The following is a 72,089-nucleotide window of genomic DNA, read 5'->3' on the forward strand; positions in this document are numbered from 1 at the left end:
CAGGGGGCAGAACATAGCTATTCTCACCGATAGCCAAGCAGCGATCAAGGCACGTAGGTCCAACCAGGTGAACTCTAAACTGGTGTGGCCTTGAGAGACTAAATATACTCGGCTCGTCCAACAAGGTCTGGATACTTTAGGTTGTAGGCCATGCTGGGCTGGAAGGTAAAGAGGCAGCCGACGAACTAGTCAAGAAGAGAGCAGGGACGCCTTTACACGGGCCAGAACCCCTCTGTGGAATCGGAAACGGTTTCATGGCTATGAATCTAAGAAATGAGAAGGAACGGTTGAGGGAACTATCCTGGGCGGGATGGAGCAGTCCAGGGTGTTTATTGGGGGATACACACCCATATGCACAAAGGATTGCTTAAACCTCACCAAAAAGAACCTCCGAATCATAGTGGGAATTCTCACTGGTCATTGTCGGCTGAACTATCACCTAGGGAAGCTAGGAATATCTACGGACACTGCCTGCAGGTTTTGTCAGGAGGAGGACGAAAACTCTATACACGTCCTGGGACGATGTCCCGCACTTGTGCAAAGTAGGTCGAAACATCTGGGAGAACACTTAATACCAAATGCAAAGCTGAAAGATCTGGAAGTAGGGAACATATTTCCTGACGGTTATAGGCCTGCTTTTGATGCGACTTTCCCTTAACAGAATAATAATCGGTCGGATGAAGTAGAAAAAGGAAAAAAAATTAAATTAAATTTTAATAAAAATCTAAAATAAATGATTAAAACTATTATAGTTGTTTGTGTGTCGAAAATATCACAGTGCCGTTGACCAATAGAATTGTGAAAGTTAAAGCAACTGCAAGCAAAATATGCCTATATAGCTTTGTAAGAATAATAACAATCCGACTCCTGAAGAAAGGGAGCAGGAACAAGAGGATATCTCAACAACGGAATCGATTGCGTCTAAGGATATGAAGTCTATCGCAGGCTACGACTTCACTCGGACTATGAAAGAGAGTCTGTAAATGAGGAAATTGTTTCGTTTTGGATATAAAATAAGACTCTTCTTAGTAAGCTAATAGTAACTTAATCCGCAATTTGCAGGTGACGTACGGCGAATCCAGCTGCTAGCCGGTAAACTTCCACCAGTGCCACTGATGTCAGTGCCGTTGTTCCAAACAAACTAACTAGCTAAGCTACAATACAACCTTCGCAGACACTTCGAAGGAAACAGGTGTGCATCAAAAATTCCTCCAATTGTTGTCATTAAACTGGATGAGAATTTGAGGGCTACATAAGACTCCATTTGACATTCTATCACTAAGGGCTTCCTGGTTAAGAAATCAGCGAGTTTTAACCATTAGATATTCTTCAAGTAGCACCAGAAACTTTCTCGCTAACAGCCATTCGAAGTTCTTCGCTTATACTCTCCCTTCAGAGAAAACCCACACCCCTTATTATTCGCGTCGTAGATGACACTTTACTTCGTTCAAGGGATCGCAGAAGAATAAGGATAGGAGAATACAACTTTGAGACCGTTGACAATTTCTCCTACCTATGGTCGAAAATCACAACCGATAACAACTACGATGATGAAATCCGCGCACGGTTGTTGTCAGCCAACAGAGCCTATTTCCGCTTACAAAGACTATTCCGCTCGAAACGTCTCACCATAGGGTCAAAGCTCTTACTGTACAAGACTATGATCTTGCCAGTCCTCATATATTCTTCGGATACTTAGGTTGTTAGCAAGAAAAATTGCGAACTCTTGGCCGCGTTCGAGAGAAGAATCCTCCTAAGAATTTTTGGCCCCCTACATGAGGATGGACGATTCCGTAACCTACACAATGACGAAATCTATGAGCGATGCCATGACCGTCCGGTTGTGGATAAAATCCGGCTCAATAGGTTACGGTGGGCGGGTCACTTAATCCGTATGGATGAGGATGATCCCACCCGGAAAGTCTATGAGGGCAATATCTATGGTAGAAAAAGAAGACGAGGCAGACCGTGCCTAAGATGGAGCGATGGCGTAGGTCAGGACGCCAGACAGCTTTTAGGGATATCGAATTGGTGGACCTCGGCGCAAAACCGGGATGTCTGGAGTTCCTTATTAAGGCATGCCTAGACCGAATACCGGTTGTTGCGCCGTTGATGATGATGAAGGGATCGCAGAGAACCCGTATGCAGCGTGCTTTTGGGTAAAGTCTCCGTCACGACCGAAGCCGACCGAATTTATTTTTGGTGGTTGATTTCCTCCAAATAAGATGACGTCAGTCGCCGACACACACACCCTTCTGTGGTGGTCCGAATTAAAAACAGGTCCAGAAACGGTAAGCTGGATGCTTCAAATATGTAAGTTTTTGTGTTTCCTTATATGATAAAACTCGATAACATGGCAGGTCTTCTTATACATGGTTTAAAACTTAACTGTGTATTCCTTCGCAACAGTAATTTAGACAAATATAGTAGTTTGCACGGGAAAGTGTTGTATCTATTGAAGCCTGAAAACAATATACTTGTAGCTTCGTTATTTTTTTCAAATTTCTCGGTTTAGTAATTTTTGAAAGAAATTATCAGGACTAGCAGTCCTAGGGGAATAGAGAAAATTAGCTTCCTCATATATGTGACCTTAGAAGTTCTCTCGTATGTAAATTGTTCTTGTTAATTATAATGTCAGTATCTTATTTTCATGCAATTCATCGGCTTAAAAATCATAAGTCGTCAGGAGCCGATGAAATTACAGGCGAATTAGTTAAATATAGAGGCGACCAGTTACACCAAGTGGTTCATCAACTTGTGCTCAAGGTAAAAAGGGAGATATCACACAGTGCAGCAATTATAGAGGTATCACGTAGCTGAGTACCATCTGTAAGATACTCTCAATTATCTTTCTGTGCCGGATAGGCCCAAACGCCCAGAATATCATTGGCCCATACCAAAGAGGTTTCAGGCAAATCAGCAACAGATCAGATTTTCTCTGTGTGGCAAGCGATGGAAAAATTGTTGGATTATGGACAACAGTTGCACTATCTTTTCATCGACTTTAAAGCCGCCTATGATAGCATAGCCAGGGTAAAACGTTACACGGCCATTAGAGAATTCGGTTTGCCCGACGAAATTGTGCGAGGCCAGATAAAAGCAGCAGGATCACCCTCAAGACCAATCGACAATTAACAACGGTACTACGATAATTCTCTATCTAGGGTCGGAAAATCACAACCACTACGATGAAGAAATCCGCGCACGGTTGTTGGCAGTCCAACAGATCCTATTTCAGCTTACAAAAACTGTTCCGCTCGAAACGTCTCACCATAGGGTCAAAGCTCTTACTGTACAAGACCAGTCCTCATGTATTCCTTGGAGACTTGGGTTCTTATCAAGAAGAATTGCGAACTCTTGGCCGCGTTCGAGAGAAGAATCCTCCGAAGAATTTTTGGTCCGCTACATGAGGATGGACGATTCCGTAGAATACGACGAAATCTATGAGCGATACCATGATCGTTACGATGTGGATGAAAATCCCGGCTCAATAGGTTACGGTGGGCGGGTCACTTCATCCGTATGGATGAGGATTATCCAGCCGGAAAGTCTATAAGGGCAATATCTATGGTAGAAAAAGAAGACGAGGCAGACCCTGCTTGAGATGGGGTGATGGCGTAGGTCAGGACGCCAGACAGCTTTTAGGGATATCGAATTGGTGGACTTCGGCTCAAAACCGGGATGTCTGGAGTTCCTTATTAAGGCATGCCTAGACCGGATACCGGTTGTTGCGCCGTTGATGATGATGATGATCTTATTTTCATGGCTTATTAATAAGTCATATTAAGTTTATTTGCCTAAAGTTCATACAAGTGTATCATCCAAAAAAAAGGTGGTTTTCTGCTGACACGCTAGAGGGCGCTGCGATCATCTTAAAGAAAAAAGTAAACGGTGTTTTAACGTGGAGATTTAACTACAGTCCGCAAACTAAGATTATTAAAAAAAATAAAAAGCAAAATTGTTGGTGCCTTGTTAAACTTTTTTTTTGTGTTTTTCAAGGCTTCTTTAATGAATACAAAAAAAACTACAGAATGAATCGCAATTATCCTGGTTTGCGGACCCTAGAAATATGTTCTGAATAAGTCAAGTCAAGTTCAAAGAACTTCGGTGGATAGATTTTGAGCTATGGTGGCAGCAGATTTTCAATATGCAGTTTCGAGAAAAACACATTTAAAAAGTAGAATGTGATTTTTAGCCATAAAATCTTAACTGATCATTAATTTGCTATATCTAGTCCGTAGCTTTCTTCAAGAAACACAAGTACAGCGTTCGCTTCAATTCTTGTCCTTTTAGGGAAGTCGTTCGAACGTCATTCGGACCGATAAATACGCGCTTTATTACGACGAACGACACAAATCTGGCATGTGACTTATTACGTGTTTAACACTATAATTTCCGAACGACTCCGAATATCAAAAAATCACTTTGCCCATACATTCTACACTATATCCAAATACAATTGATGCCAAAAAAAATTCGATTCCGCAGTTCCGACACGCGGGATGACCCTCTTAAAAATTAAGTTCTCACAAGGCGGAAAAGAAAATGCGGTGATTCGACTGACACTTCAAATGACGTCACGGTACGAGCAATTTGAATCTTATCTACTTGAAAGCGTTCGGTATAGTTTTACGTGTTACTTTTCAAGTAAGAGGAAACCAGGAAAGTGGGAAATTGTTGCGTGAAAGGACAATCTTTCAATTTACCTCATGTTTCGTCAGTAATCGTAACAAGCTGTATAGCAAATTCTGCGTCTTCGAAAAGATAGGTGTCAAAACGGAAAGTTCGATGTTATTTTACTGCATATTAATTATACCAAGTTGAGTAATATTGTTGTAATGGTGATTAATATCCGTCTCCATTGATTGCTTCAAACATATTTTGCATTTTACAAGTGTAAGAAATTAAATTAATGTAAATCTTCGCCATATTGTTACATGTGCCAGCCTGGGGGAGTTAAGTTAATGCGCAGGGACAATGTTGACACGGCTTTGGCGGCAATAATGTCCGAACACAGGTGCGCAAGAAACTTCATGATGACGGACCGGACTACTTGGGAAGCAATTTACTTCCTCTCCTGTGGTCATTAAGTGGATGCGGACTCAGGATTCCCTACATCCTGAACAAAAAATTCAAACAAACAGTTTTTTTTAAGTAGCGGTCTTTGTGAATTTTGTTAGATACCACTACAGAAGTGATTTCATCAGTAGTGAAAGTAAGGTGAGAGTCTCTTGCTGTGTGGCTGGGGATTCAGATCGACGAGGAAAATTTTCTCAATAAGAATCACTTTCCGCATGGTAATTAGGCTATAATAACGGTAAAAGTCTATTCGACAGAGAAGGAAGAGTAGTCCTCGACATCGGTCGCCATTCCCATGCTTAATATATCTTTTCAGTCAAACAAATCGGCTCACGCTGTCGCTAATTCATTTTCCTTCCCATTCATAAATTCTATCCCACTCCTCTTACTCCTCTTCCTCAACCTCCCGTTCAAATGAATCAACTACAGTGATTAGAGGTTTTTTGTAATCTGTCCTGAATGTGCGAATGTGCTGAATGAGCATTAACAACAAGCAACACAATAAAATTTTATTATTATTTAAGTTAGAGGCTGAGGTATTTTAGAATAAGTATTTTTTAAATCTGTTATCAGTTTTAGTTCGGATTTGATTTCCGCTAGCTACCCGCGATATTCCTGTTGTTTTTGAGGTTATTAGAATCGAGTCGATGTCTGTCTTTTTAAGGTTTTGTTTGTAAAACAAAACCTAATTAAAATCGGTTTACTGTCTGTCTGTCCGTCTGTCCGTCTGTCTGTCTGTCTGTCCGTCACACGCATTTTTCTCAGAGACGGTTATAGCGATTGACACCAAATTTGGTAGAAAGGTGGGAACTGTGAACGCTCACGCATATAGTGAGTTACATCCTCTTACGACGAATTTAAGGGGGAGTCCCCATATATGCAAAAGGGGGGTGTAAACTTTTTTTTTATCAAATATAGTCATTTGGGGCATCAAATTAAAGGTCTCGGCTAGTACTTTTCGAAGCCGGTGTTAGTTTTGATTTTGCTGAAAAGGTGGGGAGTGCGGGGGTCATTTTTTTAATGAACCCATTCTCAGGAACTACCCAACCGAAAAATCTGGAAAAAATCAGGGGGCTGTCACTATATGGTGCCTAGGCTCCGAAATACCCTCCATATCGATACCTGTTCAAATAAAGTTAATAATAGTATATTACTATAATTTTTAGTAATTGACAGGAAAACCCCTCTTAAGTTCACCCTAGAATCACAAAATTTTGCAGCAATGTAGGCTATAGTATAGGTCATGATCCTGCCAAATTTTTTAAAAATCGCACTATTACTAACAAAGTTATACTAGGTCAAATCTGCGCTCCTCTGCAAATTCAAGACTTTGAATGTCAATATCACTTTTTTTTTTTTTTTTTTGTGCGTACACGGAGGTGGAAAATCTTAGAAAGACACGTCCGCCGCAGTTCCGCCGCCCGAACGGCGGAACAACAGCGGGCGCGTGTGGGATTCACACCCACTAAAAACCACCCCCGGTCTCTCCAGCCCCAGCCCCGCGGGACCACCATTGAGGTATTACTTCGCGGGGTAGGTTTGCTCTTAGGCACTCATCCTTCTCCTATTTGCAGCTTTCCTCCTTCTTTGTTCTTTCAGCAACCCCTCTTGCATTTGGATGATTGCGGAGCTAACCGCAAGCCACTTCTCCTCGGACTCCAGCATCTCAGGAACCAAGCTCTCCGGGGTCCCGCTCCTGCCCAGCACCTGGTTTAAGCTCCTTCTCTCCATCGCAAATCGTGGACAGTGAAACATCACATGTTCTGGATCCTGCGGTATGCCATCGCATCTGGGACAGTTCGGAAAATCACCCAACCCAAAGCGGTGCAGATACTGCCTGTAGCAACCACCGTGTCCTGTGAGGAACTGGGTAATGTGGTAGTTGGTATCTCCACGTTTTCGCTCAAGCCACACCCTAATGTTGGGAATGAGCCTGTGCGTCCACCGACCTTTCGCAGACTCGTCCCATCTGCGTTGCCAGAGATCAAGCGACTCTGACCTTGCCGCATTTCGACGCTGTGCATGCCCCTCCATATGTCTTGCATTGTACAGGACACTTATTTCTTTGGCCAGAACGTCAACCGGGATTATGCCTGCCACCACCAATACTGCTTCATCTGGTGTGGTTCTAAAAGCACTGCAAACCCTCAAAGCCATCCGCCGGTAAACCGAGTTCACCTGCTTCCGCCTCTGAGAGCTTGCAAGCGCCTCTGCCCACACAGGCGACGAGTAGAGCAGGATGGAGCGCACCACTCCGGCTAGCACCAACCTCCGGCAATGTTTCGGCCCACCAATATTTGGCAACATTTTTGCAAGTGCCGTCGTGGCACTGGCTGCCTTTTGGCATGCATACTCTAGGTGCTCCCTAAAACTCAATTTGGTGTCAATTATTACCCTCAATTATTGGTAAAAATCGCACTATTACTAACAAAGTTATACTAGGTCAAATCTGCGCTCCTCTGCAAATTCAAGACTATGAATGTCAATATCACTTGAAAGTGGCTATTTTCACATAATATATGCATATTTTACGTGCTACATGCTAATGGGACAAATGCACACTCAAATCTCTTTATAAAAGAAATACACAAAACCTTTCATACCTGAAGCGTCTAGCTTCCGGTTTCCCGACTTGTTTTTTTTTGAGGAGGTGGAAATCCTCAAAAAATTGGCCTGGGCACGCCAGAGTGTGGGATTTTTACCCACTAAAATCGGCATCATTGACGGACGCAGCATCGTCTGGCACGGTCCTGAAGGCAGAACACACCCTTAGGGATGTTCTTCTGTAAACCGTACTCAATTTATGTGTATTGCCTAAAATCTGCAGTGCTTTTCCCCAAACTCGGACTGCATACAGCATGATAGAGCTCACCACCCTGGCTATGAGCAGCCTGCAAGTATGGCGCGGGCCTCCTATGTTCGGCATCATCCTTGCCAGAGTCATACTCGTGGTGGATGCTCTTTTACAAGTATTCTCTATGTGCTGTTTAAAATTAAGTCCTCCGTCTATCATTATCCCCTAGTATTTGATGGTCGGCTAGGAAGTGATGATACGATTCCTGATTCTAATGCAGGCGTAATTTCTTTTGCAGCGCTTAGTGACGAGGACCGCTTCCGTCTTTTCCTCCGCGAGCGGCAGTCCAGCACTCCCTAATCAAGCTTTAACGACACTGATTGCTTTGCTTGAGTACAACTTAGCATCCTCGAGATGCTTTGCGACCACAACCAGTGCTATATCATTGGCGTAACTTACCACCCTGGCTTCCTCCGGAACCGGAAGGTTGAGTTCATCATTATACATGATATTCCACAGTAGTGGGCCCAGTGCGGAACCCTGAGGGACACCCGCGGAGACAACGCACTCTTTGGGTCCATCATCGGCATCATAGCAGAGTTCCCGCTCTTTGAAGTAATTATCGATAATAGCCGCGAGGTAGGTTAGAACACTAATCGTCGCCTGAGAATTTCGTATAAGGTTCCAATTGGTCGAGTTAAATGCATTCCTCACATCCAGGGTCACCACCACGTAATATTTGTTGGTACAACCCCTTCCGGGAATTGCATTTTCGGCCAAGCCAGCAACCATTTTGATGCCATCAATGGTTGATCTGGCTTTACGGAACCCATACTGCCTATCTGAAAGGCCCCCTTGGCTCTCGACGACTGGAAGCAATCTATTATAAATGACTCGCTCCAACATTTTCCCCATAGTGTCTAGAAGATATATGGGTCTATAGGAGGACGGTTCCCCTGGAGGTTTGCCAGCCTTAGGCAACAACACCAGCTTCTGCCGCTTGCATGGTGCAGGAAAGATACCCTCGGATATGCACGTTTCAAACAGCTCCGCGAACATATCGGGTCTACATTTGACGGCCAATTTGAGGGCCTTATTCAATACGCTGTCAAGATCCGGGGCTTTTCTGCCACCTATTCGACTGAAGATCTACAGCGTCCCTGGTGACTGGTGGAATTGGCGTCACATTCAGGGGGCGCTGGAAGGTGTCAGTACCCCTCTCTTGCTGGGGAAATAATCCCTGGATTATTTTCAACAAGAGTATAGGGCACGTGATCTGCGGAGACGATCGGCCTCTGAATCGTTCGTTCACAATGTATAGGCGCTACCCCACGGCTTTATGTTCGCTTCCAAACAGAGCTCTTTAAAACATTCCCTCTTATTCCGCCGGATGGCGAGCTTGAGGTTCTTCCGAGCTTCCCTATAGGCATGCTTCTTTTGCCCCCCTTTTGTCTGGTTTTGTGGCAAATTGATCGAAGGCCGGCAAGTTCACTATACTACCAATAATTGGGGAATGTCCATCTCCCAGGTATCGACGCGTCACATGCTTTAGAGATGCTCTGTGTGTCATGGAGAGCTCTATCCGTGGAGGTACCTGCTTTGCTAGGCAAGTCTAGCCATACCTCCATGAATGTCTGCTCATCCATCGCTGTGGTAGACCATCCTGGTGTTCTTCTGGATTTCGGCTTCTGGAGTGCGGGTCTCCTGCCTTGTGGCTCCGTCCTTAGTTCAAAGATGATTGCCTGGTGGTCGCTGTACGTGAAGTCCTCGCTATCTTGCCAGGACATGTCACGTGCCAGTGTAGGGCTGAAAAAAGTCAGTTCCCCCTTTCTGATAAGTGTTTATATCGCCTTCGTTGGCTAGAACCACATCCAACTGGACGAATGCTTCTAATAAGCACCGCTCCCTTGCGTTGGTCTCTTTGCTGCCCCACTCGATAGCCCACGCATTAAATTCACCGGCTATTACCTTTGGACTTTGTCCCCTTGCGTCGTGAACAAGATCGTCTAGCAGGTCTTTAAACTCGGGAAGTGTGAGGCGTGGTGGGCCGTAACAGGTATATACGAATATACCGCTTATTTTGCCCACACAAAGACTCTAGCCGCCTGACCCATGCTATATTGTATGGCTTGACGAAGGCACGCCGATTGTTATCCCTTTTCGCCGTTTCTTCGCACAAAATGCATTTGGGGTCTCTATTACACTCCTTGGCAATATGTCCTTTTTCCCCACATCTTCGACATCGATTGGACCGATCGATGCCGCTAGTGCATGCCTTCGCGACCTGTCCAAACATTAGACACTTTAAGCACCTTTTTAAAGAGATCTGTTCTCTTAGTCGGCAAACAACCCATCCAATCCGAACCTTCCCCACGGCCAACAACTTATACGCTGACTCAACTGGCAGTCGCATTGTGGCCGTTTGAGTACCGCCATAAGCTTTCTTAGGATCACAATAGAGTCTTCCCTGAATTCCTCCAACCTGAATTGTTTCTTCAAGGCTGGATGTTACCTCGTCGAGATCCTTGCACTGTATATAGACTTCATGTTTTTGGGTACGAACCGCGTCATTCTCCCCAAGTGAGTTTATAACTTGGTTACGAAAGCCGTCGGGTTTTCCTACGCTGGATTTTCTTAGCTCAAACATGAGATTTTGCTGACATTTTCGCCTAGGTCTTTTAGGTCGGGGTCAGATTTCACCTTCTTCAGTATCTCCGCATATGTTAGATGTCCTCTGCTGGAGAATACAATTGCCTCCGGGCGAACTCACAGCTTTGGTTTCTTATTTCTTTTTTTATTCACGACCTTAGTCCAACCATCGTTCTTATTTTCTTTCAGTTTAGCCTAGCCGACTTTCCTACTTTTGGTACTTTGGACCCTTCTGAACTTTTAGATCCGTTTGTTGGACTAGTCAAGACCCCTTTTTTCCTTTTTGGGGCCTGTTGATTCCCCAAAGTTTCCCCCTCATTGTCTCGCACTCTTTTACTTGAATGAAGGTCGATGACTTTGTGCTGCGGTGTCACTTGGGTCGCCTGTGACACTGTTGAGGCTGGGATGTCCGGCTTTTCCTTAGGCTTTCTTATTTCTTCATGTGACCTATTGTAAAGCACCCTGATGGCTCTTACCATGTTCTTAATGGCTTGGTGCACGTTGCGCTTGTCCTTGATGAATTCGGACAGCTCAACTATTTTAGTCCCAAGCTGCATAAAAGGTAGTTCTTCCGGTTCCTTTTACTGACTCCTTCACCTTTTCCAGTTGCTGAGCTGCCATGAGCTTTTTCTTTTGCCGGCTTTGATATTGGAGGAGATCGTAAAATTGATGAGCTGAATGGAGCCAGAATGGATCAATTTGCTGCTGCTGGAGCACCTCTTGATCAAATCCGATGGGTGTCGAAATTGCCTTTTTTGGCCAGCTATCTCCTTTTAGCCCATCATTCTTTGCCTTTGCAATTGGTGTTCTTGGCAGAGTTGTGCTTCGTTTGAACACCTCCTTCTTCAAATCGAAAACACTTGTAGTATTAGATGTAACAGTGGCCAAATTGTCCACCATCGAGGCACTGCGGTCGAGGGATATTGACGGCCGGGAGCCCGCTTGCTCACTCCCAAAAGCCGCTGGTATTGGGGTTCCGAGCCCCTGCACCGTAACTTTACTCCTTCTCAATTCGTCCATGTTGATTTTATTTTCTGGGTGTCCCTCCCATAGCCATTTTGGTCCGCGCACCAGAGATGAGCAAACACTAGCCCATGCACAGTCAGAAAAGATAAGTGCATGAACACATATTTACACATCAATAGGTATTCCCCAATCCGCCAGCTGGGGTCGCGCCTGATCTGGCCACTCCTCACAGGCAGTCGATGCCTGTCTATCTGTTGGTCTGTCTTTTTTTTCCGCTTCAAAAGCTACCGCAGGCTCCTGCCACACGGTTATGTGGGACTCTTACCCACTAAAACCACCTCCTTCTCCTTCCACTCTCCCCGCGGGACTCCCATTTAGTATTACGTCGCGGGGCTGGATCAGAATTTATTCTGCGTTCCTCTTGCGTTCATTCTTTTGGATGACTTCCTCCTGCCTAAGCTTGTTTCCGATGGCTGTAGTCACTTTTTGAAATTCGGTCCATATCCCCTTGGCTTTCACCATAAGTTCCATGATATTTTCGGGTGTAAAGTGCTCCCCGGTTGTAGCTTCTAATATAGCCCTTTGGGCTTGGAATCTGGGGCCGTGAAAAAACACGAGTTCTGCGTCCTCTGGAATGTGTGCACACTGTGGGTAGTATGGCGAATCACCACGCCCAAATCGATACAGATATGCTTGATAGCCTCCGTGTCCGCTCCAGAATTGAGTTAGGTCGAAATCTACTTCGCCGTGAGGTCGCTCGATCCATTTCGGGATGATTTTGTGAGTCCAACGGCCTTTTTCTGGCTCGTCCCACTTCTCTTGCCATTCCGCGATAGTTTCAGCTCGGGCGAACTGTCGCCGACGGGCAGGAGATTCTCCGGTGAAGTACGTTCGATCGTAGAGTCGTTGTATTTCTTTCACTTATGCGATACGCAGCTCCAAGCTTCCTCTTATTTACTGTATTTTCCAGTGGATCTGCCCATACTGGGGCTGCATACAGTAGGGTCGAACTGACCACCCTTGAAATAAGGAGTCGACGGCTCGGCCTTGGGCCACCTATATTTGGTAGCATTCTCGCAACCAGCGCTCCGATGTTATATGCCTTGGTTGCTGCACCCTCCACCTGCAATCTGAAATTCAACCTCTGGTCAATCATTACACCTAAGTACTTAAGTGCAGGCTTGGAATAAATTGTTTGCGTTCCAACTTTGATCTTCATGGAAGTGCACTTTCTCCGCTTGGTAATAAGTACTACTTCCGTCTTATGCTCTGCAAGCTGCAGACCAGCATTCTCTAATCAAGATTTAATCTCATAGACTGCTTCATTTGCATAGAGCTCGACTTCTTCGAGAAGGCGTGCAACAACCGTCACACCAATATCGTCCGCGAAACCAATGGAGGCCACACCAGTAGGAAAGTCTAGGGTCAGTACCCCGTTATACATATGCATGTCGTTTGGTAGGATTTCATTCCTTCATCTGACTCGCAGCACAGAGTCCTATCGATTAGGAAGTCGGCAACAATACGCACCAGGTACTTCGCCACGCCTAAGTTCATTAGGGACTCAAGTATCTTGCTCCACCTAGCGGAATTGAAGGCATTCTTCACATCAAGTGTAATCACTGCACAACTTTTTCCCTCATCAAGTGCGGTCTTAGCTATGTTAGCTACTAGGGCAAGTGCATCCGTTGTAGATCTCCCCTTTCGAAAACCGAACTGATTTTCGGAGAGGCCGCTATCCTTTTCAGCAATTCGAATTAATCTGTTATAGATTACTCGTTCGAATAGTTTGCCAGTATTATTTAGAAGGCATATCGTGAGAAGGCATATGTGGTGAACGCCTCGCAAACATATTTGGAGCTATTTTGACTGCTGCCTTGAGAGCTTTATTGGGGATGCTATCCAAGCCAGGTGCTTTATTTCCAACTATTTTATCCGCAGCTTCGAGGACCTCCTTTTCGCTTACCATGGGAACTTCGGCGTTGTCTACCTCGACAGTGGGAAGGTTAGCGGTACTCACATTCTGTGGGGAAAGATCCGTTACTATTTCATCAAGCAAAGTAGGGGAAGAGATCGGTGGGGAGCGTTTGCCTTTAACTTTAGATATTATGGTTTTGTTGGCGCCACCCCAGGGGTTCGTGTCAGCTTCATTACACAGTCGCTTAAAGTGTTCGCTTTTACTTTCCATGATTGCCACATGTAATTTCTTCCGAGCGTTTTTATATTCTTCATGTAGTTGCTCGTATCCAGATCGGTTTCTATTTCGCTGACTGCGCCTTCTGGCCTTGCAGCATTCTCCGATTTCAGAATTCCACCAAAAGTTCGGAACTCGCTTCTGCGACACAACATAGCTTGGCATGGATGCGTCACATGCTCGTTGCAACTTTTCGCCAATCTGTAAAGCTTTATTTTCTGCGCTTCCTTCAAGCGCTGTATTTTGCTGCAGAACTTCTTCTAAAATCTCCTCGTCAAACTTATTCGGCTCTCATCCGAGACCGTTTCATTCGTTTACCATGCCTGATTTCAAAAATGTGCCTGGTGGTCGCCATGTCTATATTCGTCACTGACATACCACTGCGGATCCTTAGGTAAAACATCGCTAACAAAAGTGACATCTATCACGGACCCCATTTCTCTCTTACGGAAAGTGTTCACGCATCCAGACGAGAAAGAGCTTCGAGTAATATACGTCCTCTTGCGTTCGTTTCTCGGCTGCCCCATTCTTCAGCCCATGCGTTGAAATCTCCAGCCACTATCTTAGGGCTATGGTTGTGTGCATCTGTTGATAGCCCCTCCAGCAAAGAATGGAACTCCTCTGTCGTAAGGCTTGGAGCCGCATAACAGCTGCAAATAGATATTCCGCCTATTTTTGCTCTAGTGAAGCCATTCTCGAGGATCTTCGTGGTTCCTTCTATGGCCCGATTTCCGCATGTCCATATCGCTGCCTTTCCGCTATTATCCGCGATCCATACTCCACTGTCTAGATTTTTGTACTGCCCACAGATAATAACAACGTCGATTTTGCTTTCAAATATCGTCTGGGAGAGCAGGTCCTGAGCCGCTTATCAATGGTTCAGGTTTAGCTGTAGGAACCTCAATACACCGGACACGTACTGCCTGTGATATGGGCGCTGTCAATGTCGTTTATTTGCCTGCAGAACATGCAATTGGGTTTTTCTTCGCAGGCTTTTGGAATGTGGCCTTTATTTCCACATTTACGACACAGGTCGGACCTATCTGTTGGTCTGGCTGTCCATCTGTCTGTCTGTGTGTCACACCCGATTTATTCGGAAACGGCTGGCCCGCTTGTCACGAAAGTTGGTAGGAGCATGTGATCTGTTGTTCCCTTTACATGCAGCAAGTAGCGCCATTTTGTGTTAAGCTTAAGAGGGGCCCTATAAATGTAAATGGAGGGTGCAAATTTTTTTTTCATGAAACGTGGTCATGTGGGGTATCAAATTAGTACTTTTTCACACTGGTCCCATATTTGATATCGGTTGAAACAAAGGGGAGGGCTCAAAATATGACCATCAAAAAGTGTAACGGGTCTCGTTCTCAGAACCTATCCAACCGAAAAATCTGAAAAAATCACAGTAGTGCATCTCTACGGAATCTAGGCCTCAAATCTGGTTCCGATATCTGCACAAATAAAGTTAATAATAGCAGTGTAATAGTATATTTCCACATTTTTGAAATTTACCCGGCAATCCCCCTTATGTCCATTCTAGAAGTAAAAAATTTGGCGTGGGTATAGGGATAACATAATGCACAATTTGACCAAGTTTGAAATCCAACTATTATTAACAAAGTTATAAGAGGTAAAACTTTGCCATTTTTTGTGAATTTCGTGCATTCTACAATCTGTATGACGTCATCCCATATCAAATCGTCAATACTACAACGAAGTTAGTTCATATGAATGGGGTCGCAAAGAATTATTTTGTTTTAGTTTTTTTAATCATTTGCATATGAATATCAATTACTCCAAACAGACATGTGTGTATGTAGGTATATATAATAGTATATGCGGGCTATTGAAGTTTGCGGATACTGTCTAATTCAGATAGATATATTTGCACATTAAAGCAGCCGTATTTAATATGCGTACTATATATGTACATATATAGTACGCATATATAGTACGCTTTTGTGCACGAAATAGATCGGAAATATGGGTACGATCAATTTGTATAGTACGTGTATACATATGTACAGTATTCGGAAATGTTTGTTTAGGGTGATTATAATATCTAAGGCTGTAATAAAGTGTAAACACAAAACCTTATTCAAATCGGTTTACTGTCTGTCTGTGTGTCCGTCTGTCTGTCTGTCTGTCTGTTCGTCTGTCTGTTTGTCCGTCATGCGCATTTTTCTCGGAGGTGGTTATAGCGATTGACACCAAATTTGGTAGAAAAGTGGGAACTGTGAACGCTCACGCATACAGAGAATTAAATCCTTTTACGTCGAATTTAAGGGGGGTCCCCATACATGCAAAGAGGGGTGTAACTTTTTTTTTCATCAAATATGGTCATGTGGGGTATCAAATTAAAGGTCTCGATTAGTACTTTTCAAAGCCGATCTTAGTTTTGACATTCGTTGAAAGGTGGGAACGCGGGGGGTTGAAAGTGATCACTTCTTTAAGGGGGCCATTCTCAGAAACTACCAAACCGAAAAATCTGAAAAAAATCAGGGGGCTCCGAAATACCTTCCATGCCGCTATCTGTTATAAATAAAAAATAAAGTAAATAAAGTTAATAATAGTGTATTACTACAATTTTTTGTAATTTGTTAGAAACCCCCCTTAAGTTCATCCTTGTACCATGAAATTTTGCTTGATATAGGCTATAATATAGACCATGATCTTACCAAGTTTGGTGGAAATTGCACTATTACTAACAAAGTTATAATACCTCAAATTTGTTGCTTCTTTGAAAATTGAAGACTATGAATGTCAATATCACCCGAAAGTGGATACTGTTACATAATATATGGATATATTACGTGCTACTTACTAAGAAATACACAAAACCTTTCGTACCTGAAGCGTCCAGCTTCCGGTTTCCCGACTTGTTAATTCATGTGTATTGACTTCAAAGCAAAATTTTAACATTTAAAACCTCAGTGAATAATATATGTATTTGACTTTTCGAGAATGTTATCGTAATATTACAAAATGCAATCGGTGTCTTATCCGCGTGTATCAAAAGAGCTTTCAGCGAAGGACAGACAATATTCTGTTTTTCCAAAACCAAAGTAGATTTTATAAAGCTCTCATTGCAGATTTCTGAAGAAGTGTTCCAAGCCAACCCAATTACTACAATTTAAAAGCAACATGGTACAACACCTTACACGTTCATGTGGGACCATTTCCGGAGTGACAACGCCCGATATTTATATAATTGTTGTTGGACGGGTCCTTTAAAGGACAAATAATTGAGAAGTGCCAGGAGTTGTGAAAATAAATAGCTTCTGACGAAAGCGGTTCAACAGCATTACATACAATTGCAGATTTGAACCTAGTTCCACCATTCTAATAAAAGGCACATGGCAAAGGAATTAACTTGATGAATTCGAATTTTATTTGAACTTTCAAAAGAAAATTATACCGTGAAATTGTTATCTACTATATTCGTCTAGGTATTCCACGACTAATCCCAGCTAATATTGAGGCATATTTGAAGGGTTTATTACGCTATAACTGAGTTTCTTGTATATAGAGAGCAGTAAAATACTGGTAGTATCTAATGTTTGTTTTAAGCTTCTCATTTTCGAACTCATTTTGTTATATATCTTAGATAAAATTATCATGCGATTTGATTATATTATTACATGCAGCATTTCTGCTTTATACTCGTTTCTTTCAAGATAATCATCACATAAAACCCTTCACCTTTTTCGTGGATATGTGCTGTCCTCTGTTTTTGTTAGAAATCTTCCCTGTGGAGAAATAACCGCATCATATCCATTAGAATACGGACGAAAATTACGTACCTCCGAACAGTCCGTTCTCATTCCCACCTATACAGGCTGCAACCCCAACCTATCATTATGTGCTGAGCTAGAACGATCCTGGCCCTGCAGGATATTATTAGCTGCCGCACCCAGCAAGATACGTCGGCAAAAGTTCAAAATTCTACATAGCATGTGGCTATGAAGACCGGTAACTGTCTGATGATAGATATTATTGCTAGATAGGGGGTGCTCCCCACGAGTTCTTACCATTTGGCACTCCTTTCATTATTCGTTCCAAGGGAGGTCCGTTGTTCAAAGCTAACAAGAAATTGCTTCAGGCGGTCTCGTACGGACATTCTCAATCGAGGTATTGTGCGCTTTGCACGAGGAGTGTGGACGTTTGAAGTGCGGAAGACAGGGCCAAATGGGCAACAAGGTGGTAACCTTCACAGAGAAACAGTTGGACGACTACCAGGTAATTGATTGTGTAGCTGCTTGCACCGCTCACGAGCGCTTAACTTGATTTACCCTTGTTCTCATTGATTATTTTAATTCTTACTTCATTTCTCATTTCATTCAATTCCGCTTGCTGTCGCTGGATGTGATGCTGGCCGGTGGATCACATGACGCAAACGAAATTCAATTTCACAAGGACTGCACATTTTTTACACGAAAGGAGATTTTACGGTAAATTAGTTTCTTGTAAGCACGTTCTGACGTCGATCCGCCTCGATGCTGAAATGGAGGGATGCCCCTCGCTGGATCCGGTTTCATCCTTACTTGTAATCATCAAGTGAATCCCCGTCCTTGTTGCCCTATAGTATTCCTCTTTTGTTCTAGTGTTGTGTACACTAACGTGAAATTGAATTAGGGACCAATTTCCGACTGTTTTCTTTTCTAGCCATTTTTGTTTCATTGAATCCACAGGAACTTTGCTCTCTGTTTTGCGAGTGAATGTGCTTGAACGATTCCGTAAAGTGAAGTGCAAACACTGATTTTAATAAAACAGAATTCAATTGTCGCGGATTTTTCGTTGCTTAGTTGAAATGTTACTTGAACTTCGATAATTCGTCTTTTCTCAATTAAAGAAAATCGAACTATCATCGTAGGTTAGGTTTTATACAGACATATTTATGTTGCTTACTGGTGAAGAGAGTGCAATTATTAAACTTTAGCCAACCTGATTTTCGTTGTCTCAAATACTTCACAAATCAAGGGAACTATTTCGAGTTGCTAGTGCTTTTCGTATAACACGGCACGTGGAAAACATTTCAGGTCTAATTTTCAAGAGCTGAGTTGGTTCCCCTTCCCGAAGTCGTTGAAGGGAGTCGAAAGTCCCATACTTTGCGAGGTTTGCCGACATCGTTTCAGATATTTCAATGAAACGAATTTCACTAAACATTATGACCCGTTGGTTCCACACAAGATTGTGTTCACAATTAAGTCGGGATCTCAACTTCAACTCCGCCTCTTCCTGAAATTACATATAAGGACTTACGAGAATTTAATTAAGGTTAACTATATAATTACGATTTTACGTTAAGTGAAGGAAACTTTTACGGTGTTATTTGACTATATACATACAAACGTTAGAATCTATATAGTCTTCCTGACTAGCTTCGTTGGAACGCATAATGTGTAGGTTGATGATTTTGTTGGGTGAAAAAAGGCTAAATTTAGACACACGATTCCCGAAAAGAGCATTTGAGTTATCTGTGTAGGAAGTTGGAAACTTCACCATCCCAAGAATTGCTTTGGAAACACGAATAGCAATGCTCTTGAATTGAATACCAATAGATATCATTCCCACCGTTGTGTTTTTAAGGTTTTGTATTAGATATCTATCTGTCTGTCTGCCTGCCATACTTTGTTCGGAAACACTTGTACCTACTGACTTGAACTTTGGTGGAAATGCTGAAACAGTGAACTCTCACGCACGAAGCGAAGTAATGTTATTCTATGGTGAGATTAAGAGGTTTTCATACTGCGAAAAGGGAGGTGTAGATTATTTGTCACCTAATATATTCATGTGGGTTTTTAATAAAAAGTCCAAGCGGTTTTTGAACTAAGCTTTGGCATCAGAAAATCAAATTAAGAACCAATTCTCTGAAATTACTTAATCGATAATTCTGAGTAAATCATGGCAATGCCTCTATATGGTATCTACCCCCAAAATACTCGCTACAAAGTTAATAATAATTTATCAACAGATTTTGTAAATTTATTGGAAAACCCCTTTTAAGTTCATCCAATGCTACAAGATTTCGTATTGATTCTATTAGGGTAAGGGAAATTTGTTGGAAATCTTAGCATCACTCCTTTTCTTGTGAATTTACTGCGTGCCAAGACATCTTAAGTGATTAGTGCCAAATCAAAGTAATGTTTGACATATAAAACTAAAAACACATATTTGTACATATATCTATGTAATACACATATGAGCAGAGTACTTTCGCTAGCTGTAAATTATTGAATGATTAGTTTTTATAGAATTCCGCTACAAAAAAAATCATTTGTTAAACAATGTCCCAGTGAGCAATTATGTTTGCACAAAATATAAAAAAATCCTCACAGCATTACATTATTATCACATCAGTGAAACGGGTTGGTGTTATTTGAGTTCGTTAGTTCTTAGATGGGGGACCAGATATGGGTTTATTTTCACTTTTTTATTGGTTGTCGGTCACAATACATGTCAAGGCAGGGTGTAATTATTTCTTTCCCAAATGATGATGTGGATTATCAAATGCCAGGTTTCGATCAGTTCAGAATTGATTGAAAGTGGGGTAGAGCTTTGGCTAAAGGAGACAGTTATAAATCAAGGGCCCATTCTCAGAAACTGCTAAATCGGAGAACCTGAAAATAAATTGAGAAACTGATTCTGTGAGATATCTAAGCTCCCAAATCCCATCTATATCGATATCAATTGAAAGAAAGTTAGAGGACAGCATTGCCTCTAAGCACTCAGAAACCTGTGGTTCAATGTACCCGACGACGCTAATAACGGAATATTCCAGATTTATTTACCTATCGCAGAATTTCCGGTGGCTGATCTGCAAATGGAGTATATCTTCACAAAAAATCTGATGTCTGAGGCGTCAATAGGTGGCTTCATTACAGGATAAAGAGTATTATTTTATAGAATTTGTCTATATACATACAAAATACTGTACCCAGCTAGTGAGTAATGACCAGTGAGAAGCCCACAATAATTCTGCACGTTTTCCTGCTGTTTGACAGGAATATCTTTGCACGATGTTTGTTTGGTGCGGTGTGAAGTTTGTGAATTTCTGCAGCTGGTACTATCCCGTCATTAGTGGCACATTGTTCGAGCACAGAGCCTGCCATATGGTCAGTAACGGTTATTAGAGCACTTATGAGTTGCCTCCTGGATGTACATAATGAGAGAGGCGCTGACATCGGTCTGGAAAAGGGTCACCTTCGGATGTTCACTTACGTTCGGTTGTGTGTTGCGTTTGCCACTTCCCTTTGGAGAGCTGCTATTCTGCTACTACTGCTAAGTTTAACATCGACCGCTTGTATGATCTATTTGCCGCTTTACAGTGGGGAGCTATCTTGTTGATTGGACGGCAGATACATTCAATAACCCGTCTGAGAATATCGACGAGCATTGAGCCACACAAAAAATGCTATTTTCTTGGGTGCTACGAGAAAGGGTGGGAAAGGATGCAGCTGGTTGCGGAATCGTGGAAGCGAATCGATGAAGGGAGGGGTTGAAGGCTCCTTTGACCGCTGCAAGTGGTGGTGGGCGTGACGCACTCGAACTTCGATACCGAAAGAAATCCCGGGATGTTTAGCGTTTTGTGCATCGTGACAAACTGGAATGATTTCAGAAGCATATATCGCTTTACGAAAGGGCTTGCGTTTGCTTGTGCTTTGAAGGACTTTACCCGGAGACATCTCATTCATGATGACGAGCTGTTGAAAAAGTTGAAAGAACACTTCATCTCGTGTGGCATTCGGTGACGTTCCCCTTCTTCTGGATGTTTTATTACAAACGAAGGATTTTGTCGGTCCACAGGGTTGGAAATTGGAAGTGGCAGTGAATCATGCATTAAGGAGGGGGAAAATTCCATTTCAGGCTATGTCATGTAGTGGAATCTACTCTCCCAAGATGGCTGGACGGTACTTGGCGTAGAACAGTAGATTTTCCTTCTGTTGTCAGGTAAGCACACAGCAGTTTCAGCGTTGTCATAGCAAACATTCACGTCACTAATGTATCATTGACTCCATGCTCTCTGATGATATCACAAACTTTTTCGAATGCAGCACAGGCCATTGAATGTCCACGAATACCCCGTCAGGTATTCCACTTTCAGAATAGCGTCCTCTGACTTTGAAGCCAGGAAGTGTATTTTTAATCGTTCCAAATTCTACTTCTAGGATGAACGTAAGGGGGGTTTTTCGGTAAATTTCTAAAATATGTTAATATACTGTTATTATCTTTATTTAAGCAGCTATCGGAATGGGATGTATATTGGGGGCTAGATTTCGTATGGATGCAACATTTTGATTTTCATATTTTTAAGTTGGATAGGTTCTGAAAACGAGACCTGTAACACTTTTTGGAGCATAACTTTTGAGCCTTCGCTCCCCTATGTTTCACCCGGCATAAAAAATATCATCAGTTTCGAAAAGTACTACTGAGCTATTTGATACCACACACGAACATATTTTGTTAAAAAAAATACACCCTCTTTTCACATCTACGTTGAGTCCCTCTTAAACGTAGTGCAAAATGATGCTAGTCGTTGTAGGTAAATGGATTCATAAACTTCACGTTCTCACCAAATTTTGTGACGATTGGTTTAGCTGTTTTCGAGTGAATCGGGTGTGACAGAAAGACATCGAATCAATTCTCATAAAGTTATGTTTTGCACAAAACCTTAAAAATGAGGCAATGCAATGCAGCAATTATTGGGAAGCGTCACCGGAAAAAATAGAATTGTGGTAACGCGGTGCTGGATCATCTGGAAACAAAAAATTAAAGTTCTTTCATTAGATGATCGTTTTCACCAGGTGACGCAACGATGGATTTTCGAAATTTCAATTCTTTACTTTTTGGGAATACTTTGAAATGAAAGACGAGATTTTTGCAGGAAAAAAATCGGCTAATTTGTTACAGTAAAATAAAAAACAAAAAAATAAATCAATAAATTATGTACAGAAATAGTTTTCAAAATGTGAAAGCATGAGCTCGTGAAAGTTCCATATGATTTTTCAAGAGAGTCCAGTGTAGTTGACTCATCCATCGGCTTCCAATTTCTTAGAGTACTTTCTAAAGGAGTGTTACTTTGAACGTTTCACGAGTCCCTTATATTCATGATAATAGATGCCTATCTCTGGGATTGCTTTGCTATTGCCCCAACAAATTTGTTGAACGTTCATATCACAAGCTATCAGGAGTTCAAGGCCACTTGATTGCATACGCCACCAGGTCCGTGAGTTCTTGTGCTGGTGGAGGGCACATAGAATCATAGGGTAGACACGAAGCCAACTATACCGTTTTTCTTTATTTTATTAACCAGATATTCAAAGATAATCTGAACTAGTTCTCGGAAAAGAATTGCTCCAACCAAACCTATGGCTTTTGTACCACCAAGATATAGGGGCAGTCCTGCAACCTTGGCTTTTATGAGTTTACATTTAAATCTAGTTTAACGTGAAAACCGCAACTAACTAAAGAGATGGCAGTGTCTAGCGTCGATCTCACCAGGAGTACCAATTTGCTTTACTTTTCGCTGAAAATTCTGCTTTCTTGTATTCGATTTCTCTGCATGTTGCCACACTTCGTGGTGAAGCAACGCCCCTGCCCTCATTTCCAAGAAACTTCGCTTTCTTTCGTAGTACCTTCCGCTGTCGTCGGCTGAAAACTTCTCAGGTTCACGGTGTTTAGTAGGCGCGGCATTGAGTTGTTGTACTATATTTTCTTCCTGATGGCTTACAGACGGCAGGCTTTTCACTGCAGAGGAGGGCATGTCTTCCATAGATTTCTCAGTGGGTAATATGAATTTGGTGAATCCTCTGAAATCCCTTCCTCGGGCGTGACATACCAAAGTCAGCAGTCTGACATATTAAATATATATATATACATTACATTATGAGCTACGTACAAATGAAACAGTCGTGCCCCCGAATATTTTTATGTTAGTAATACACAAAACTTTCAGATTTCCAGCGCCGGGCTTTGAATCTTTACATAATTAGGTTTAATGGTGAAGAAAAAAAAGTATAGTTTAGAAAAATGACGTGAAAACAACGAGCAGGAGGCAAATAGAAAAGTTTAGAATATATTCCTATACAGAAGTCAGTAAAGTGTTCGAACATCTTAGGGTGTCGTTATGTACTTTTAATAACTTTAGGTAGAGGATTTATTTTTTATGAGTATTCATTATTCTACTTTGTTACTTAAGCCTAACTACTGCACCAAACACATATATGTACATCTTCGGCGGGTGCTTCTCTTCTTTGGGGACTAGCAGTTACCAAGCTCGCCTACTTCAGAACTTGACATCTCCGAAACAAGTTGGCTCTTAGCACCTGGAGGAAGTCGAGGGTACGAAGTTTCCTAGTGGAGAAAGTTGAAAATTGAATCGTAATTAGCTGACGTAAACTCAGCTTATCTCTTTCTGAGTTAAAATGTAACTAATTGTGGAAGCTCCAAGAGCTATTGCAACTTCTTGCTTACATATTTACTGGCTTTCGGATCATAATGGGCGTCCTAGGTAACATAGTTTCCACCAAGTTACAGTTCATTTGCCACGGACGAATATTATATCATGTGATAAGCCGGTTTTACTGTTGCTTTACCATGCTGAATTTCCAAACTACTCTGCAGACAGTGTAACTTGGTTGCCAACCTGAGGTTCTGCTCCCAAAAATCCGAATTTTTTTATATTCTCGCAACGTGAAACTCCGTCGCAGCGTACAACTTGGTGGGTGGCTGGTAAAATCCGCACCGCTGAAGACTTTGACAAAATTAGTACAACATTCTAGAAAGCGGCTCTATGTGTCCATGAATATGCTTGCATATCGAGTTGCACTGCGATTGCCAAATGAAAACAAAGCATCTTTGCGCCAATAAGAGTTGATGGGAATATCTATCAAGTAACTCTGAAACAACAATACAACGTTCAGTTTGTTTAAAGTTTATTTTCTCGCATAATTTATTGTGATTATATGTTTTGGCCCTAGAGGGTTAAAGGCAAGTGCCGACTAGAAATTTAGTTAGGCTTCTTGAATGGCGAAGGTAGTCTAAATGCGGCTTTCCTATTTACGGTTAAAATATAGCAAGTCGGACTTTAAAAAGTCCGATTCAGCAAATCAAAATTCCCGAAAAGAAATAAAGAATGCCAAACACAATCCAAGCCAGGCAAATCTGAGGGTCTATTGAAATGAGAGAGTCCTCACAATTCCCAATTTATTACCAATGCATGATTACTATTGAAATGTTTGAAAAGCCATGGAGGATATTACGGGTGAGATTTATGTAGTCTACTGTTCAGCAGCTCAAACATATGACATTCGTCAAAAGTATGGTATTTGCAATCTGTTAATTTGACTTTTTTAACCTATTTTACTGAAGTAGTCTGTAGGTGAATAAAACGTGCAAACAATTTCTAATTTGAGCAGCTTGGGAAGTTCTGATGACTTCAAATCAAGAAGACAATACACGAGAGGTAAAACTAGTAAAAACAAGTTGGGAAACCCGAACCTGGACTTTTCAGGTATGAAAGGTTTTGTGTATTCCTTTTATAAAGAAATTTGTTGAGTGAGCATTTGGCGTACTAATCGGCCAAATGGAGTAGCACGTAATATATGCATATATTATGTCAGTCTTGAATTTGCAAACAAGTGACAACTTTTACCTATTATAACTTTGTTAGTAACAGTGAGATTTACACTTGGTAGGATTACGTTCTGTGTTATACCCTACATTGTTAAAAAAAATTCGTGGTACTAGAATGAACTTAAGGGGGGTTTTGCAGACAATTATTAAAAGTTATAGTAACATACTATTATTAGCTTCATTTCAACGGATATCGGACATATCTAAATTAATCCTATGTATCTTAACATTTCCGGTTTGCTCCATGCGGCAAAGTATACATATCTATTCACATATGTGCGTAAATTGTATAACACATGCATACATATATCCAAACTGATTGGACACTGCCCGCAAACAAACTTTATTAATATATATATATAAATATGTATACCTCAAGGGATTGATGCCGATCTGTAAATAACTAAAAGAAGCCATGGCCTTTTATAAATAATAGTTGAATTCTCTCATTCCCCTATGCAACAATATTACGACCAATTTCGAAAAGTACTAATTAAAAAATAAAAATTGCACCCCCTTTTCGCACGGGCCCCACCTTAATTTCAACCCAGAATAGCGCCACTGTCTATTTGCAAAGGGGTTACCAGACTACAGGTTCTCAATAAATTTTGTGACAATAGTTCCAGCTTCCAGTTTCGGCTAAATCAGATTTGACAGACAGATAGACAGACGGACAGACAGATATTGAATCGATTTTATTGAAGTTTTACAAAACTAACGAAATTAAGATGGTCCCATGTCCCCACTGGTCGTATGAGTTCATTATATGATGGTGATTACACACATATTTTAGAACTTAGAAATACAAAACGTTAACCTACCATAACTTTGTTAATGATAGTTGGATTTAAAAACTTGAAATTGATTGTTATATACATGTTTGCCATTTAGCCCTGGGTGGTACATATTTTATCAAATATATTTACGCGCTTGCGGTCATCCGAAATACGCCTCAGCTCCCGTCACGACTCCCCGCAACGGCCGCACTATTTCTTCACTACTCTGCGCCAAGTGCCCTTAGGGCGACCCACCCGTTGACCATCTTGGAAGAGTAGATTCCTCTTCATGACATAGCCAGCAATGCAATTGTATTCTTTCTTTAAGTATGGTCAACCACTGCCACTTCTGCCTTTCGATCATATCGTGTACGAGTGGCAAGCAGTCTGAAATAGAGTCACGCTAGTCCACTCCGATGATACGACGCAGACAGGTGTTCAGGAAGGTTTGGAGCTTCTTAGTAAGAATTGAGGTCACTCTTTATGTGCTACTACCATAAAGCAACACGGAAAGAACACTAGCACAGAACAGTGTCAATATAATATTGCTTTTGAGGTAACTGTATTACGTGATTAAAACTACCATAATACTATATAATTAATTAATTTTCTTATTGTTCCTTTTAAGGTTTTGTGTATATCAAAACCTTGTTAAAATTGATTCACTGTCCGTCTGGTTGTTTGTCATAGTCAATTTTTTCCAAAACGGCTAAATCGATCCGAACGAAATTTGGTGGAAAAATGGGAACTTTGAAATCCCACGTATACAGCGAATGACATAAATTTAGGTGATATTTAAAGGGGGGCTCCCCATACATGCAAAGGGGGTATTTAAAAATTTTTTTCACCGGATATAATCGTGTGGGGTATCAAAGTCCCGGTTAGTACTTTCCGAAACTGAAATCAGTTTTGACGTGAATTGCAAAGTACGCGAGTAAGGAGTTAAAATGTACGTACTTAAAGTGAAGCAAGACTCAATTTCGAAACCAAAAATCCGAAAAAAATCAGGAAAGTGCGCTTAGATGAAATCTAGGCCTCAAAATATATCCCATTCTGCTCAAATAAACTTACTGATAGCATACCACCAATTTTTAGAAATTTACTGAAAAACCGCCCTTGAAATCATCCTAAGACTACCAGATTTTGCACCAGCATAGAGGACCATATTCCGCATTACGCTTCATGGAAATCTGGCAATCAACGCCGGCGTTATATCAAGTCAAACTTATCAATTTCGTGCAAATTTACGGTATCCTAAGCCATACAAATAAGATGCTGACGTCATAATTAACAAGAATAATATACATTCGAATGGAATATTAAAATTCCATTCATGAAGAATCTACTTCTCCCAAGCCCTTCTTAAGGTTTTGTGTAAAACAAAACCTCATTAAAATCGGTTTACTGTCTGGTGAAAAGGTGGGAACTCTGAACGCTCACGCATACAGTGAGTTACATAATTCTACATCGCATTTAAGGGGATCCCCATACATGCAAAAGGGGATGTAATTTTTTTTTCGTCAAATATAGTCATGTGGAGTATCAAATGAAAGGTCTCGGTTAGTAATTTCCGAATCCGGACTTAGTTTTGATATTTGTTGGAAACATTCACCGTCTCCGTGAAAATGCAAATTTAATTTTTGAAGAAAAAAGTGCTGTGTCAGTATTTATAATAACATAGGGCATAATGCTGGAGTGTTTGCGGGAAATTGTGAGAATATCCACTTTCGCGTTATAGAGACATTCAAAGTCTCGAATTTGCACAGAACCTTTGACCTATTGCAACTTTGTTAATAATATTGCAACTTTGTTAATAATATTGAGATTTCCACTAAACTTGGTACGATCGTGTTTTATTTAAGAGACTACATTGCATCAAAATTGATGATTTTTACGGTCAATTACTAAAATGTTTAGTAATGTACTATTTGAGCAGATATCGGTATGGAAGATTTTTCGGAATCTAGGTATCATATAGTGGCAGCCCCCGATTTTTTCCAGATTTTTCGGTTGGGTGGTTTCTGAGAATGGGTCCGTTAGACAAATGATCAATTTTGACCCCCGCACTTCCCAATTTTCCTATAAATGTCAAAACTAAAACCGGCTTCGAAAAGTACTAACCGAGACCTTTCATTTGATACCCCACGTGGCTATATTTGTTGAAAGAAAAATTTACATCCTTCCTTTTGCATGTCTGGGGACCCCTGGGGAGCCGTAAATTCGACCTGAAATGATGTAACTCACTAGGTGCGTGAGCGTTAACAGTTCTCACTTAACCACCATTTCGTGTCAACCGCTACAACCAGTTCCGAGAAAAATGCGTGTGACAGACAAATAGACAGACAGACAGACATGGGCGCAGTTGCCAGATCTTCCATCAGGCGCGCCCCTTTGTGCGGATAAGGGAATGCTCGGCGGATTCGTAAGAATATGCATTTGGAGATTTGAGTGCATGGGCATATTTATACGCAGGTCGGGTAGGTAGGGGAAAACTTGTCGGAACATGTCGCAGGACTTATTGTTTGATCCATTTAGGAGAAGTTCGATGATCCTGCAACCTCCTTCGAAATCAACGTTGATGAAGGAAGGAAATCAGGGAAGCTCCTCGAAACCTAATATATACCGAAGTGCCAGAACATGGACGAATCCTCGTTTGCCCTACTCGGAGGAAAAATAGTAGAATTGTCCGAATTAATAAAGGGCAAACACAATGTGCACCAGGCCATCAAAAACATGGTCCGAGCTATTCCAGTGACACCCCTCAAAATCCAAAGGGCGATAAGGTTGAAAAGAGGAGTAGAGAGGGTGCGAAGGATTTTTTCCTATCCTCGCAGGATGCGAAAAGGGGCAAAGGCCTCTCACCGGCAATGGGGAAGGCAAACAAAGTTACCAAAAGCGTGGAAACTGCGGCGCCGACTCCAATCGACTCAAGGGAGGTAAAGTCCCAAAAAGGAACCAAGGAAGCATGGACGAAGGTTGGCAGAAAGAAAAAGATTACGGGCCGAATTAATTATCATCTCCAAAAAGGTGATATGACTGATGTCCTCAGGTCCTCAGGAAGGTCAAATCCGATCCTGAGCTGATGGACCTTGAAGAGAAGAAGCACAAGTGCGGGCCAGAAAGCAGGAGAGCCTTGAATGCAGTAAGGAAAGGAGGTTGATAAAAATCAACCTGCGAGGCAGCGCAAGACCTCCTCTCGCAAACCATCTATGAGAAGGGAATCGAAGCTGCCATAATCGGCGAGCTTCACCGCAATAATAAGAGCGGTGCCTGTGCTGCAGATGTAACTGGCAAGGCGGCAATATGGGCGTATCAAGCCATTCAAGAAGCGATGGAGTTTCCAGAAGTTGGATTTGTCGGGGCTAGCTGGTATCTACATATGCTCCACCAAGTGCAACGACAGCAGAATTCGAAGGAATGCTAAGTATGCTGGTCTCGGATGTAAGAAGTGGAAACCCCAAGATGATAGCGGGTGATTTCAATGCATGGGCCGTGGATTCGGGCAGTCGCGTTACGAACACCATCTGATATATGTGAGTACCACATTGGCATGGTTTGTTAGTGAGGCAACTTTCTCCAGATCGAATATGGGCCATGCGACGATGTGCGTTCCCGCGGTGCTAGAAACCAGGACTGGTCCGTGAAAAAGGACACAATCCTGGTGGTGCGGCTACAGAACGCATAACGTCGCATATGCCGAGGCTACGGATCCTCGCAAAAAGGCGCTCAAACTATTTGTGAAATGGAGAGATCCCGGAGTTGCGGGTTGCATGTTTGCGAACAAGAAGGATCTGTCAACGATCTAGAGGAAAACCGGAGTGCGAAGAGAAACGTCAATTATAAGTAAACCTTTGAGGTAGGCTTTTTTGGGGGGGGGGGGGCATAAGTTAGGTGAATGCGTTTACGCACACAGGATTGGATTCCCGGTTGTGTACGTCGTCAGACTACCAACTTAACACCTCCCCATCGTCAGACAGCTAGCCTGGAACCGTTTGTCACATTACTTCGGACTAGTCCCCGAACTCTCCCGCCTTGCGGAGCCTTCAAATCAGGCAACTCCTTTCGCGAGCGGGAGAGGAGAGGAGGAAGGGAACTGACAGTTCATGGCACTCCCTGCCATCCGGCTCCTCCACCGGCCGAGTTCGATCTTCTTTGCAACGGGAAGGACCCGAACGTAATGGGTAACACGGCTCCAACTGTCAGCACTCCTCAGCATCTCTTCGACAATGTTGTCTAGAGAACCCCATACCACCTTCCACAAGAAAAACCAAGTCGGGAAATCCGAAGCTTGACGCTTCAGGTATAAAAGGTTTTGTGTTCTGGACAGGTTACTGCCATTGCCAGAACTGAGCGATTTAAATATCTCGAAGGGCAGGTTACCGACATTGCCAAAACTCAGCGATTTAAATATCTCGAGGGGCAGGTTACTGCCATTGCCAGAACTCAGCGATTTAAATATGCTATCTGCCAATGGAGAACTGCGTAATGAAATTATTTCACACATTAACGCAACCTGGATGAAGTGGCATTCCCCAACTGGTGTTCTTTGTGATCGACGTATCAGCGCACGTCCCAAATCTAAAATTTACTGCAATGTCGTCCGTCTGCCGCTCTCTATAGTTCTGAGTATTGGCCGATTATAAAGGTCAATGAACGGCGTCTTGCGGTACTGGGGACGAAGATGTTGCATTGCACTGGTGGCGTGACACGTTTGGATTACGTCTGAAATGAGGATATCCGCGATCGATACGGGTTTGCACCGATCGTGGAAAAACTGCAACAGAGGCGTTTTCGATGGTATGGTCACGTAATTCACACTAACGAGAATTCAACAACCAGTATTGGTCAGAACATCGAAAGCAACGGTAAGCAACCAAAAAGCCGACCAAAACAATGGTGGCTTGATACGCTGGATGGGGATTTAAAGGTCTCAAGATTACATCCTGATCAGGTATTTGATAAAATAAAATGACGAAACCGATCACCACAGGCCGACCCCGTTTGTGAACTGATGGCTGAACAAAAAGAAGAAGATGTGAGGAGCGACGCGTGCACGACAGCTCCGTGTAATATAGCTAAAAATGCCATTGCCCTCTATTTTCTAGAAAGCGATTTGATGGAAAGCCCTGTGTTGATAATGGTCAACCTCATACGTCTCACACCCTGAGTTTAATATTATTAGCAAACGCCAACAATTTAACCAACATCAAATATAAACAAGTCGGGAAACCGGAAGCTAGACGCTTCAGGTATGAAAGGTTTTGTTTATTTCTTTTATGAAGAGATTTGGGTGTGCATTTGTCATATTAGCATGTAGGACGTAAAATATGCATATATTATGTGAAAATAGCCACTTTCAAGTGATATTGACATTCATAGTCTGGAATTTGCAGAGAAGCGACAGCTTTGACTTAGTATTACTTTGTTAGTAATAGTGCGAAATTTGGCAGGATCATGCTCTATGCTGTAGCCTATATTGTTGCAAAATTTTGTAATTCTAGGGTGAACCTAAGGGGGGTTTTCCTGTCAATTACTAAAAATTGTAGTAATGTACTATTATTAACTTTATTTGAACAGGCATCGGTATGGAGGGTATTTCGGAGCCTAGGCACCATATAGTGACAGCCCCCTGATTTTTTTCAGATTTTTCGGTTGGGTAGTTTCTGAGAATGGGTTTGTTAAAAAAATGACCACTTTCAACCCCCCCACCCCCCACCTTTTCAACAAATGTCAAAACTAAGACTGGCTTCGAAAAGTACTAATCGAGACCTTTAATTTGATACCCCACATGACTATATTTGATGAAAAAAAAATGTACACCCTCCCTTTGCATGTATGGGGACCCCCCCTTAAATTCGACGTAAAAGGATGTAACTCACTATATGCGTGAGCGTTCACAGTTCCCATCTTTCTACCAAATTTGGTGCCAATCGCTATAACCGTCTCCGAGAAAAATGCGTGTGACGGACAGACAGACAGAGAGACAGACAGACAGATAGACGGACAGACAGACAGACAGTAAACCGATTTTAATAAGGTTTTGTTTTACAAACAAAACCTTAAAAAGGGCTAGGGAGAATTAGATTCTTCTTGAATGGAATTTTAATATTTCACTCGAATTTCAATTATTCTCGTTAATTATGACGTTAGCATCTTATTTGTATGGCTTGAGATGCTGTTAATTAGCACGAAATTGATAAGTTTGAACTTCTATAACTTTGACACTAATAGTTGGATTTTCATGGAACTTGGCATGTGCATGCACGAGACTGTCCTCTATGCCGGTGCACCTAGGATGAGCTTAAGGGGAGTTTTTTAGTCAATTTTTAAAAGTTGATAATATGCTATTAGTAAATTTATTTGAGCGGATACCAGAATGGGACATCTCTCGAAGATTAGATTTCACATAAGTGTTTTACACAAAACCTTAAAAAGGGCTGCAGATAAATAGATTCTTCATAAATGCGACTTTAATATTCCACGTGAATGTCAATTATTCCGGGTAATTATGACGTCAGCATCTGATTTGCATGGCTTTGGAAGCAGTAAACTCGCGCGAAATTGCTAAGTTTGAATTGCTATAACTTTGGCGTTAATTGCCTGATTTCCATAAAATTTAGCACATATATACAAAATATTATCCCCTATGCTGGTACAAAATTCGGAAGTCCTAGGATAAATCTAAGGGGGGTTTTTCAGTAAATTTCTAAAAAGTAGTAATATACTATTACTAAGTTTATTTAAGCAGATATCGGAACGGGACATATTTTGAGGCCTAGATTTCATCTAGGCGCACCACCCTGATTTTTTTCGGATTTTTAGGTTGGGTAGTTTCCGAAAATGAGTCCTGTCTCACTTCAAGTGCATACATTTTGACTCCTTACTCACGAGCTTTGCAATTTATGCCAAAACTAATATCAGTTTCGGAAAGTACAAATCGGGACCTTTCATTTGATACCCTACACAACTATATCCGGTGAAAAAAATTGTTGAATCCCCCCTTTGCATGTATGGGGAGATTCTCTTTAAACTCCACCTAAATCTATGCCACTCGCTGTAAGCGTGAGATTTCATAGCTCCCATCTGTCCACTAAATTTCGTTCGGATCGGTTTAGCCGTTTTGGAGAAAAGTGCGTGTGACAAACAGACAGACAGACAGACATTGAATCGATTTTAATAAGGTTTTGTTTTACACAAAACCTTAAAAAGTGTGATGGGCGTCGTCCACAACTCCACTGCAAAATACACAATCCGAAGATCGCGCCTTTCCAATCTTGTGCAGCTAATACTGAAAACCTCCATACCCACTTAAAAATTGGGTAAGGAAATAGTCAGTCTCAACTATGCTTCCGATTCAGCCACGCACGTAAATCCTCGATGAGCAGCGCAGTCCATCTACCTTTAGTTTCATTTTGCCAAGAGAGCTGCCACTCGTCTAGAGTGCGTTGCCGTTTTTCATGGTCACCATCACGGCCGGTTCAGAGACAGTGCGGTACGTAGACGCCACTCTCAAAGCTCCCCGTCTCTGTACTTGCGCGAAACGTTTACGATATATCTCTTTGGTAAGAGCGTCAGCCCATACCTCTGCGCCGTAAAGCAGGAGACGTCGCCTGCTAGACGTAGGACTCCCAATGTTTGCCATTAGCTTACTTAACGCCGAAACTCCAGCTGCAGCCTTGTTCGCTGCTGCTTTGATCTGCTCAAAAGACTCATCTTTGAATCAGGAGACAATCCGAGGTACTTTACCGCTGGTTTTGACTCGATCATCGACTCGCCGAACGATATGGGACGCAGGGTCGGAATTCTCTTTTTAGTCAGGATGACTATTTCGGGTTTTTCCAGTGCAAGGTTGAAACCATGAATAGTCATTCATCCGCTTACCCGTCGCATCAATATGTCGAGTTTGCTTTGTGCCTGTTCGATATTACGTCCAGCAACAAGCACCGCGACATCATCTGCATAACCGGCCAGTCGCGACTCTTCTGGCATGTCGAGTTTAAGTAGGCTATCATAGGTAGCGTTCCAGAGGTTTGGCCCTAGGATGGATCCTTGCCTTACCCCCAACGTGACTGCCATCCTCCTCTGACCGTCCTTAGATAGTCCCTCAATATCCGTAAGGGATAGTTCAGCACGTGGAAAGTATTGTATAGTGTGCCTAGAATGTCCTTCCATCTTAGGTTATACTCTCCACGCCGACGTCATCATCTCATACGGGGTGCGCAGCGAATAGTGTCCTTACAATGCGATACATCTGCTCGGGCTTAAGTGAACAGGGTTTCCGCAGAGCCCCGATTTTTCGAGTTACCAGTTTGCAACCGGGTCCCCATTCACCTCGACAATCAGATCCAGCCAGGAGCGAGCTTTGCTCTTGTTCATTGCGCTGCGGAGTCTCCTTTTGGCTGATTTGTACTCCGTGACTATGGTACATGCCGCCTACCGGTCGCTTAGACGTTGTTAAACGGCGAAGCCTGCGACACTCTTTCCAGAGCTCTGAGATTTCCACTGTCCACCAATACATAGGAGGTTTGCCAGGTCTCTTTGCCTCCTAGGCATGAAGGCTCTGGAGGCCGTCGTTATCAGGTCCATAACTGAATTAACGACAGTGTCAACTACAGGGCTACCGCCCCCAGGAGTACCCTCCAGCGTGGTCCCGCATGTTCCAAGAGTTTCGATAGACCTCCCGGTGTTCACTTTCGCAACGTTTCGAGAGTTTATGTCCACCACTTCGAAGGCAATGAATTGATGGTTGCTTGCAGAACTCGCCACCCGTCCACCGACGGCACCAGTGACTCCGACGCGAAGGTTACGTCTGGAATGCTTCCGTCGCAGCCCGGACGCCAGAACGTTGGCGTGGATCCGCTGTTTAGAACTACCAGTCCTGTTCTCCCCGCAATTTCGAGAGTTTTGTTTCTCTCTGGAGTCTGTGCGAGGCATGCCCCATTGAAGTGCCCTAGCATTGAAGTCACCCCTGACCAGGATCGCCCATCTGTGCCTAAGATAGCGTCCTCCAAAGCATCAAGCCTGCGTCGAAAGTCTAACACCGTCTCATTCGGCGTAAAGTAGACACTAAATAACTCTTCTTTTTCTTCAGCCTTTGTCTCGTTCACAAGCGGGGTCGGCTCGTCATGATCGGTTTTGCCATTTGATGATCTGGATGCAATCTCGAGGCTTTTAAATCCCCATCCGCTGTATCAAGCCATCGACTTCGATATTCAGACCAATCTTGACAAGTGAATTCTCGTTAGCGTGAATTGCGTGACCATACCATCGAAGACGCCTCTCTCTCAACTTTTCTACGATCGGTGCAACCCCATAACGGTTGCAGATATCCTCATTTCGGATGTGATCAAAACGTGCCACGCCACTAGTCCAACGCAACATCTTCGTCTCCATTACCGCAAGACGCCGTTCATTGTCTTTTATAGTTGGCCAACACTCAGAACCATAGAGAGCGACAGGAGGGACACCATTGCCGTAAATTTTCGATTTGAGACGTTCGTTGATACGTCGATCACAAAGAATACCAGTTGTGGAACGCCACTTCATCCAGGTTGCGTTAATGCGTGAAGCAATTTCATAGCACAGTTCTCCATTGGCTGATAGCGTTGACCCGAGGTATTTCAATCATTCAGTTCTGGGCAAATCACTGCCGTTAACAGTGATTGTGCCCGTTTCCTGGGGATCGGTCGTCAAAAATTCAGTTTTGTTTACATTCAATCTGAGACCGTGTTGCATGAGGCGATCATTGCATTTTTGGACAAGTTGCTCGAGATCGTTTTTGCTAGGGAAACATCATTTGCTTAAAGCAGTGTGTAGGGCGCTGAACGTTGGATATCCCGTGAGACACGAAGCGGTTTTGATACATCCGCCATACACTAAATAACATTATCCCTGAACACCGAATCCAGACAAAGCCTCGGCCTTGGGTAAGAATCCTAGGGAGGGTGCCGTCCCGAACCCATATGGCAGCGGTACCTGATATGTCAGGGCGCCATGAAATTGGGTCCATGTTTTGGTACTGGTAACTGATGAGTACTAAATCAGCTTTGGTCTCCGCAGGGAACTGCGTTAGCAACTCGTGAGCGGTTGTACTCCGGTGCATATTGATTTGTAGGGTGCGAGTCATGTTGATCGCGTCCTAGCTCTTACCAATTTTGCTCTGAGGACTGGTCACGATGTACCTCGACGTAACCTTATTTATTGTCTTCGGACCTAGTTTGAAAATTACTCGACCTCCCTTCGTTTTACGAACGGAAGACACTTTTGCACCGTTATCTTCAGGTTTAATCTTGTAACGGATTGCACTGAGGACTTCCGTAAAAGTCTTCCCTTGCGTCGGCTTAATAAGCAGAACTGGTGGTCTAGTCCTCCTTCGTCTCCCCGCCTTTTCTATCGGTGTTCCGTTTGCCGAGTCCGCCTTAATTTTAGGCGGCGGTTTTTCTGATGACGTAACGTGTTGTCTCTTGTTCCTCTTTGCCTTCTTCTTTTGAGCCCTGGAGAGTACCTGTGTGAAGTCTCATTCAGATCTCCCTTCCTCCGTTTTTTCGTTTTTTCCCCAGTTCGCTCTGCAATGAGCTGTCTGCGAACCGTTTGGTACTCGTAGTGTTCTCGTCGGGAGGCGCGGTTGTTTCTGCTTCCTGCGGATTTTCTCTTACTCTCCATGTCCACCTATAATATGAAATCCTGTCCAGCCCGTTTTTCATCCCTTTGACGACGTTTTTCTGGAGGAACGTCACAGAGTGCATGCGTTTTACAACTGCCGCGCATTTCTTAATAAACCTTTTCTCTTCAGCTTGCGCCAGAGTAGTCGACAGCTTAAACAGGCTGTACGGACCAGCAAGCGAGAATGTTTCAATAAACTTTTCGTGGAGCCCCTGGGAAACAGCGTACAGGGTGGTTATGAAGAAGTTAAAAGGGCGAACACCACAACTGACCTGCCCGCATCTTCTGCTCGATATCGTGATGGCGCTCTTTCCCCCGGATAAAGGGGATCGCAGACAACACAAGCAAGCCTTCGACGTCTAGACCATAACTGCGGTAACTGACGACTGGCGCAAATTTGCCGGTGAATTGATGATAACAAAGCACCCGGTCTCGCTGTTAAGGCCAGACCCGACTGGTTTATCGGCGTATTTGAAATATGTATGGTAGAAAGAGTTTTCGCCGGCCGATGGAAGAGGCAGAAACTAGTTTTGCTGCCGAAGCCGAATAAGCACCCAGGACATCCATCATCATACCGCCTGATTTGCGTCATCGACACAGTAGGAAATATACTCGAAAGGGCCATCTACAATAGACTGCTCCCTATCATTGAATATAAGGATACACTATCGGAGCGACAATTTGGATTTCGACAAGGTCACTCAACGATCAACGCCGTAGACGTTGTTTTGAGGCTGCTCGACACGCTATGTCGTCTAATAAATGTTGTGCTCTGGTAACGTTGGACATCAAAAATACGTTCAATTCCGCCAGCTGGGAGTGGATAAAAAGCTCACTGGCTAAAACGGGTGTCCTTAGTTATTTGGTTAAGCTCCTCGAAAGTGAAGCGACGACGGCTTTACGGTTTGTTACCAGGGCAGAGGCAAATCGTCAGACGCTGCCTCACCTCTGCCCTGGGAGCAGCGTGACCGTAGCGGCTCGCAGATGTTGAATGCTCCTTTATATAATTCGTAGAACACGACATACCTACGAATTATATTGAGCGCAAATCCGCCTTATTGACCAGAGCTTGGCCAGAGCTGAAATATTCGTTTTGAGAATGATGGGGTCCTAAGTCCGCATCAACTTAATGCAGGACCGGACCAAATGGGGAGCAACTTACTCCCTCTTTCCTGGTCCACGGACCCCTCGCTTAGGGCTTGCACCCAAACTTTTTTAAAAAAAGTCAAGCGACGACGGCTTTACGGTTTCTTACCAGGGCAGACGCAAGTTTGGGTGCAAGCCCTAAGCGAGGGGTCCGTGGACCAGGAAAGAGGGGGCAAGTAAGGGGGTTTGGTCCGGTCCTGCATTAAGTTGATGCGGACTTAGGACCCCATCTTTCTCAAAACGAATATCCTCGAAAGTGATTTCTCGGGGAGGACCCTTTGGTACGATACCGATGAGGGACCCAAGCAGTACACTGTCACCGCAGGGGTAACACAAAGCTCAGTGTTGGGTCCTCTCCTGTGGAACGTGATGTACAATGGGGTCCTTATCATTCCCTTGCCAAAGGAAGCCACGATAATCGGTTTCGCAGATGATTTAGCTGTGATTGTCGTCGCGAAACAACTTGAAGACGTTGAAATGTACGCTAAGAAGCCATTAGCGCCATAAAAGCGTGGCTGGAGATGGTTCAGCTTGACAATGCGGATCAAAAGCTGGATGCGGTTTTGATTACCAATCGTAGGAAGATACAAATCCAAGATAAGAAAAGTGGCAACAACGGTGGGATAACTCGCAGAGGGGTGACTGGACCCACAATTTGATTCCCCATATTGAGGAGTGGATCCAGCGACGACACGACGAGATTAACTACCATCTGACGCAATTCCTGTCAGGTCATGATGGTTACAGGAAGTATTTGCACCAATTTAGGCTGGATGATTCTCCCTTTTATCCTGAATGCGGTTGCACACCTAAGGATGTGGAGCATGTTATGTTCCATTGTCCACGATTTTACCCAGAGAAGAGGAGCCTGGAAGACTCCCTGAAAATCAACAGGCGTGAAAAACGAAAGGTTTGGTCGCTTAAAGCGCAGTCTACCCCGCGACATGATGCTTAGTGTCAGTTCCGCGGGGACGGAAGAAGGAGAAAGTGGGGGCGGTTTTAGCGCGTGAGAGTCCCATACACTACTGCAACCTGGCGCGGCAGTGTCTTTGTAAGATTTCCACCTCCATCCATAAAAAAAACAAAACATAGACAGACAGACACTAAACTGATTTCAATAAAACCTTAAAAATCCCTTGAGATCAGTAGCTCTACTTTCGTCAAAATTTAATATGTTATGGCTTATTAACAAATAATTAGAAAAGACTTGAAAAATTACTATTCATTTACGAAATATACGGTGATCGCTTAAGCGCTATAATTTCATCCATAGCTGATTCGATTGTTATCCGACATCTAGTCACAATAACAAATCTCTTTGCCACCAATGAGGTTTAAACCACAGTTAGATACTAGACAGCTACCTCACTCCCCCTTGCCCCTCAAGGGGGGAAATCAGTGCGAGTACACACGATTTCAAATTGTTTTGCCCTTGAGCATGAGCGATATGTACCGAAAATCCGATCAGCTGTGTTTGACATACCGCCTGGACTTGCCAATGTATTGGTGAGATTGGCAAGTTCTTGCTTATGAATAAGTGAATACGTGAAATAACTTTTTGCTATATGGGTGAGCACGCCGTAATACCAGATAGCAAAAGCTCACCGATCTCTCTCTTACCAATACGATTTGACAAAGATTATGCTTTTTCCTTGTTTAGCGTCTCTGATGTGTACAGATAAGCTTCTGCAAGCACATTCGCAAGTGGAGTCATTTTAGTAAGGGTACTGCCTATAGTAGATCTACTGTGGTTTGAACCACGACATTTGAGCCAATTGAACACACACATCCCGATTTAATTACCCTTTAAAAAAGAAGTTGACTGACGCTTTCGTCCAGGGCAGAGGCAACTCATCAGACGCTGCCCTGGGAGCAGCGTGACGGAAAGTAACGACAGAAAACAACATTTTTTATTAACCCTATATTACTACAAAGCTAAATTAACCTAGTTTACTACCTTAACAGGATAGCTTAATCTAAGGTAAAAACTATGACTTAAACTAACTTAGGTTGGGTGGGTTTTGAAAATTGGGATGAGGAGTAGATGCCGTTGTTGAAGATTACTCTACCGTCGGGGTCGAAAAGGAGGTTTCGAGACTGGAGAGATAGGAGAATTTGAGGGAACAGATGAGTTCGTAGAAGAGGGGTGTTGGGCTGTATGTTAGGATTGGGTAAAGGGATTTGAAGGTATCAGTTGCACAGCTTAGTGCCTTCGTGATATGTGTAGGATGGTGGGATAGACGGGAATTCATTGTCACCCCCCAAGGTTAGTGTTACCACAGAATACGATGGCCTCGCACTTTTGCGGTTTAGGGATAGTTTCCAGCGGGTAAAATACCGGTAGAGTTCGTCCTAAATAGGAATTCAGGCGGACCGGCTGCGATATTTCTGGTGGAGGCGTAGAGGATGAGGTCATCCGCGTATTGGAGGATTCGGATTGAATTTGGGTGTGGAGTTGGTTTGGGTAGGTCTGCGGTGAACTAGGGACAAGAGGGTAGGAGAGGATTGATCCCTGAGGGATGCCAATCAGACTAGAATATGGAGAAGAGAGGTGCTCATCGAATTGGACATGAGATTTCCGCCCATCAAGAAAGCTAAAAATTAGTTTAACAGAGGTGTGGATGGAAAATGGAGGACTGCGGAAAGCCTGTATACTGAGTCCGTATTGCCATACGGAGTCGAAAGCTTTCTTTATGTCAAGGAGACAGGCTATGGTCGGCGCGTTCCGGTTGAGGCCGAGGAGCACGAGGAGCGCATGCTCAACCGAGTGTTTGGGCCGGTTGGCGAATTAGAATTGTTTTAATGAATGGTTGAGGTCACAGTGCTCGTCGATAATGACATTAATGATCCCCTCGAATATCTTGGCGGAGGATGAAAGGATGGAGATAGGCCGGTAGCTATCGGCATTTAGAGGATTTTGGTTCTTTTTTGGGTAGAGACAATGCGAGCACTCTTCCAATCTGTTTGGAAGTGGGCGTTGATGAGACAGTGGTTGATGATGGAGGACATAGTGGGAGCAATGCTAGGGGCGCATTTCTTGAGGACGATGGAGGGGATTTTGCCAAGTCCAAACGTTTTTTTTTGTTTTTGGAAGCGGCGATGGCCGCACTTACGAAGTCTGGACTGACAAAGTGAATGGGGAGGATATTTTCTGGCTGACTTAGGTCAGCGAGGGCTGTGAGTGAAGAGATTTTGTATGGGCTGAGGAATGAGGTAGGAAAGGTGGGCAAGGAGTTGGAAGATCTTTCCGATTAACCTCGTTGTCGCAACTTGGTTCACGGAAGTGGAAGGGTGCAGTGCATCTTCGGGGGTGGGATGTTTTGGGGCAAGATCTCGTTTTGTTGGACTTGATTAAGCCAAACGCGGGGCAGGTTTTCCTGAGTTTCCTGTATACAACTAGGGTTCATTTCGGTGTTGGAGAGGCGGTTGTGGAGATATTGGGTGTATATGGTGAGGATTCTTCCGCAGGATGGACCTGTCCAGTTCGCGGATTTCGGAGAGGAGGTGAGAGGATTGCGAGATGTATCTATTTCTAAATAATCTCGGCCTGAGGGTCTTTTTGTAATTGATATCGGTCGTCCGGCAGGGTGATTAGGTTGCGGTAGTTTAAGGGACGGGATGGGATTAGTTCGGCGCATACTTGCCGAATTGCTTCGGTGAATTGACGGACTGTCAATGTTATTGTTGGGAACTGTACAGTTGGATGGGAGTAGGAGAGGTTTGTTTCTATGGCCAGGTTGATGTGTTTCCAGTTTGCGCGCTGGAAGTCGGGAACTGAAGGTGGGGTGGACCGAACGACTCTGCCCGGGAGTTTGATGCGGAGGATTATGGCATCATGATCGCTGATGCTGGGGCGACGAAAACCGAGGTTGATTGGAATTCGAAGGAGATTAAGGGTGGTTTCGATTGATGTGAAGGTATTGGGAGGTGGGTGGATTTGCGTGGCCATCGTTTCACAGGTTTCATAATTGTCTTTTAGACGTGGAACTTCTTCGTTCTGTGTACCTATGCATTTTGAATTTATGATGGAAAGAAGGGAAGATATAATTTATGTACTACTAAGTTATATTTCATGCAGTCGGGAAGGGGGGTGTAAAGTTATTTTTTCATAGAATATGGGGTATCAAATGAAAGGACTCGATTAGTACTTTTCTAAACTGGTTTTATTTTTGATACGGGGTGAAACATGAGGGAATAAGGACTCAAAATATGTGCCCCAAGAAGTGCAACAGGCTCGTTTTCAGAACCTATCCAACCAAATTTGAAAAAATTAAAAATGATGCTTCTATGCGAAGTCTAGGCCTCGAGATACACTCCTTTCCACTCAGTTGTCACCATTATAAGTGATGATGTAATAACCAATTGGTAAGTTTCACGGAAATCCAACTATTATCAACAATTTATTGCACTAGAAGACGTGAAGAACTGGACTCATACGAAAGGCGGAGTTGGAATTTGGAAATACATATATCAAGCAAATTTTCAATTCAGTATAGCACTATTATTAAATTGATTTGAGCAGATAACGAAGTGTATCATTTTAAATTTTTCTGATTGATTTTCCGGTTAAATAAGTTCGGACCTACTACATATAACAATGTGTGCATGTAGAGCTTTAACTATATTTACCTGATATTTAAAGTTAGCCTAGTTCCGAAAAGTATCGATTAAGTTCGCGAGTACATCATTTCGGTCGCTTTGCCCTGACGACGAATTGACAACTAGAGCTATTAGCTAGTGTGCAGTATCTTTCCTTTTTCCTTTATGTCTTTCAACATCTCCATTATCCTCCTTTCAATTCCCTATTTCCCATCCGAACGTTCACTTATTTTTAAATGTTAATTTACAAAGAGTCATTTTTAATTTTCCTTTTGACGAAGTGTATTGACCCTCTTACCTTTTAAAATTCCCGAAACCGCAAATTCATTTAAAAATTTCTAATAATGATCAGAAATTTTCAAATATTCCAAAAATGATCAACATACATTTTTTGTTGCTTCCACCATAGACCTAGTTATGCTGTCTATTACTAAATACATTTGTACCAGTTTATTTCGGGTTAAAGTGGAATGCTATGCATGCAATACTGGCATATTGTGGGACTTTGTTTTGGGAAAGAGGCCGGTTCCATGTAAAAAATAAAAATAATCGGATTTGATTTTGCTCTTGTTCCACCTGATGATGGTCTGTGGATTCATCATCTGGACTGAAAAATCAGTGCAACATTGGAAGCTGAGCGAGGAGGGATCTAGAAGGCAGCTGACTGGAGGACTTGCTTCTTGGCGGCTTTTAAACTGGGAAATTAAAGTGGGTGCCCGCCTCTCTGCTTTTTTTGTGATTTCTGAGTTTGAGAAAACTGAAACTAAACTAGGAGTGATTTTGATCTAGGTGTGTTCTAGTGTCATTTTCGTGCAATTCTGTGCAATATAATCGAACGCTATTAGGTGTGTCGGTAGTTTAATGGCTGGACTACTCACATACCTAATAACTTTCGATTCTATTACACAGAATTGTAGTTAGCCAATCAAATTTCAAAACAGTGGCATTTTCACAAAGCCCACTTTCAACTTCCGAATTCTTTCAGTCAAGACCGATTGACATGGAATTTAGGGTGGGAGTAGAGGCTAGCATAAGGTATATAGGGCCTACCTACGCCTCAACCTGGTAGGGTCGTATCCCCCACGGGTCATATTTTTTTTGGAAACAATCACAGAAATCGGTTAAATGGTCAATTCTAAGAAAAAAATGTTTCCTGAAAATGTTTCGTAAAATTAGTTGTTTTGGAGTTAGTCATGTTCAAACATTTGGTTTTGTCACTGAAAAAAAAGCATGTTTCTTAACGGTTTTTTGGAAATATCTTGAAAACCATGCACGTTATGTAGAAATGATATAAAGCAGAAATAAAGCATATTAAATATTTAATTTTTGTAATTTTTTTGTAGGTGTAATAGGCACGTATGTGTAATGTAAATTCGTAATATCAATAAACAAGTCGGGAAACCGGAAGCTTGACGCTTCAGGTATAAAAGGTTTTGTGTTTCCCTATGTGAGGAGCATAACGTAGTTCTCCATTGGCTTATAGCATTGACCCGAGATATTGAAATCGTTCAGTTCTGGGCAGGTTACTGCCATTGCCAGAACTGAGCGATTTAAATATCTCGAAGGGCAGGTTACCGACATTGCCAAAACTCAGCGATTTAAATATCTCGAGGAGCAGGTTGCTGCCATTGCCAGAACTCAGCGATTTAAATATGCTATCTGCCAATGGAGAACTGCGTAATGAAATTATTTCACACATTAACGCAACCTGGATGAAGTGGCATTCCCCAACTGGTGTTCTTTGTGATCGACGTATCAGCGCACGTCCCAAATCTAAAATTTACTGCAATGTCGTCCGTCTGCCGCTCTCTATAGTTCTGAGTATTGGCCGACTATAAAGGATAATGAACGGCGTCTTGCGGTAATGGGGACGAAGATGTTGCATTGCACTGGTAACGTGACACGTTTTGATTACGTCTGAAATGAGAATATCCGCGATCGAACAGGTTTGCACCGATCGTGGAAAAACTGTAAGAGAGGCGTTTTCGATGGTATGGTCACGTAATTCACACTAACGAGAATTCAACAACCAGTATTGGTCAGAACATCGAAAGCAATGGTAAGCAACCAAAAAGCCGGCCAAAACAATGGTGGCCTGATACGCTGGATGGGGATTTAAAGGATCAGGCATTTGATAAAATAAAATGACGAAACCGATCACCACAGGCCTGACCCCGTTTGTGAACTGATGGCTGAACAAAAAGAAAAAGATGTGAGGCAGCGACTGCGTGCACGACAGCTCCGTGTAATATAGCTAAAAATTCCATTGCCCTCTATTTTCTAGAAAGCGATTTAAATAAATCATTTGATGGAAAGTCCCTGTGTTGATAATGGTCAACCTCATACGCCTCACATCCCTGAGTTTAATATTATTAGCAAATGCCAACAATTTAACCAACATCAAATATAAACAAGTCGGAATACCGGAAGCTCGCTGCTTCAGGGTACAAAGGCTTTGTGCTCATCTTATGTAAGGAAACTTCAACGCACATTTTTCTATCCGTATATAGCTACAAATTCCAACATAATCCTTCATATTTTTTCAAACTACGAGACATACGTACATATTACAGCCATAGATATCACGCTCACCCTAAACAAACAAACTGTCCTATTACCGAATACTGTACACATATATGCACTGTATATAAATGGATCGTACTCACATTTCCGAATCGCTTGTTATATCCGTATTTGAATTAGACACTACCCGCAAAGTTCATTAGCACGCATATATATACCTACATACACATATGTCTGCCTGACAAATAACTAAAAAACTAAAACAAAATAATTCTCTCGGACCCAATTCATAAGAACTCATTTCGTTGTGGTATTGACGAATTGATACGTAGTGATGACTGTCATGCAGGTTATAGAGTACACGAAATTCACTAAAAAATTGTAAAGTTTCACCCCCTATAACTTTGTTAATAATATTTGGATTTTCTTCAAACTTGACCAAACTGTGCATTATGTTCTTCATTAGACGCATGCCTAAATTTTGTACTTCTGGGATGAACGTAAGGGGGGTGCCGGGTAAATTTCTAAAATGTGGAAATATGCTATTATCAACTTTATTTGTAAAGATATCGGAACCGGATATATTTTGAAGCCCTAGATTTCAGTAGAGATGCACCACTGTGATTTTTTTCAGATTTTTCGGTTGGATAGGTTCTGAGAACGAGACCTGTTACCCTTTTTGTGGGTCATATTTTGAACCCTCACTCCCCTATGTTTCATCTAATATCAAATATTGAACCAGATTCGAAAAGTACTAATTGAGACCTTTTATTTGATACCCTACGTGGCTACATTCTGTGAAAAAAAATTTGCACCCTCCATTGACATGTACGGAGAGCCCTCCTTAAACTTAACGCAAGATGGCGCCACTTACTGCATGTAAAGGGAACACCAGATTACATACTCTCACCAATTTTCGTGATAATCGGTCTAGCCGTTTCCGAATAAATCGGGTGTGACAGACAGACAGACAGACAGACGCAAAAATGCGTTCAATTCCGCAAGCTGGGAGTGGATAAAAAGTTCACTGGCTACACGGGTGTCCCTAGTTACTTGACTAAGCTCCTCAACAGTTACCTTTCGGAGAGGACACTGTGGTACGACACGGATGAGGGATCCAAGCAGTACACCGTCACCGCAGGAGCACCACAGGGCTCAGTGTTGGGTCCTCTCCTGTGGAACGTCATGTACAATGGGGTCCTTGTTCTTCCCGTGCCAAAGGAGGTCACGATAATCGGTTTCGCAGATGATCTAGCTGTGATTGTCGTCGCGAAAGAACCTAAAGACGTTGAAATGTACGCTAACGAAACCATTAGCGCCATAAAAGCGTGGCTGGAGATGGTTCAGCTTGACCTTGCGGAACAAAAGACGGAGGCGGTCTTGATTACCAATCGTAGGAAGAGGAATACGATTAATATTCGCGTTGGTGGTCACGTTATCACTTCGAAGCCGGTTATCAAATACCTAGGGGTGATGATTGACGCTAAAATCAATTTCAAGGGACATCTGGACTATGCCTGTGAGAAAGCGGTAAATACCAGCGTATCATTAGCGCGGATGATGCCTAACATTGGAGGTCCAAGGTACAGTCGCAGATTACTTGTAGCCGGAGTGGTTCTCTCCACACTATTATACGCGGCACCAGTCTGGGAGGGAGCATTAGCGTGTGAGAGTAATCGTAGGAGAGTGAATATGACTTGCCGCTTAGTGGCGCTAAGGGTGTGCAGCGCCTTCAGAACAATATCAGGCGAGGCAGCGTGTGTTATTGCGGGAATGATCCCGATAGACATCCTGCAAGTGAGACACGCTGCCTGTACGAGACAAGGAAATTGAATCCTCTTGAAAAGGATGCAGAATGCCGAAAGGCGGCAAGGCGATAGTCGCTGGAGAAGTGGCAGAAACGGTGGGATGACTCGCAGAGGGGTCGCTGGACCCACACTTTGATTCCCCGTATTGAAGAATGGATCCAGCGACGACACGGTGAGATTAACTACCATCTGACGCAATTCCTGTCAGGACATGGCGGTTACAAGAAGTACCTGCACCAATTCAGGCTGGATGATTCTCCCTTGCGTCCTGAATGTGGTTGCACACCTGAGGACCCGGAGCATGTTATGTTCCACTGTCCACGATTTCTCTCAGAAAGGAGGAGTCTGGAAGACTCCCTGAAAACCACTCTAAGCCCGCAGAACATCGTCGGGGAAATGTTGAAATCGGAGGGAAACTGGTGTGCGGTGAACACCGCCATCAAACGAATACAAGAGGAACTGGCAAGAGCGGAGCGCGCAAGGAGGACGCGAAGAACGGAAGGCGTGGTCGCGTAAAGCGCAGTCCACCCCGCGAAGTAATGCTTTGCGGCGATCCGGCGGGGAAGGAAAAAGGAGAAAGTGGGGGTGGTTTTAGTGGGTGAGAATCCCACACGCTCCTGCAACCTGGCGCGGCAGTGCCTTTCTAAGATTTCCACCTCCATCCATAAAAAAAAAAAAAAAGACAGACAGACAGACAGACAGACACCGTCTCGATTCTAATAAGGTTTTGTTTCACACAAAACCTTAAAAAGGGCTAGGGAGAATTAGATTCTTCTTGAATGGAATTTTAATATTTCACTCGAATTTAAATTATTCTCGTTAATTATGACGTCAGCATCTTATTTGTATGGCTTAGGATGCTGTTAATCAGCACGAAATTGATAAGTTTGAACTTCTATAACTTTGACACTAATAGTTGGATTTTCATGGAACTTGGCATGTGCATGCACGAGACTGTCCTCTATGCCGGTGCAAAATTTGGTACACCTAGGATGAGCTTAAGGGGAGTTTTTTAGTCAATTTCTAAAAGTTAATAATATACTATTAGTAAATTTATTTGAGTAGATACCGGAATGGGACATCTTTCGAAGATTAGATTTCACATAAGTGTTTTACAGAAAACCTTAAAAAGGGTTGCAGATAAATAGATTCTTCATAAATGCGACTTTAATATTCCGCGCGAATGTCAATTATTCCGGGTAATTATGACGTCCGCATCTGATTTGCATGGCTTTGGAAGCAGTAAACTCGCGCGAAATCGCTAAGTTTGAACTGCTATAACTTTGGCGTTAATTGCCTGATTTCCATGAAATTTAGCACATACTCGTATATACGAAATATTGTCCTCTATGCTGGCACAAAACTCGGAAGTCCTAGGGTGAATTTAAGGAGGTTTTTCAGTAAATTTTTAAAAAGTAGTAATATACTATTACTAAGTTTATTTGAGCAGATATCGGAACGGGACATATTTTGAGGCCTAGATTTAATCTAGGCGCACCACCCTGATTTTTTTCGGATTTTTGGGTTGGGTAGTTTCCGAAAATTAGTCCTGTCTCACTTCAAGTGCATACATTTTGACTCCTTACTCACGAGCTTTGCAATTTATGCCAAAACTAATATCAGTTTCGGAAAGTACAAATCGGGACCTTTCATTTGATACCCTACATAACTATATCCGGTGAAAAAAATTTTTGAATCCCCTCTTTGCATGTATGGGGAGATTCCCTTTAAACTCCACCTAAATTTATGCCACTCGCTGTATGCGTGAGATTTCATAGCTCCCATCTGTCCACTAAATTTTGTTCGGATCGGTTTAGCCGTTTTGGAGAAAAGTGCGTGTGACAAACAGACAGACAGACAGACATTGAATCGATTTTAATAAGGTTTTGTTTTACACAAAACCTTAAAAACAAGTCGGGAAACCGGAAGCTAGACGCTTCAGATATGAAAGGTTTTGTTTATTTCTTTTATAAAGAGATTTGAGTGTGCATTTGTGTCATTAGCATGTAGCACGTAAAATATGCATATATTATGTGAAAAATTTCCACTTTCAAGTAATATTTACATTCATAGTCCTTGAATTTGTAGAGAAGCGACAGTTTTGACTTAGTATAGCTTTGTTAGTGATAGTGCGATTTTCACCAAATTTGTCAAGGATCATGCTCTATACTGTAGCCTACATTGCTGCAAAATTTTGTGATTCTAGTGTGAACCTTAAGAGGGGTTTCCTGTCAATTACTAAAAATTATAGTAATGTACTATTATTAACTTTATTTGAACAGGTATCGGTATGGAGGGTATTTCGGAGCCTAGGCACCCTACAGTGGCAGCCCCTTAATTTTTTTCTCAGATTTTTCGGTTTGGTAGTTTCTGAGAATGTTTTCGTTAAAAAATGATCACTTTCAACTAAGACCGGTTTCGAAAACTACTAATCGAGAACTTTAATTTGATACCCCACATGACTGTATTTGATGAAAAAAAATTTGCACCCCCCTTTTGCATGTATGGGGACCCCCCCTTAAATTCGTCGTAAAAGCATGTAACTCCGTATATGCGTGAGCGTTCACAGTTCCCACCTTTCTACCAAATTTGGTGTCAATCGCTATAACCGTCTCCGAGAAAAATGCGTGTGACGGACAGACAGACAGACAGACAGACAGACGGACGGACAGACAGACAGACAGTAAACCGATTTTAATAAGGTTGTGTTTACACAAAACCTTAAAAATAATACTTTCAAGGTCAAATAACATAAAAGCAGTAACTTTCAGTGGAAATTGATCCAAATATCTTTTAAAGTGCTTAAGAGGACCTTTAAAATGAGGTATGATAGTACACAGTGTTTATCGCACTGAATGCCTTCTCAAGCATTTTAAAAGATCATTAGTGCAATTCCCGTGGTTATTTCGAAAAAAATTCCACCCCGGAGGAGGGATACCGTACCCCTATGGGGGGGGGGGGGACGCACATCGGCGCTATATAACTTTTGTTTCTTGTGCCACTATCACCATCAGTCTTGGCTGGACTACGGAGGTTGTTGTTGGAAGATTGGAAATTGTAACCAGACGAGTGATCCTTGATAAATACACAAGAATAAGATGTTATTACTAGTGGTACTAACATAAATTCATCATTCAAAAGCTCGTGGAGGATAACCGATTGAAACAGATTCGGTGTGAGGGAATTTTATTAAAAAAAGGGTGAATGCTCTCTATTTATATTCATGACATAATGAAGGCAATGTGCATTTCGAAATCCTCAAAGTTGGAGGAAATCTACTGCTAACAAGAAACCGAGAACCCATCATCGGTCAGTTGCCGTCGAAAACAATGGAGTGGGTAGTTTTATTGCTAAATTTGGACTTATGATCCGAGCAATATTTAAGAAAAGTAAATTAATTAGTGGCCAGTTGGGGATAACACAGATCATGATAGCCAATTTATTAAACCAATTAAAACGTTATTGGTATCCAAAATTCTTTTGGTGCAGCTTAACATCTTGATACATTTCCCATTTTATTTATCCTAAAAACTTTAAATCCTTTAAAAGTCAAAGTAAACGATCTAGCTGGCACGTTGCCTTTGGTATAAAGTCCGTTTCTTATATGGGGGCATAATACCGCTTATAATTGTAAAGCTTCGGCCGGAAGTTCATAAATCTTCTGGATAACTTTTCTCGCTAATTTCGTCACCGTCGTTATTCAAGTTCGGAATGCATAGCGCGTGAGTAAATAATTAAAGTTCAACCTTTTATAGCGTTCACAAAAAGTACCGAGAGTTGCGGCCGGATCTGGTTCCTCGCCAAATGACAGAGGGAGAGGCATCAAGTGTAAAAGTTCCACGTGAATACATCGAGAAAATGCCCGAGTTACGAGAAAATCCTTTTCGGACAAGAATATGTGAAGCATTTTCTCGCGATGGAAAAGGAAATCTCTCCTTTGAAGACTTTCTCGACTTCCTGTCGGTATTTAGTGAGCAAGCTCCGAGGGACATCAAAGTTTTCTATGCTTTCAAAATTTATGGTGAGTACAAGCGAAGCTCTTTTGAGTGCTCCAAATATTTTTAATGTCCTTCATAATCGTTATTGAGTAGTTACCATATGCGCCATGTTATTTTTAGATTTCGACAAGGACGGTTTTATTGGACACGGAGACATAAAATCGGCATTGGTGGCATTAACCGAAAAACGAACTGACGCCCGAGGAGCGGCAACAAATCGCCGACAAAGTGATTGAGGAGGCTGACGTGGATGGGGATGGAAAATTGTCTTCTATTGAGTTTGAGCACGTTGTGTTTCCGTGCCCCCGATTTCTTGTCTACTTTCCATATAAGAATTTAATGCCACCGAGACTAACGAATTACTGTTCTTTGTATACTGAACTTTTCATTTTGGCTATATGTAAGTGACTTACTAAGTTTATAGAATTTTTTTATCAATTATGCCCTTTCAAATGCCTAAAACCATAGGTATTTGGTGTAATGCGGTGTTTTATTTAGATTTAACTCACAACCATTTCATGTCGTTCATATTCAAATATATTAGGTACAGCCCTAACAGATGTAAGGATATTCTGATAAATACAGATTAAATACAAATTTATTAGAGAAACACCGCAATTTTTGTTTAGTTTTTAAATTGTAGCTGAGCCTTATGAAAATCGATTTAATGTTTGCACTTCTTGCCTTGAAAACCTGGAGAGGCACCGCTTATATTGACAGTTATATTGGCAAAAATGATGAAGAAATAATACTTTTCAGCTGAAAACATTTTAATAATTTGTTTGTATGGAACTAAACACTCAATAACTATTAATTACATAATTTATTACCACTTCTTACACCCCCAACATCGTCTCTGTAAGCAAAATAAATGTTATCAAAAATTCTGAAATTTCTGAAGTATTGTGAAATATTCTGACAAACTTAGAAATAAATTATTTTTGAACAGCTTAAACGTTTCAAAGATTTGTAATGAATGTACAATGAAAAATCATTTAAGGATATTACATAATTTATTAATTATCACACCCAGTGAGCTAGAATTTGCGATATTTATTGATGAAGTATTATTTTTATGATTTAAGTGTGTGTGTGTTTTATTTATTTTTAAGGTTTTGTGTAAAACAAAAGCTTATTAAAATCGGTTTACCTTCTATCTATCTGTCTGTCTGTCACACACATTTTTTTCGGAAACCGGTTACAGCGATTGACACAACATTTGGTAGAAAGGTGGGAATTGTGAACGGCTGTGCGATATAGTGAGCTACATCATTCTGCGTCGAATTTTCGGGGGTCTCCATACATGCAAAAGGCGGGCGTAAGTGTTTTTTCACCAAATATAGTAATGTGGGATATCAATTAAAGGTCTCGATTAGCACTTTTCAAAGCTGGTCTTAGTTTTGACATTTGGAAAGGTGGGGAGTGCGGGGGCCGAAATTGATAATTCCTTTCATGAACCCATTCGCAGAAACTATCCAACCACAAAACCTGAAAAAAATCAATGGGACGGTCACTATATGATGCCTAGGCTTCAAAATATCCTCCACATCGATATATATTATATTTAAATAAAGTTAATAATAGTTTATTAATATAATTTTTAGCAATTGACTGCAAAACCCCTTTGTGTTTATCCTAGAATCAGGAAATATATACTATAACAAAGAGTGTGATTGTTCCAAGTGTGGTGAGCTATTAATAACAAAATTATAATGAGTTAAAATTGTCGCTTCTATGCAAATTCAAGACTTTGAATGCCATTCAAATGTTTTTAAGAAAAAAATATACAAAGCATTTCATACCTGAAGCGTCCAGCTTCCAGTTTCCTGACTTGTTTTCTTATTCATATATTAATGGAGGAGTGTTTTGTTTCTATAGCATAGAAACTATACACTTTGCTTGCCTAATATGTATATGGGCGTATAATTATATCATTTATACACTACACTAACAAATGACAGTTTACGATTTCGATTGTTATCTGAAAAATCATGTCACAACTTACGTTAGATCGGCAAATACATAAGACAGCTAAAAATATAGGATATTTTGGGAATGTGCATAAAATTGAATTATTGAATTGTTTTCATTGATTATTCGTCGTCGTCATATTTAAAATGAACATCAAGGATCAAGGACCAGGAATGGAGCAGTCCAGGGTGCTTATTGGGGGATACGAACCCATGCGTACAAAGGATTGCTTAAACCTCACCAAAAAGAACCTCCGAATCATAGTGGGAATTCTCACTGGTCATTGTCGGCATGAATTATCACCTAGGGAAGCTAGGGATATCTACGGACACTGCATGCAGGTTTTGTGAGGAGGAGGATGAAACCTCTATACACGTCCTGGAACAGTGTCCGGCACTTGTGCAAAGTAGGTCGAGACATCTGGGAGAACACTTAATACCAGACGCAAAGCTCAAACATCTGGAAGTGGGGAACATACTAAAGTTCGTAACGGTTACAGGCCTGCTTGAGATACTGTGGCGCGGCAGGATTCGCAGCATTCGAAATTTATTTCGAATGTTGCGAATGCGAACGAATAGATGGCGCGGATCTATCCACTTTGCGGAGCTCGCCACGGGAGCGGAGGACCGGCGAGAAAAGTGTGCCATGAGTTAGGGGCAGAAAAGAAACACATGAAGCGAGAGTCTCTTCTGCCTCTAACGAGCAAACAGTCACAGTCACACAAATTATTTAATAAAGTCTAATGGTTAAATCTATCGAGTATTGATTGTAAAAACGCAGTCTATGTTCCGGTGTACCTAAAAGTGTGGTTTGCAAAGAAATTAATATTAAAGTTAAAATACTATGATCAATAGGTACACTATTACCATTAAAAGGGGCACAATAGTTCTTCAAGGACGCGGTGCGACTTTCCCTTTACAGAATAATAATAATAAAGGATCAATTGGAATACATAAAGAAAATATCTAGGATATGTATGTATTTGCAATTTGAAATTTCAAAATGGCATCTATAATCGCGTATATATCGGGTAATGGGAATATCGAATATAGAAATGCTAGAATACGAAAATACAAGAATACTACTTATGTACATACTCGCCACATGTGTAGAAATATATTTCCTATATTGTATAATGCAACAGCTCTATCAACATCTACATATATTCGCTTCCAATCGTAGTCTGCATAACAGTCAAATAAAAGTGCATACTCGTACGTACATACGAATGTCATAAGTTTTCCCAATATGTACACTCATATTTCACAAAAATCTAGCATAGAGAAACGTGCCAAAGAGTCTAGCTGTAAGTGGAAAAGTTGTCGTCATCATCATTCATTAATACATACTGTACAGGTAAATTTCGGGAATGACAGAAAACAAACAAACACATAAAAACAGAAATATTTCAGAAAAACGGCAAGAAATACATTTGATTATTTCCAAAATCAAGTATAGAGTGGCGTGCGCAATATATAAGTGCACAACTAGTCATCATTTCAATATACATAAGATAAATGCAACGTACTTACTATTACACATCACACAACACACAAAATAGCGGCCGGCTCTTCTTTCTACACTAAGATATCAGCAGAATCAATGAAATTCTTCTTGCTAATGCAATTGGAATTGCAATAAAAACGTGCAAATGTGGCACAGTGGCGGCTTCGTTCTCAGTGCCGCGGTGCCGGCTATATATGAAAAATGCAAAATTGTCGAAAATTTACTGCTTAGTCACAATATCACCCTCGTCTTTATATACTCTTGGCGGAACACACGTTGGATCCTCACCTCCCTATCTTTTGCTGAACATCAGTTTCGAAAAGTGCTAATTAAGTCCTTTCATTTGATATCCCCAATGGTAATATTTTCTGAAAAAAAAATTTTACATCCCCATTTCGCATGTATGGAGAGCCCGCCCTCAATCCGAACGCAAAATTATGCCACTCGCTGCATAGTGACCGAAGATGACCAACAGAACAGAGCCATCCCAAAAGCAAAACGCGGGGATTCGCGTATACCTATTGAAATAAATAACACGCGAGCTAATCCTGGAAATAAACATTTAAACAAGTCAGAAAACCGGAAGCTTGACGCTTCAGGTATAAAATGCTTTGTGTTTCCCAATGTGCAGAGCATAACGCAATTCTCCATTAGCTAATAGCATTGACTTGAGATATTTAAATCGCTCAATTCTGTCAATGACAGTAACCTGCCAAGAACTGAGCGATTTAAATATCCCGGGTCAATGCTCTCAGTCAATGGAGAACTGCGTAATGAAATTGCTTCACGCATTAACGCAACCTGGATGAAGTGGCGTTCCACAACTGGTGTCCTTTGTGATCGACGTATCAACGAACGTCTCAAATCGAAAATTTACCGCAATGTCGTCCGTCCAGTCCGCTCTCTATGGTTCTGAGTGTTGGCCGACCATAAAAGACAATGAACAGCTGTCTTGTTTTTGTTTGCCTTTTGGTCATTTACCATACACTTCGATGTTCAGACCAATCTTGGCAAGTGAATTCTCGTGCTAACGAATTGCGTGACCATACCATCGAAGACGCCCTCTCTCGCGATTCTTCCACGATCGGTGCAACCCCATAACGGTTGCGGATATCCTCATTTCGGATGTCATCAAAACGTGTCACGCCACTAGTCCAACGCAGCATCTTCATCACCATTACCGCCAGACGCCGTTCATTGTCTTTTATAGTCAGTGAACAACCATAGGGGGCGACAGGACAGGCGACATTGCTGTAAATTTTTAGATTTGAGACGTTCGCTGATATGTCGACCACAAAGATTCGCTTCATCCAGGTTGCGTTAATGCGTGAAGGAATTACATAACGCAGTTTTCCTATTGGCTGATAGCGTTGACTCGAGGTATTTAAATCGCTCATTTGGGCAGATCAATGCCGCTGACAGTGATTTTGCTTGTTTCCTAAGGATCGGTCGTCAAAAATTCAGTTTTGTTTAGATTCAATCTGAGACCGTGTTGCATTAGGCGATCATTCCATTTTTGGACAAGTTGCCCATTATTGCTATGTGACGCTAGGCAAACATCATCGACATAAAGCAGCGTATAGGGCGCTGGACGTTGGATGTCCCGTGTGACGGTGTCCATAACAAAAACAAAGGGGAGTGCAAAAAGGAGAATCCTTGATTAACATCAACAGAGACACGAAGCGGTTTTGATGCACCCTGGCACTAAGTGTTGTCGTAAAGCATACCAGATGAGTTCATATGGCATACAGTCAAACGCTTTCTCTAGATCCAAGAATGCATCGTAAAGAGGGCGATGCTTGTCACGGTGTTTCTCCATGAGTAACCGAGCAGCGTGCATTACGTCAGACGTTCCGCAGTTTTTGACAAATCCGGCATGATTCACGGTTATTTCAACGATTTCGCGAATACGATTGTGAAGAATACGAGGGATTGCAGAGGCCGCTTTGTGGATTGTGTCTTTCATTTGGTTCCACGATTCTTCCACATTCGTAATAGGTCGGTAATCGTGTGAGTGAGCATCGTTTCTTCTTTCTTCTCACCAAATCGCCACCATTGAATGCGCCGCGGGCCAGTGCGTTCGTCACGCTGTTTTATCGGTGGCTTAATTCGCGGGACGTCGAGAACCCTTGGCCATTTCTCAACAGGACCGGGGCCCGTCCTGCCGCGTCGACTGAAGGTGGACGCCCTAGCATTTCTCCGAGGCTTGTGATTCAATCCGATCCTCTTATTAGTAACGGTATTGTATGCATTTTCTTGGTCGGCCTGTCGCGGGACCTGCCACCAAGAGAGATCCGGTAGGATTTAGCATAGTGGAATAACTCCAAAAATATTCTATTTATCTCTTTCCCTGATCTCAGCATTTTATTTTTGATTTACTGAGGATCGCACAGAGTACATTGCCTGAGACCCTCCTCCTTTACTTCGGCTTGGGACCGACATACTATGTGAATAGCATGGTAGAGTTTTCACACTCTGAGTTTAATATTATTAGGAAATGTGAAGAATTTAATCTACAACTGACACAAACAAGTCGGGAAACCGGAAGCTTGACGCTTCAGGTATAAAAGCTTTGTGTTTCCCTATGTGAGGAGCATAACGTAGTTCTCCATTGGCTTATAGCATTGACCCAAGATATAATATTTAAATCGCTCAGTTCTGGGCAGGTTACTGCCATTGCCAGCACTGAGTGATTTAAAGATCTCCAGGGGCAGGTTACTGCCACTGCCAGCCCTCAGGGATTTAAATATCTCAAGTCAATCCTATTAGCCAATGGAGAACTGCGTAATGAAATTCCTTCACATATTAACGCAACCTGGATGAAGTTGCATTCCACAACTGGTGTTCTTTGTGATCGACATATCAGCGCACGTTCCAAATCTAAAATTTACTGCAATGTCGTCCGTCTGCCGCTCATCTATAGTTCTGAGTAATGGCCGACTATAAAGGACAATGAACGGCGTCTTACGGTAATGGGGACGAAGATGTTGCAGTGCACTGCTGGCGTGATACGCTTTGGATTACGTCTGAAGTGAGAATATCCGCGATCGATACGGGTTTGCACCGATCGTGGAAAAACTTACAAGAGAGGCAGTTTTCGATGGTGTGGTCACAGTAATTCACGCTAACGAGAATTCAACAACCAGTATTGGTCAGAACATCGAAAGTCAATGGTAAGCAACCAAAAAGCCGACCAAAACAATGGTGGCTTGATACGCTGGATGGGGATTTAAAGATCTCGCGATTACATCCTGGATCAGGTATTTGATAAAATAAAATGACGAAACCGATCATCGACGAGCCGACCCCGCTTGTGAACCTGAAGGCTGAAGAAAACGAAAAAGATGTGAGGAGCGACGCGTACACGACAGCTCCGTGTCACATAGCTAAAAATTCCATTGCCCTCTATTTTCTAGAAAACGATTTAATTAAATCATTTGATGGAAAGCCCTGTGTTGATAGTGGTCAACCTACGCTTCACACTCTGAGTTTAACATTATTAGCAAATGCCAACAATTTAACCAACATCAAATATAAACAAGTCGGGAAACCGGAAGCTTGACGCTTCAGGTATAAAAGGTTTTGTGTTTCCCTATGTGAGGAGCATAACGTAGTTCTCCATTGGCTTATAGCATTGACCCGAGATATTTAAATCGCTCAGTTCTGGGCAGGTTACCGCCATTGCCAGAACTCAGCGATTTAAATATCTGGAGGGGCAGATTACTGCCGTTGCCAGAACTCAGCGATTTAAATATCTCGAGTCAATGCTATCCGCCAATGGAGAACTGCGTGAAGAAATTGTTTCACACATTATCGCAACCTGGATGAAGTGGCATTCCCCAACTGGTGTTCTTTGTGATCAACGTATCAGCGCACGTTCCAAATCTAAAATTTACTGCAATGTCGTCCGTTTGCCGCTCTCTATGGTTCTGAGTGTTGGCGACTATAAAGGACAATGAACGGCGTCTTGCGGTAATGGGGACGAAGATGTTGCATTACACTGGTGGCGTGACACATTTTGATTACGTCTGAAATGAGAATATCCGAGATCGATATGGGTTTGCACCGATCGTGGAAAAACTGCAAGAGAGGCGTTTTTGATGGTGTGGTCACGTAATTCACGCTAACGAGAATTCAACAACCGGTATTGGTCAGAACATCGAAGTCAATGGTAAGCAACCAAAAAGCCGACCCAAACAATGGTGGCTTGATACGCTGGATGGGGATTCAAAGGTCTCGCGATTACATCCTGATCAGGCATTTGATAAAATAAAATGACGAAACCGATCACGACGAGGCGACCCCGCTTGTGAACTGAAGGCTGAAGAAAAAGGAAAAGATGTGAGGAGCAATGAGCCGGACAGTTCCGTGTCACATAGTTAAAAATTCTATTGGCCCCTACTTTTTAGAAAGTAATTTAAATAAAGTCATTTGATGGAAAGCACTGTATTGAAATAGTCAACCTCATACGGTTCACACTCTGCGTTTAATATTATTAGTAAATGCCAAGAATTTAACCAACATCAAATATAAATAACCAACATCAAATATAAACAAATCGGAAGCTCGCGCTTCGGGTATAAAGGTTTAGTGTTCATCTTATCTAAGAAATTTCAACACATTTTCTATCCGTATATAGCTACAAATCCAACATACTCCTTCATATTTTTCCAAACTACGAGACACACGTACATATTACAGCTATAGATATCACGCTCACCCTAAACAAACAAACTGCCTATTACCGAATACTGTACACATATATGCACGTATCTAAATTTATCGTACCCATATTTCCGATTTACGTCTTATATCTATCTGAATTAGGCACTACCCGCAAAGTCCATTAGCACGGATATACTATATACCTACATACACGCATGTCTCGTTGGAATAATTGATATTCATATACAAATGACTAAAAAACTAAAACAAAATAATCCTTAACTAAAACAAAATAATCCTTTTCTACCCAATTCATACGAACTAACTTCGTTGTTGTATTGACGAATTGATATGGGATGATGACGTCATGCAGGTTTTAGAGTGCACGAAATTCACAAAAAATTGTAAAGCTTCAACCCCTATAACTTTGTCAATAATGGTGGTATTTTCTTCAAACTTGACCGAATTGTGCACCATATTCTTCATTATATCTATGCTAAATTTTGTACTTTTGCAATGAACATAAGGGGGGTGCCAGGTAAATTTTTAAAATGTGGAAATATAATATTATTAACTCTATTTCTGCAGATATCGGAACCGGATATATTTTGAGGTCTAGATTTCATAGAGATGCACTACTGTGATTTTTTCAGATTTTTCGGTTGGATAGGTTCTGTGAACGAGACCTGTTACATTTTTTGGGGGTTATATTTTGAGGCCTTACTCCCCTATATTTCACCCAATATCAAATATTGAACTAGTTTCAAAAAGTACTAATTGAGACCTTTCATTTGATATCCCATATGGCTACATTCTGCGAAAAAAAATGTTGCAGCCTCCTTTCACCTGTATGGGGAGCGCCCCCTAAACTTAACACAAAATGGCGCCACTTACTGCATGTAAAGGGAACGGAAGATCACATACTCTTACCAATTTTCGTGACAATCGGTCCAGCCGTTTCCGAATAAATCGGGTGTGACAGACAGACAGAGTGACAGAGGCACAGACAGACAGACCGACAGACAGACCGACAGACAGACAGACAGACAGGACAGGAATATACGCATAGTGACCATCAGGCTATCATCTTCCAGATGGAGCGTGCGACAGGAGCAAAGCGAATTAAGAACACTGCAATATCGGGTTGGACCTCCAAAAAACTTGATGAAGAAATGTTCGTGGAAATTCTTCTGCAGGAAGCGATGCCGGTGGGAAATGCACGAGAAAAGGTGGCGCAGGTCCTTGAAAAGTTACAAAAAGCTTGTGACGCTTCCATGCCTTGTCGCACGGTACTCAAAAAACGAACTTCTGGTGGAATACCGAAATCGAAGAACTTCGTAAAGTTTGCCTTAAAGCCAGAAGACACAGCCAATGTAGCAGAAACCGGTCTGATTCTGAAGAGTTGCACAACCAATATAAAAAGGCGAGGAAAGCATTGCAAGCAGCCATCTTTAGAAGTAAAACTGAACACTTCAAGAGATTATGCAAGGAAGCGGACTTCGACCCATGGGGAGGTGCATACAAGGCAGTTATGGCAACAATCAAGGGAAAGCGCTCACCGCCGATCACCAACTCTGATTTGCTGCGGGAAATCATTAACACTCTCTTCGCATACGTTTCAAGTGAGTCGAACCTACCCACTGTCCAGGTAGATCCCGGTGAAATTCCCGAGGTAACCACGAAAGAAGTCCTGGAAGCCGCGAAGAAGATTGCCGAAAATAAAGCCCCAGGTTTAGACGGCATTCCGAATAAAGCACTGACAGTGGCCTTCAAGACAGTTCCAAGGTGTTTCTCTGAAACATTTACCACGTGCCACCTTCCCGGAAGAGTGGCGGAAACAGAAGCTTGTGCTAATCCCGAAGCCAAATAAACCTTTGGGTGATCCTTCGTCTATAGACCTATATGCCTGCTAAAAGGCATCGGCAAACTTTTCGAACGGGTCATCTTCAATAGGCTTGTACCAATCACAGAAAGGGAGGGTGGTCTCTCAAACAGGCAGTTCGGATTCCAAAAGGCAAGATCTACTGTCAATGCCATCAGCACGGTGACGGAAATTGCGGAAAAAGCAATGAAAGCCAATAAATCTTGCGCGGTAGTTACTCTCGATGTGAAGAATGCCTTTAATACGGCAAAATGGAACAAAATAATTGCGGCTTTAACCAAATTGGGCGCTCCTAAATATCTGGTGCACATAGTCATGGAATTTCTCCGAGAGAGAATATTGTGTTACGATTCGGACGATGGACCTAAAACGTATACTACAACCTGCGGGGTTCCACAAGGATCAGTCCTCGGTCCTCTCCTGTGGATAATAATGCATGACGGAATTCTAAAGTTGCAACTACCCAAAGGAGTGACAATCATTGGCTTCGCAGACGATATCGGAGTAACTATCGTCGCACAAGACATTGATGAGATCGAGGTACTCACAAACGAGGCAATTTTTGAAATCAGGTCTTGGCTAGAGGAAGCTGGTCTGACACTCGCGGAGCATAAAACCGAGGTAGTTTTGATTACAAAGCGAAGGAACGTCGATAAAGATCAGGATTGGAGAACACATAATACAGTCTCAGCCAACGCTTAAATACCTAGGAGTTATGGTTGACGAAAGACTGAAATTCAAGTCTCATCTTGAAAATTTAGCAACCAAGGCTTCCGGAGTGGCTACATTGTTGGCAAGAATGTTGCCAAATATCGGTGGTGCTAGGCAAAGCCGTCTCGTTGATCTCGAGAGTTGTTAGCTCCATCTTGCTTTATGCAGCTCCAGTCTGGGCATCGTCTTTGAAGGTGGAAGCAAACAGAAGAAAAAACGCGGCCCAATACCGATTGAGCGCATTACGTACGTCATGCGCTTATCGTACAACTTCAGATGAATCAGCTTGTGTGATAGCCGGCATGATCCCCATCGACATCTTGGCGAATGAGGATCGACGCCTGTATGACCCATCATATGCAATCGGTGAGTCTTATACCAATCGTCGGCAATTGGCACGAAGTGATTTTATTTTGGAATGGCAGAAAAGGTGGGATAATTCACCTAAAGGACACACAGGATTATTCCAGATGTCTCTAAATGGAACAAGCGAAGACACGGTGAGGTTAGTTATCACCTAACTCAATTCCTAAGCGGACACGGAGGGTACCATGCATACCTTTATCGCTTCGGGCGTGACGACTCCCCGTATTGCCCAACATGCGTGATGATTCCGGAAGATGTGGAGCATGCTGTTTTTAACTGCCCGCGGTTCGCTGCACACAGAGCGGAGGCGGAAATTGACGCCGAGGCACGGTTGACACCCCAGAATATCGTGGACTACATGCTAGCCTCTGAAACATCTTGCAGGGCGGTGGAAAAATTAATGAAGGCGATTCACAATCTGCTGAGGAGGGAGGAGCTTCGGAGGAAAGTGACAAATAACGACAGAAGCCGTAGTTCATAACTGATCCTGCCCCGCGATGTAATACCGAAATGGCAGTCCCGCGGAGTAACCTTAAAAAGGGCTAGGGAGAATTAGATTCTTCTTGAATGGAATTTTAAGTCAGCATCTTCTATGTATGGCTTAGGATGCTGTTAATTCGCATGAAATTGATAAGTTTGAACTGCTATAACTTTTGACACTAACAGGGATTTTCATGAAACTTGGCATGTGTATGCACGAGGCTGTCCTCTATGTCGATGCAAAATTTAGTACACCTAAGATGAACCTAAGGGGAGTTTTTTAGTCAATTTCTAAAAGTTGATAATATACTATTAGTAAATTTATTTGAGTAGATACCGGAATGGGACATCTCTCGAACATTAGATTTCATATAAGTGTTTTACACAAAACCTTAAAAAGGGCTGCAGATAAGTAGATTTTTCATAAATGCGACTTTCCCGTTAATTATGACGTCAGCATCTTATTTGCATGGCTTTGGAAGCAGTAAATTCGCGCGAAATTGCTAAGTTTGAATTGCTATGACTTTAGCTTTAATGGGCAGATTTCCATGAAATTTGGCATGTGCATGCGAAATATGGTCCTCTATGCTGGTGCGAGTAGTCCTACGACAAATTTAAGGGGGGTTTTTCAGTAAATTTCTAAATGCTGGTAATGCACTATTAGTAAGTTTATTTGAGCAGATATCGGAATGGGACATATTTTGAAGACTAGCTTTCATCCAAGCGCACTGCCCTGACTTTTTTTGGATTTTCGGGTTGGGTAGTTTCCGAAAATGAGTCCTGTCCCACTTTAAGTGGGTACATTTTGACTCCTTATTAGTACACTTTGCAGTTCACGCCAAAATTAATATCAGTTGCAGAAAGTACTAATCGAGACCTTTCATTTGATACCCTACACGATTATATCTAGTGAAAAAATTAATTTGAATTGATTAATTTGAATGTCTCGGAGCAGCATTGAAGCGGCTGAAATTGATACTACTTCGACAGCAAATCGATTACTGGCTTGGCCGAAAATGCAATTCGTTCAAAGGGCAGTAGCAGCAAATATTGCGAGGTGGTGATCCTGGACGTGACAAATGCATTGAAATCGGACAATTGGAACCAAATACGGAAATACCTGGCGAAGATCGGTATTCTCGCATATCTCGAAGCTATTTTTTATTCAACGCAGTGCTTAATTTCCCGGTTCCGGAGGATGTCTGGGTGGTGGGTTATGCTGACGACATACCACTAGTTGTAGCTGCGAAGCATTTACAAGATCCTGAATTATCCTCATGCGAAACAATCAGTTCTGTCAAGGGTTGTCATTTGCGGAGCAAAAACGGAACGCATTCAAATTGGGGATTACATCATCGCTTTCAAGCTGACAATCAAATACTTGGAAGTGATGATAGACGTGAAGGTCAGCTATACGCAACACGTGCAGTATGTTGACGACAAAGCATCTATCGCAAGTATGGCTTTGGCAAGGATGATGTTGAATGTGGGAAGGCCACGCATACTTCTAGGTAGTTAGGGTGGTGGGCTTGATATTACTCTATGCAGCCCCAGCTTGGGGAAAGATATTGCAGGTCTTATTTAACGATAACAAACTGAGTTCAGTCTACAGAAGGACAGCCCTAACGGTGTGCTCTACTTTTAGGATTGTCTCAGATGGTGCAGGATTTGTCATCTAGGGAATGATGCCGAGTGATACCTTGGTAGATGAGATGATGATTATATACAATGTGGAGCCTATCCCTTTTTTATAGCAGGCAAAGAATGCTGCAAGGGAGAGATTGGCACGTAGATGACAAGAGCGTTGGAACCCTCGAAAAGCGGCGTGAGAACTTCCAGGCTTATCTCTGTCATTAAGGAGTGGTTGGAGAGATAGCAAGGTGAGATTAATTATAGTCTTACCTAGTTTCTCACGGGGCACGGAGAATATTGCTTGTAGCTGAACAGGTTTAAACCGACCGGAGGACAAGAGGACGTAGTCTTCTACAGTCCAAGATTTGTGGAAGACATGATGAAGCTAAGAAAATCTAGAGTGGGGAATACTAGCACGTCAAGAGGATGGGGATGCGATCAATTCATTGATCACATCTATCCAGAGCAATCTGCGAAAACCAGTGATGTAATATTTTATGGTGGTTTCACGGGGCAGGGATGATGTTTGGATGCCTTTATTGGGTAAAAATCCCACAGGTTGCTGTGATTTCCACCTCTCCAAAAACAAGTCGGAAAACCGGAAGCTGGGCGCTTCAGGTATGAAAGGCTTTAATAAAAACATTTGAGCGGACATTTGTCCTATTAGTACCTAATACGTAATATATGCAGACATTACGTGAAAATACCACTTTTGCAGGATGTTGACATTCAAAGTCTTGAATTTGCACTGAAGCGGCGAAATTGACCTAATATAACTTTGTTAGTAATAATGCGATTTCCACCAAACTTAGTCGAATCATGGTCTATGCTATATTGCTGCAAAATTACATGATTCCGGGATGAAATTAAGGGGGTTTTGCAGTCAATTACTAAAAATTATAGTAGAGTATATAGAGGGTACATAGAGGGAATTTCGGAGCCTAGACACCATATGGTTACAGCTTCTTGATTTTTTTTCCAGATTTTCCTGTTGGGTTTCCTACACTCTCCACCTTTCCAACAAATATCAAAACTAAGGCTGGCTTCAGAGAGTACTCATCGAGATCTTCTATTTGATACCCCACATGACGTGCAAAAAAATGTACACCCGCCTTTTGGATGTATGGGGAATTCGATCTAGAATGATGTAACTGCATGAATGAGCGTTCACAATTCCCACCTTTCCACCAAATTTGGTGTCAATCGGTATAGCAGTTTCCGACAAAAATGTGTGTGACAGACAGCAAACCAATTTTAATAAGGTTTTGTTTTACATAAAACCTTAAAACAAACAAATAGACCAACGGACAGGCGGGCAGTCGGACAGATAGACATTGAAACGAGTTTAATGAAGTTACATCTCACACAAAACTTTAGAAACGGCCTGGGAGAGAAACACGTGAGGCGAAAGCAGCCGTTAGGGGAGAACCGTATAAATAAAACCATGTGACTGAAGTTTATTGAGAAGTGGAATTTGGCCGATGGAAAAAAAGTGGTAAAAGTGGAAGTGTCGGAATAGATGTTATGGACATATCTTTTCCATTCATAGATGCTGCGGATGCCAGAAGAACATGAATAAATTGTATCCAATTTGCAACACTTAAGGACCTCGCTTGCAATTTATGCTGGTTAATTGTAAATCAAGTAGGCAAGGAAGCAGTTTTTATCTGCGTTTCGAGAATTTTCGATAGGGGCGATATTGGGCGGTAGATTTGAAGAAGAGAGATAGAAAGACGTTTGGATGGCTACTGGAACAACTACAGCTATAACATCAATATTTTCGATGAAAAATTAGACACTGGAATCGCTCAGAAGAGTAACCAAAAGTGTATCGGAAGAGAAGGGATAGAAAGGAAAGGGATAGAGACTTAGAAATAAAATCTGTAAATTTAATATTAACAATAAGAGGACCAGATGGGGAGTGGGATATATAATATAAATATGGGAAGAGAAAGAATTCACGCCAAAGCTCGTCAGATGTGGGAAATATCTCTCGTTGATTGACCTTTTTGGTAAGGTTATAACTTTGAATCGATTTCATCATCATCAACGGCGCAACAACCGGTATCCGGTCTAGGCCTGCCTTAATAAGGAACTCCAGACATCCCGGTTTTGCGCCGAGGTCCACCAATTCGATATCCCTAAAAGCTGTCTGGCGTCCTGACCTACGCCATCGCTCCATCTTAGGCAGGGTCTGTCTCGTCTTCTTTTTCTACAATAGATATTGCCCTTATAGACTTTCCGGGTGGGATCATCTTCATTCATACGGATTAAGTGACCCGCCCACCGTAACCTATTGAGCCGGATTTTATCCACAACCGGACGGTCATGGTATCGCTCATAGATTTCGTCATTGTGTAGGCTACGGAATCGTCCATCCTCATGTAGAGGGCCAAAAATTCTCCCGAGGATTCTTCTCTCGAACGCGGTCAAGAGTTCGCAATTTTTCTTGCTAAGAACCCCAGTTTCCGAGGAATACATGAGGACTGAGATCATAGTCTTGTACAGTAAGAGCTTTGACCCTATGGTGAGACGTTTCGAGCGGAACAGTTTTTGTAAGCTGAAATAGGCTCTGTTGGCTGACAACAACCGTGCGCGGATTTCATCATCGTAGTTGTTATCGGTTGTGATTTTCGACCCTATATAGGAGAAATTGTCAACGGTCTCAAAGTTGGATTCTCCTATCCTTATTTTTCTTCGTTTTTATGTTTGACCAGTGCGGTTTGATGTTGTTGGTTGATTCGTCTTCGGTGCTGACGTTGCCAGCATATATTTTGTCTTGCCTTCATTGATGTGCAGCCCAAGATCTCGCGCCGCCTGCTCGATCTGGATAAAGGCAGTTTGTACGTTTCGGGTGGTTCTTCCCATGATGTCGATATCGTCATGGATCGATTTGGACGACTAAATTTCTTCTGAAAACGTTGTTTCATATGCATTGCATCACGGATTTCCACAGCAAGTCGAATTTGCACAGATTAGCCGATTATCATGGCAAACAAGATCTGGGACAAGTTACGACTGAGATTTCCCCATCTAACAGCTTCCTTTGCATATTTCAACTTTGCATTTATAGGTGAAATACCCTGTGGTCAATCCCCACACCTTGGTTGGCTTTGTTGTGGAGCTAGTTGTTCCTCAAAAGTTTCAGTCCTTAGAAAGTTTGCTTTTTATGATAGTAAGTCATTCGGGTTAGCTATTTTCAATGATCTCGTCAGACTGACAACATCTGATAATTTTTTTTACCCCACTATTTTCAAGGGATGATAATCCCTGACTGTGTTTAATTGTATGCTCTTTGATGACCTCACCCAGGACAGGAAGCGCCTACTATACTTTTTAGAACTTCATTTTGGAAAGTTTATAAAAAATAAAGTTGGCTTCCGTGGCGCAGTCCTAAAGTAGCGAGTCGTACCTTTAGTTTATATGTTATTTCATTTCCTAGGAATTACATTTTCAGAAAGAATCTACTAATTGCGCTCTAAGTATGAAAAGTTCCCTTAAGCCTGACTGACTAGAATCGTATTTTTGGGTTGATTCCAATTTCATTTTACTCCCATTGAACCCAACGCTTTGTTATTTGTAATCGATTATGCGTTATACTTTTCAGACACAGAATAGCCCTAATTTATCCTTTTGGACAAGGCGAACAAATGTATCAACATTATTTCCCATCGAAAATTTATTAAATCATTCCCACTGGAAGAAATCAGAAACTTTGTAAAATTTAAGTCAATAAAGGGGCTGTTCGGTTATTTAGGGTTGCTGGAAATTCTATTTCAAACTAGAATGTGAGAATTTCTGAAAACGATAATCAAAGATAGTGAAACTGTTTACATATGAGGTTTAGCAGATTGGCCTGACTGACATTCATTTAGGGACAAAAACAGATCGAAAAAGACACTCATTATCAGTTTTTGCTGCACTAGCACTAGTGGGGAGGGTACGGTAAAATTAGTTAGGAGGATTATAAGAGCTTTCATAAAGATGATTCCAGTGCCTTCTGCATTTCGCCTAGTATAAAAGCACCATAAAGGACATATTTACCTAAAAACCTTTACTTATCATTGTCATTGAAAGGGGGCAAGAAGGATGGTTTTGCTAACGAAAGTTGGGAAAGTGGCGCATATTCCATTCCATTGTTAATAAAGTAACAGCAAGTCACTTCAGCGAAAAGCATTAGGTACATTACATCATTACATATGCCGTTTAGCTGTACGCATCTTGAAGTTGTGTAATATCGTATCTACCACAGTTAGGTTGAAGTTTCCAAAACTGGTCAAGTGTGAAGATGGTGCCATCCAGCCTTTGAAACAGCGGTTGAAGCACTGATTAAAAAATGAATGAAAATAGCGCTCTTGCCTGAATAGACCTTTCTTTTCATCTTACCATAGTATCCTCGGCAGCAGATTTCCTCCTTTATAATATTGCGACTTCTGCTATAAGAAGCCCTAGAAGACGTTTCAATATTTCTGAAAATTTACGCTGAAACAAACGATTATTAAATTGGTTCAAACTGAAAAGATGTCTGTTCAATATACAATATCTTCAACTCGTTGTACATATATATTATCATCATCTTTGAAAAGTTCATAACCTTTTCTGATGTGTCGTCAAAGTTGTGGAAATCTTCAAGTTTTTCTTCTGTTACCATCATATCCAGTACTTTGAGAAATAATAAGTGAGCGGGAGAAGCTGACATTTTTTTGTGAAATGACTTGAAAAGTATTTATTATTTTGCTACTGCTGCTGTTAGATAAGGTATTCAATGAAGAAGCAAATAAACTCATCCTAGGTCATAGTGAATCTCCTAAACTTTAGTAAATTTGTCAAGTAGAAGACATAAAAATCTGGTAGCTGATGGGATCTGACCAGGCGTTAAATCCTCATATGACCTTAACTTATTTGTTTATACGAATCTGATCGCACTCTGTTATTTAATTTGAATATAAAAGTTGGTTGGTTGGCCAAGGATTTAAAAATTCACCAAGCTATCAACCGTGGTGGACATTCGTCATTTCTGGATCTGATAATTGTAGGGTAAAAATTTACCGGGACAATCTTTTAGAAGTAGGTATAGTCTAAGAGTTGGCTACATAAAATCTACATGACTCGTGGCACAAAAGATTTTACCTGAAAATGTTTGGATTGTTGTCGGTGAAGCAACAGTCGGACAGTTAGAAGGCCTACTAGAAGACAAAGATGTGGCGGTACGCCAAAGCTGCCAAATTTTCGTGAAAACTCATTTGTACGGCTAAATTATTGCACAGATATGCAGCAAAGAACCACAAATACAGGACAAATATTGTCAGAAGGCTAGGTGGAAGATAAATAGCTGTCAGAGGGCTAACCTAAACCTAAAATAATAATGCAGTTTAAGTATACTACGCAACTAAAGAAAGAAATAATTTTAGAGGTATTGGTTGGTTGACCGAGCATGTATGGTACTTTTTTTCAAATATACTCTCGAAGACGAATGTTCGTCATACCTTTAGAAAAAATTTAGGGCCATATATTTGTCTCCAGTGGCAAAATAAAGTAACATATTTTCACAATACTGAAGTTAGGGGATCATCCCGTGTGAAGGCTGCTTTTTCGCTTTTTTGTGAAGAACTGGATAAAGGTACAAATATGATTTTTTTTATCATATGCTTATTCATATCTTGAGCATGCGTAATAATTTTTTTAGCCCGATAGCATTGTTCATTATTGAAATACAGAACAACTTACACGCTAGAGGGATGTTAAGGAAGTCGATTTATTCCTTGCCAGCCGGCGTTTCGTCTAGCGCTAAAGTCGCAACGTGTGGAATAATACTGCTGATTTTATTCTCCGGACAACTTAATTTATACAAAAGAAATTTACAACTATTTGCTGACACCTTGGGAATCATTTCAGAATCGTTGCCATGTTTTTACATTTGTCTGGTGGTGTCTCATGACTTGTGTGAGAATTCTCAGTCTATCTAGTCTAAATGTTTATTGTAGCGATTAAGTGACGTTTCGCGGCGAATAAGATGATACGTGCTCGTTGAAGTGAATGTTACATGATCATTATGAGAATGGAATCTGTTTTGTTTGAAATGAATGTGAATGAAAATGTATATGTTATAATAATGAATGATGGATTATTAGACATCCTTTCTTTCTTTGAACTGTCTTAGGTCAAAAGAAAATTAATCCTCCTTTACGACTCTTCGTTTAGCGAGGCGGGGTTTTGCTTTAGATCGTCGATTTTTCTTTGGCTGCCCAAAGGATAAGAAGGATCGCCAAGTTGGCCAGGCTATATCCAAGTGCGTAATGGTGGATGTGATGGCTGCTTATCCTATCCGAAGGCAGGGGCTTTTGAGCATATTGAAATGAGAGTTGTTTGATGATCTCGTTCCAATCGGAATCCTTTCTGTTAATAAGTAACTCGGTGGGCTATGGTTTGTTGGAGTCGCTTCTGTTGGCTGTCATCCGGCTAAAGTTTGCCGATGGTGTAAACGTGTAGTTTAGTAAATGTGGACAGTCCTCTGATCATCATGCTTTCGCATTTTATCTCGCATTATGGTCATAATCGTAATACGCCAAACCTTTGTAGAAATTGTGTGGTGACTTCCGTTCCACATATTGTGTCGAAGATACGGGTTCCTAAAGCATAAATCCATGTGTTTTGTTGGTGGGCCTGAATCCAAAAGTTGGTATTGTTGATAGGCACTCATACACATTGCATGGATGATGGTTCCTGGTGATTCAAAAGAGCAAGTTTGCACTGGTTGGTACTGCACTGTTTATTGTATAGTGGATGATGTTCGACGCACAAGAATGTGTTGTCTCCAGTAATTGTACATTTGTCCAATTCGTCTTGGCAGATCGGGTAGTGTTGATTTCTTTGGGGATTTATCAGTAAATACCGTGTTGCTGTTTCAATGAGATACGACTTCTGGGCTCGTTGAATAGGAGCAGATAATAAGTTGAATAGCTGAAATTCCTCAACATTGATTAGTGGCAATTTCAACTGGAAAATAACATGTACGAAAAACGTCTTGTACATTGAAAGATCCCCAATCGTTCGACTAATCGGAATCCTTAGATTCGGAGGAGGAGCCTTCTAAATGAGTGTTATTTGCTCTTGGAGTTTTAGTAGCGTCACTAGTAATGGATTGGCGATCAAAGGGTAGTATAGGCCCCAGGTCGAAATGTAGATTGGTACCGACGATGGAGCATAAAACTTGGGAAACACCTGCTGAACCAACCCGAACGGCTCTACTATCAAACTCTATCTTCACCTCCACGTGGTGATCGCTGGGAGTTCTTCCTTCATGAAAAACTGCGGACGCCTAAAAACGGGGCAAAATGTACTAACTGGTCCTCCAGGTTGGGGGTTGGGTAGGGCTGACGACCCTGCATTGAAAACCGATATTACGAAGCCATGGAAGGAGCCTCGAACAGGATGGATTTCAAAACGACAAACCCGAAAACGGATTAACGATTTGCGCTAGCCGATACCCTGACCCAATACAAGGCTGATGTCACAGCGTTTCAAGAGATTCGATGGACAGTGACCGGTTGCTTGGACAAGAGCCGCTACACCACACACCTTACTGCAGAGTGGAGAAACCTTCTACAAGGCAGTTGAGTGGACCCTCGAAGCCTGTCCCAAGTATGATATCAAACTCATACTTGGAGAGTCAAGTAGGCACGGACCCCGTATTTAGGCGATACGTCAGCTCCCATAGCTTACATAGGAATACCAATTATAACGGATTGCGGATTATTCAGTTAGCAGTATCGCACGAAATCGCTGTTGGAAGTACCTGGTTTGCGCGGAAAGCGGTCTACAAACATGCGTGGGTCTCTCCAGATGGGATTACTTTCAACCAAATTGGCCACGACCTGATTGAGCGCCGCCAGCTCTGAACCTTGATGAAAGTCAGAACATATTGGGGAGCCAATATAGACTCGGACCATTATCTCATTGACATGGTATTCCGAGCTCGAATTACGACGCCATCCAGAATCCCCTCTGACAATCAGGTGAGAGTTACCACTGAAGCCACAACACAGCTCTCCGCA

General features: G+C 42.0%; 1 protein-coding gene across 1 annotated transcript; it reads left to right on the plus strand.

Annotated features, from left to right (window-relative positions):
- The first annotated feature begins 17,758 nt into the window (after positions 1–17,758).
- On the plus strand, positions 17,759–51,766 carry LOC119661423 (calcium and integrin-binding family member 2-like). Its single transcript, XM_038070766.1, is given in 6 exon segments — positions 17,759–17,915; positions 18,093–18,127; positions 50,580–50,845; positions 50,943–51,004; positions 51,006–51,116; positions 51,118–51,766. Coding segments are annotated over 6 exon segments (570 nt in total). The 5' UTR covers positions 17,759–17,864; the 3' UTR covers positions 51,163–51,766.
- Positions 51,767–72,089: the final 20,323 nt, after the last annotated feature.

The sequence above is a fragment of the Hermetia illucens genome, chromosome 1 (assembly GCF_905115235.1).
Source record: "Hermetia illucens chromosome 1, iHerIll2.2.curated.20191125, whole genome shotgun sequence".
In the NCBI taxonomy this organism is placed as follows: Eukaryota; Metazoa; Arthropoda; class Insecta; order Diptera; family Stratiomyidae; genus Hermetia; species Hermetia illucens.